The 52,580-nt window shown below is 35.8% G+C and overlaps 1 protein-coding gene across 1 annotated transcript; it reads right to left on the minus strand.

Annotated features, from left to right (window-relative positions):
• Window positions 1-369: 369 nt before the first annotated feature.
• Window positions 370-33,533, minus strand: LOC133534816 (acyl-CoA Delta-9 desaturase-like). The gene is made up of 8 exons (XM_061874103.1): window positions 33,309-33,533; window positions 18,746-18,882; window positions 12,883-12,995; window positions 9,693-9,855; window positions 8,511-8,684; window positions 6,292-6,477; window positions 3,577-3,737; window positions 370-1,771 (listed from the first exon to the last, which is right to left on the minus strand). The coding sequence occupies exons 2-8, from the start codon at window positions 18,868-18,870 to the stop codon at window positions 1,554-1,556; spliced, it is 1,140 nt and encodes a 379-aa protein (XP_061730087.1). The 5' UTR covers window positions 18,871-18,882; window positions 33,309-33,533; the 3' UTR covers window positions 370-1,553.
• Between the last annotated feature and the right edge of the window lie 19,047 nt (window positions 33,534-52,580).

A 52,580-nucleotide genomic window follows, 5' to 3' on the forward strand; every position in this document is an offset into this window, starting at 1 on the left:
ATTTCCTTCATTTCTTTAATTTACAACTACCTAGGAAAACTCACTATTAATACGACTAATCGTTTATAGTAAATATATATTATAAATACTGAGCAAGTCTTCTTGTATTTATATTGAGAAAAAAATCTAAAACAATGCAAAACACAAGAGAAGTCGTTTTGCCTTAAGTTAGTTATTACTAACTTTTAGTGAAATGGCCCGGTAGGTACGAATCGCTCATCAAGATAAGTGCCTATTAGAAAATAATGAGGCTATATCATCTCGTTACAAATACCACACTTTAAGCTTATTGTAACTTACCCTTATACTTGTAATTATTATTCAAATAAATAAATAAATATGAGACTGAACACAGATTTAAAAACACCTAAAAAATCAACATAATTTATTCTCATAAACTCTCAGTGAGCAAGTTACTAAAAATTATAGAAGTCTTCAATCAAATGTATTATTCAAAAATGTTTTCCTGTAAACGCTGTGTTGTTTTTCTATTGCTGTTTAATTATCAATTTCAAAAGTCGGTATTTACAAATATAAAAGTTTACTAACTGTAGGTGGGTATCGCGCCACAAAAATTGCCTAAATAATTGTGTATAATAGCGCTGAGCGCAACAAAAGCGGATCGGACTGTATTCATTATATTATTGCTATTTAACACACAGTAAACAATAAAAGGAGTATTCCAAATCCACAAAATACACTAGTTTTAATTTACTTTTGAGCCTTATTTTCTATTCATTATAAATATTAGAAAAGGTTGTTTGTTTGTCATACGTTGGCGATTAATGTCTGCAAAGTTCATGCTGTCATCAGCACAACAATAATAACAGGAAACGATCAATATCGTTTTGACTTTTCGGAAAAAAGTAATTTGACAAGCCAGTTCGATCCTAAATATCTATATTAATGTATAAAATATCACATACAACAACTACTTAACACTTGGTTATGTTATATACTCTACAAATAAAACTCTCAGTTTGGCATCATTTACCTAGTAAGTAGAAAAACGATTATTGTTAAATAGTAAAAATTTGTTAAATATGATAGAGGCAGCCATTTCTCCGTTTAAACATTTTTAACATATGGGACCCATAATTCTAGCCTTCCCTCTTTCAAGTAGGCGTTTATTATTTACAAAATGGGTATTTAACACAGCTGACACAGGAGAGCGACGCCACGCTATGCATAAATAAAAGCTGTGAAATGTGAATATTAGAAAATAGGATTCACTTTGTTTTGTTATTAAAAAAGTGAAAGAAACAAAACAAATCGCCATACCGATACCGATTGAAAATATTGAAGTTAATAAGTGCCTAATATAGTACGGTCACGTCTGAAAATATCGATACGAAAAAAGTGCCAAAAATGTATACACGACTTTATTGCCCATATATTAAGGTAGTGTATACATATTTTAGGCACATTTTTCGTACCGATATTTTCAGACGTGACTGTACTAATATTTATTCTGTGCTAATAGTAGGACTGTGGGTCGTAGAAGGCAATTACCCCCTGAACTTCCTTTCCAAAAAATTCCTTTGTGTTATCCGCTATTCTGATTTCTGATGTGATATTTCCACCAAGAGCCGGTCTTCCTCGGGCATGTCCTTGTCGTCCCAGCCCCACACGGGGTTCTCGGGGTGGGCGTGGTCGTGGTCGTCGTCCACCTGCTTGGTCTCTTGCACGGACGGGTGGCTCCCGTCTCCTGTCCGCGCCACTCTGTTCTTGATCATTTGAACAGAGACCGTCTTCAAGTCGTAGGCCCAACCTATGCAAACATAAACACAAACTATATTTCTGTAAAAATTTTTGCTAGTCATATCCCCTCAGGTATATCACTAGTTATTTTTTATACTGAAATTAAACTGCGATGGTATGCATGTTGCATGGTAACGATATACGATTGAAAATACTTATATGAATGTTAGACATGTTTTTGTGATTTTTTTATATCGATAGGTACCAACTTTAACGTTTTAAGGCTGAAAATAGGCTTTCATAGAAATAGAAACTCAATTTTCAAAGTGTTAGATTTTATTTTTATTGAGAGGGCTTTATTTAGCTATAGGTAATTATATCCCTAAATGAATACAGTGGGACCAGCAATTTTGTGTGAATTAGCCAGGTTTTTCATTTAAACAGGTCATGCCAATTAACGAGGTTCAAAAAATCGTCGTTTCAATTATAGAGGTTTTTATTAACAGAGGTCGCGTTCTGTCAAAATTATTTTATGGGGGTGCAAATAACCATTGAAAGTAGATTTACAAGCTTACGTTCTGCGTCTCTGGTCTATAAATTATACTACTTGAACATCTCGAATAGCTAAACACAAAAAGAGTTGTCTAGTTATGAGTGTAAACATATATAATAAAATTAATAAAATACCAGTTTTTCCGCACTATGAAACTTATTTTTTTTAAGAAATTACATCAATGGCATAATGATAAAAACTTATATAGTCTGAGTGAATTTTTCAACACAGGGTAAATTAACAATCTCAGTATGTATTCGAGTAATATTTATCAATAACAGCTTGCAATAAAATGACTAGACAACAGGAACCATAATTTAATATGTTTTTTTATTTAGTTGTAAAATATTAGTTTTAGTGGGTGTGTGTAGTGTAAACCTACCACTATATGTACCTATTATTAAGACCTTGTACCTGGTAATGTTTAATGTAAAATAAATTATATTTATCTTTCAAATTAATCTGTTACTTTTCTTTTTTTTATTTTAAATTATACTACATTAATTACTACTTTATTTTCTTATATAATTTGGGTTTTAAAAATATCCCTTGAATTGTAGAAAAAAGTTTTATTGGAATGTAAAAAGCATACTTTGTATTTGATTTAAATAAAAATATTTCACCTTCCCAGGCTATGATAGTTACCCAATAAATAAAATTAATTCTTATATCAATAAAAAAATTGAACCGTTTTAAAATAATGTTATCATTGCTATAAAAATATTTAATAAGTAAGAATCGTTTCAATAATAGGGTAATAAAAAGAGCTCAAATAACTGAACTTTTTAGCACAGTTTCAATTAAAGATAAGTTGCGATTTGTTCCATTACAATATAATGGCAAAGTTAAGAAAATCACTAAAATTCAAATTGCATTTATAAAGGTTCCATAATTTCAATTTTAGATCTCAAGGGATCGGGGCCGGATCTTTGGTTGCAATACTTGCAATTATTGAGGTTTACCATTTATGCAGGTCCAAATTAACCAGGATTCAGGTGTATAAGTTAATTTGGTAAAGAAAATAATGTATTATAAATTTTTTTCAAAAAATATGTAGCGAGCGTTGGGAAAAATGAGATTTTCTCTGAAACTAAAAAGGAATCACAAATTTCCTCACAGGTGTTTATAATACCAATTATTTGTGATATTTTTGTATCAGGTGCACTTAAAAAAAAAACATTTTTTACAATCATTATCAAAAAATTGCACAAATAATATTTGAAATCATAATTATTATAATAAATTAACTCGCTTTTCGATCTTGGCGCGATCTAGGCCCTCTAGTCCTTAATAAAACAATAATATGTAGGTAATATGCGTACCGTATTTAGCTGCGAGGTCGATAACAGCCGTGGAGATATTGGTGCGGTAGTTGCCGAGCTCTGCCGCCTTGTAGTCCCACGGGAACACGTGGTGGTAGTTGTGCCAGCCCTCGCCGACCGCACAGATGGCCACGGTCACGTTGTCAGTGGCGCCTATGTTCCTAGAATAGCAACACATAGTATAGTATCAAATACACGCCATTTGATTCCCTATTGACAATAAAAGAGTATTTTGATAGTTTATGGCTCAGGAAATCTACTTTATCTAAAGTTTAAATTGCTTTAGCGATATCACATAATTACGGTTGCTATGCGCGATGGGGCACAAGGCACAAACTCCTATCCCTGTATTACAAACGCGAAAGCAACTCTGTCTATCTGTCTGTCAGTTATATTTTCGGTTACTTTTCCCATTTTATTTCCTTTGAGTCCCGTCCTGGGGAAGGGCATAAAATATTTATATGACAGAATTTAAAACGCAGACGAAATTACTGGCAGAAGCGAGTCTGATACAAACATGACATTTATTTACATACGAGTACCGACCTATATAGTAGTGAGTTATGCATACCTGTATTTTACAACAACATGATAATGAAGTGGCTTAGTAATCTTAGGTATCTGTACTAAGCTATTTATTTATTATTATTTTTTATATGGGGAATACCCGTCATTGTAACTTAATTTTTGATTTATAATATAATATAATTATGATTGATGTAAATTTTTGATTTATGTTTTTATTTGTTTTTAAGTTTAATCGATTGTACCGATTATATTTACATTAACATATATGTAATCCTTTTTTTATAAATAAATAAATATTAATAATAAATATTATAGGACTTTATTACACAAATTGACTAAGTCCCACAGTAAGCTCAATAAGGCTTGTGTTGAGGGTACTTAGACAACGATATATATAATATATACATATGTATAAATACTTAAATACATAGAAAACACCCATGACTCAGGAACAAATATCCATGCTCATCACACGAATACATGCCCTTACCAGGATTTGAACCCGGGACCATCAGCTTCGTAGGCAGGGTCACTACCCACTAGGCCAGACCGGTCGTCAGATTTTATGTAACCTTGCCGTGTAATTAATTTTATCAATAAAAATATGAATAGTGTGTGTACTGGGATTGCCATCGCAAGGTTAATATTGTGGTCCCTTCGTCATCTCCGGTGTTGTGAGAGAGCGTTTATTGGATTGTAACTTTGGAAATTGTATTTCAATTATAATAGAGAGACTTGGCTCTGCATGGGATTGAGATCCCACTTTTGGCTCCCACAGCACTTTGACTTTGTACGACAGAACCGTAGCGTGCGAGGCTTGGATATTTTTTTTCTAAATTATACCTAAGAGTCCCTGGTAAGCTCGGTAGAATTTCACCTTCCCATACAAACGGAGTTTCGTTCTCATTTTAAAACGATGTGTTTGATTGTAATGAAACCTTGCACATATAATGACATGAGGTAGGTGAGTCCTGTAATTAGTTTATATAGCTCCAGTTTATAAAACAAACGAAATAGAGCAAAAACAAGTTTTGTATGAAATACTTTATTGTATTTTTGTATCTCTGTATTTTTTTACTATGGTATCTGAAGTTACATAAACAAATTAAAGGACTAAGAAGATACCTTATCCTATTGTAAGTACAAAGTTCCAGAGCAATCTAGCAAGTCATTTTAAAATGAGAGCGTAATAACTACGTTTGTATGGAGAACCGAGCTTGCTGCGGACCCTGAATTTGGACGGGATTTTCCTTACCGTGACCGTGACCGTGACACGCAATAAGCTGTGCAAACCATACTTCTTAAGACCAAAATATAAATTTGAATTAAAGCATGAGTAGACACATCGTACTCCCGTGCAATACAAAAAAATCGTATCATTTTTAGATTATTGGTTTTTGCTCGAGAACATTCGCGCAATTAGAAAATAGGCGAATTGATTATTATAATTTAATCCAATCATTTAGGAATTAGGTAGGTCAGGTTCTCTCTGATATCGCGGACCTTTGACATCTCAAAATGTAATACATTATTAATTTGATAACTAGCTTTAGTTTACCCGTTCGTATGTGTGTAAGTACCTACACTGTTTACCCAAACTAATATAGCCAGAGGAAAGACATAGGATAATTTTTATCAATCATCATCATTCCATGGCCAGGCCAATTCAAACGTGTACCAAATGACATCATTTAGATATTCTGATGTCAGTGTATGTACGTTCGAATAGGCCTGGAAGTCGAGCGCAGAAGCTAGTCGTTTATAAATAAATTGAGGACGTCTATTAAAACTTAAATTATGTACAATCAAGTGTAAAAATATTGGTCCACGCAACTTACTCAAAATATGTCCCATAGCTCTTAATTCGCCGACATAAGAGCTATGGGACATATAACTGAGCAACTTGTGTGCACCCATATTTGAACACTTGACTGTACCTATGGAAAATGCTGTTCACGTCACTTTTTGTTGCACATGTCATACCGATAAAATTATGTTTTTCGTAAGGGCTAACGCACACACCCACGATACGACGTCGTATCGTACGTCGCAACGTGAGACGACGTCGTATCGTGGGTATGTGTGTTGGCCCCACGGTACAACGCCGCAATGTGAGACGACGTCGTGTCGTGGGTATGTGTGTTGGCCCTATATACGACGTTAACAGTAAGTGTTGGAGTATCTTACTTGTCAAAAGGTTTGTTCCCCCAGATGTGCGCTGCCGAGTTGACCAGCCACGTGAAGTTGAGCGACAGCGTGTACCGCCAGATCGAGGCCACGTACCACGAGGTCCACGGGTCCTCGCCCCAGCAGTACACCGGAACCCACGACGGCAGCAGGAAGCACAGGATGGGCATCACCACTAGATACGTTCTGCAATCAAATTGTACCAAATGATAAGTCTTTTTAAAACCGACTGGTCGCAGATTTGTATAATTCTCTAAAGACAATTTTTCAGTAGGTATGTACTTCGTTCTTCCTAAACTATTGTACCCATAAAATATTTTTTATTAGAATAACGTAATCTTCCGTAGTGTAACGTAATGTAATGTTGTAATGTGTGTTTTAGTTATTTTTTTTTCCTCTGCAACGCCTATTGAATATTTTATCTACACATATCATAAACCTTCTATCCACCTCTATTCTGATATCAGACGAGTTTCTTTTTTGTTCGACATAAAATGTCAATTGCATACAATTTTGAAAAATCTCGCATGTTACTTTGTATAAAACGATACGGAAATAGGCCCCCGACTCTTAGTTTGTCTCTGAATTAAAAAAACGTTACGAATGTCTGACATTCGTGAAAAAAGTTTTCATTTATCGCCATTTGACGTACAGTTTATCTTTGAATTAGTTTTAAGTATAAAATGAGTTAGTTTTGTTGTTTTTAAAGTAACTATAGCAAACGTTTCGTTTAAAATTATAAACATATTTTGGCAACGCCGCCACATATCCGTGAGTTCCGTAAAAAGAGCAAAGATTCCCCAATGTTGGCTGTAATTGGTTAGTGAATATATCATAGAAAGTTTATAATATGTAAGTAGATAAAATAGTGTATATAACCTACATAATTAGGCAACAAAACACTCGTGTGGTCCTTTTAAGAAATTCACTTCGTTCGTTTCTTAAAACCACACTTGTGTTTTAATGCCTTTCATTATGTAGCAATCACATAAACCTATTAATTTTAAAGAAAAGTAAAAGCCAGGAAATTACAAGAGTCCAAAAGCGCCGCGCGAACTTGCAATGGAAGATATGGCGATCGCACTGGTTTTAGAGTCAGACCAAGACAAGTCTGCAACAGTTTTGATAGCACACGTAGCGCAAGTGTTATTTATACGTCGTAATTTCATAGAAGTTTGACGTTCTAAATAACAAATGCACTGCGTGTGCTATCAAAATTGTTGCAGGGTTCTCTTGGTCTTACTCTAACCTTTTACCTCAATAACTGAAAAAATATACTACTCGACACAGCCCTTGGCTATGCCGCTAGTTTTTTTCTTTTAAAATTATACTACTGTGGTATGCAGTGTTAAGGCGTGATTGCACAAGTGTGCGACACAAGCATAACAAACGACGTGCGGCACAAAAATGCTTGTGCCGCACACTGGTGGAATCCTGCCTTAACGATATACGATTGACAACAAATGAAAATTAGACATGTTTTCGTGATTTTTTTCTGTGAAGCCAATTTAACCTAGTAAGGTTTTGAATGGAGTCGGCCCTTGCAAATATAATCTAGTTTCAGTGTGATTATTTTCATGGTATTTGCTGTGAAAACGTCTAACAGTTGAATATAAAAACTACAAAGGAGGGTGGGCTAATTAGCTCATTTGACCAATAAGCGGTATAATGTCACCGGATAGGGTTCTTCTAAGTTGTAAAACTTTTACTATGGCTGGTAGTCCCAAATCTTTGTGTGGAACCAAGTTATCGTCGCAAAAAGTAGGTGAGTTGAAATTAAAACGTGACTATATAGTTTTTTTCGATACTAACTTCCTGTGTCGCAGATCATGAAGGTTTTGTTACTGTTGATGATTTTATGCCACGACATTTTTGTTTTTTATGATTTTTTTGTGTCATCAGTTTCTAAAACAGGAATTTGATAAGTCTCGCCATACAAAAAAATGGAGTATATCAAAACCTTTCTGATGGTATGTCGCTTAGTCTTATTGGTCCATGGGCCAGTGTCCAAGCAAATTTGCCCATTTTCCTTTGCATTTGCACTCTCCAAGACTGCCTCAAGACTGCCTGTGGTTACCTCTATGTCTTTATTTTTGTGTTGGGTACGCAATAAAGAGTATTAAGCTTGGCTCTACATTGTCGGACCGACATGGAGAAACCACAAGGGTTTCTAGTTGAGTATGGAACCCTAAAAAGGGAGTGTTCTAGGCTAAACTTACTTCTTCTGAAACATAACGATGGGATCCTTCTCAAGATCGGACATGTCGATTTGGGCGCCCTTCTCGAACACCTCCTTGTGCTTGCGGACCATGAGCCAGCCGATGTGCGAGAAGAAGAACCCCCGCCTCGCGTTGTGCGGGTCCGCGTCCGTCTCCGTGTACTTGTGGTGGACTCTGGAGCAACCGTGTGTACCGATAACATTAAGTGTTCAATGTTGAGTTTTTTAACACAATTATAATTATATGTGTGTCTGTGAATACGTATTCAGTGTTAGTCACTTGATCAAAGTCATGTTGGGTAAGAGGAACATACTTTATTTGACAATAGGTACACCATGAGTATTCCCTATCCAACTTTGCATGAAATACGGATACGGGAATACAAATCAGAAAAAAAATCAAACAGAATTTCATGGTGACACGCGTCCGGCTTTTGAAGAGAGAGTTTATCTACTTAAAAAAATATAAGCGTTCACGGGCTATTGTGGGCGGTCGCTATAGAAATACTGACGTGCTCGCAATCTCCATTTATGTTTAAGGAAAATGCTATTGACGAAAATGCTTTGGTTGGATGTGCTGCATACCTAGGCCAGTGAGTTTATAACATCACAAAAGACTAATTAACCAACTGCAGTGGCTAGCGGTGCCATATGGTACCACTGTTAGTATGAAAAAGCAAAATTTCCATTCGGCGCTAATTACGACACGTTGTCGTTTTGTTTCTACGAAGAATTTTTGCTACACACCAGGAAACCCATGTTATCGGCTACAACGTAGCGTTACGACCGTAGCTCAGCGGTGAATGTGTTAAGCTTAAACTACCTAAAATGACTTCGGGAATAGTATATTACTGAGAATTTTTTCCAATTCTAAGAACTCCGTTTTGGGTTTAAGATCAATTTTCAAGTACTTTGGAGTCCGTGATAAAATCTAGGTTGTGGCACCAAATGTTTGTGAAAAATCCGGCGTGTGAGTGCGGATTTACCTGGGCCCGCGTGCTCCATATGGGTTTTTAAAGGGTCGGCAACGTGCATGTAATACCTCTGGTGTTGCAGGCGTCCAGAGGCTACGGTGACTGCTTAACATCAGGCGGGCCGTATGCTTGTTTGCCACCGTCGTGGTATAAAAAAGGCAGAAATGGGTTTGGTGTCAAGCAAATAAGTGGGCTATTAATCTTCTCACCTGTGGTCCCGGACCCACTCGTAGATGTGGTTCTGAAAGGCCATGGTCTGGAGCAAGGCGAGCAACAAGCGCATGGGCCAGCGTGCTTTATACGCGCGGTGCGCCCATAATCGATGAGCGCCCACGGTCACACCAATGGCGGAGAGGAGCGTGAATAATACCGCTGTAACAGATCAAACAACTACGTAAGAATCTCAAGAAATAAAACAGTTTTATCTCCACACATATAATAAACTCTCTATGATGCCTTCAAAATCCGTAAATAGTAGCCAACATTACGATAAACTGTTTTATTACAGTCAAGTGTAAAAATATGGGTGTACACATCTTACTCAAAAATATGTCCCATAGCATCTTATTCCAGTGTAATAAGAGCGTAGTACCATATTTATGAGACGATTCTTTCGATACATATTTTTGCACTTGACTGTACAACAATTTTTTTATCAGTGAAAATTTTGTAATTGCTTCATTATTATGTCAAAATCGATTTCAATCGGGCAATCGGCCCCCGACTCTAGTTTGTTTATAAATTAAAAAAAAACTACGGATGTGTGACATGCGTGAAAAACGTTTTCATTTACCGCCATTCGACGTACACTTTGTCTTTAAATTAAATATTTTTATTATTTTTAAACTATAGCAATAGTTTCGTGTAAAATGAGCGATAAAGATATTTCGGAGACGCCACCTCATATCAACTATGCCCTAATGTCGGCTGTAATATGAGGTTAATGAATATATAATAGAAAGTTTATAATGTGTGTAGATAAAATAGTGTATGTAACTGTACATAATTAGGCATTAAGACACTCGTGTGGTCCTTTTAAGAAACTCACTTCGTTCGTTTCTTAAACCCACACTTGTATTTTAATGCCTTTTATTATGTAGCAGTCACATAAACTACTATTACCAGATTATATGACGCATAATGAATTTTTCCTACTCCTCTACTGTTATCTGTCATTTATGCATTCATTAACACAAACATAAGAACATACATAAAAGGTTTCAAGAAAAGTCTATATTGTCTATTCCTCATAAAAGCTCTTGTGCTTTTAATCGCTATAACGTTACTGCGATTAATGGCTACCAACCTAACAAAACCAAAACGAATACAGTTTTAAACTAAGTGCATTGCTGCCAACTTACAAAATATTCATTTGGTTGCATAGTAAAAATAATTACTTCATAAGTCAGAAACACGCATGTGACACCCGTAATATAGCAACACCCATAGACTACGAAGACCGCTTAGCGTTGCTTGTTAGTCTCCGTAGGCTACGGTGGCCAAAATAGAGAAAAAACTGTCCAAAATTTTAATTTAGCTAGTAGCAAGTACCAGGGCCTCATGAGTTACGAGGAGGTGTAGCTGACCGGCCGGCCGAGGCCCGGGGCGGGCCGGGCGCGTAACAAGGTATGCTCGCGCGTCTTGGCTATATACTTTTGCTTTGTTTACCTAAATTAAGATTTATTTTTGTTGACTCGTAGGAAAAGTATTGTATGCAACGTTGTATAAGTAGGTCAAAAAATGCTCGTGGCGTATTCCTTTACAATGTTCGCCTACGCCTTCGGCTCCGGCTCACATTGTAACTCACGCCACTCGCCTTTTTTGACCCTTCTTATACAACTGTTGCATAAAATACTATAAAATACATCCCCACGTTTCCGCTTGGTCTCGGTGATGTAATCCACTAAAAAAATAGTTTTATTTGATAAGTTAACTCAATACTCATCACGGTAATCGAAGACAATGTTATAATATAACGTAAACATCTTTTAATTCACCGAATAACCACGGCTTGCGAGCCACATACCTCTTTGAACCTATAACTGCGGCTCTCGAAGACACGCATAAAAGTAAGTCTGAAATCAACATTCCTGGCTCTTTGTGACAGTGACCGGCGTAGCGTGAACTAATCTACTGACGTGTGGACGAGATCACCCCTGTTAGGCCCGTTTCAATGTATGTTCCCAATGTAATAAAACGGTTGGCTTTGCGCGACCCCCCAAGTGCGACGCCGTGGCCCGTGGGCGAGGGCCCCATTCGCCTCTTTAAAAGTTTGCTGACCACTTCTTAACCTAAATTTCTTAGACCTTATGAGAGTTTAACGATTTCTACGCGGGCGAGCACGGGGGAAGAGACTAGTCTAATGGATCGTTAAAAACTCCGGCCTTAATACTGTGACCCAAGCTAACGGTATATACAGTTTCCCAACCATGATAAATTTAGGTGAAAAAAATAACCTGCGAGAGGTAATTGTACTTAATCTGAGTTTTCAAACAACCACAATGAACTTGTTTAGTAGGTGCATTACTTTGATCAACTTTATGATTGTCGTAAAGTAATATCATCAAGTCTGAAAGCAAGCAGCCGGAAGGGTTTCAAATAGCCTCAAGTCACGGCATGACCAACGGAAGAAATAAGTGATCTAAGTTCATTTCTCATGCTCTGAAAGTGGGACATTGTTTGTTTTTGAATTGTGCAGAATGTGATACGTTTCTACTCTAGGGCGCTTTACTGACCAAGTGCGTTTTTTTCACTTTTTTACGATAAGCATTTAACATTTGGTTTTTGATTGGATTCGTTGTACAATTTACTTTCTAATATGTAACTCCTTATTCCATAAATAACGATGTTTTTATATACATAGAAAAAACCATTTAATATTGTAATATGAATTATTGATAACAAAATGTACCTACTTACTTACCACATATTTTTTCACTATTTAATATGTTACATTTAATATTATACATAATTAATATAATAATAATAAATATTATAGGACAATATTACACCAATTGACTTAGTCCCACAGTAAGCTCAATAAGGCTTGTGTTGAGGGTACTTAGACAACGACATATATAAAATATAAATATTTATTAATACTTAAATACATAGAAAACACCCATGACTCAGGAACAAATATCCATGCTCATCACACGAATAAATGCCCTTACCAGGATTTGAACCATACACACATACATATTAATTTAGTTCTATATTTTATCTAGAAATAAGTAAGTACATAATTTTGAGGTTAAAAAAATACACCTGTATTTTAATTTCCTCGTATTCGAATTGAAAATTAGAGTGTTTAACTCGGATGAAAGGCACTTACTTGGTCAACAATCTACTATTAATTGTCTATTGTTTTTATGTTTTAACAACTTGTTCAAATCTTACCAAAGATAGGTGTCCATAGCTTGACATTGCCGGTTAAAATAAGATAGAAACCGTAAATAAGGCCGACGTGCAGATATACAAACGCCAGAACGTTTCTCCACACAATCTGCCATCTGAAAGGAAAACGCTTTCTTAGTTTACGGTCTGTGTACAGTCAAGTTCTTAAATATGAATACATTTATTCACCTTAATCCATTGCAATAAGGTTAAATAATGTATACATATTTATGAACTACACTGTAATTATAAATTACCCATTAGGTATTTTTCGCTGAACATACATGGGGATAATTAACTAGATAGCTGTGGTCCTCTAGCTTCCGTATGATCCGTACTAAAAGCGACACTGTGATGCCCCATTACGTATTACATAAAGATAAAAATTTCCATTACGTATTACGTAAACTAAAAGATTAGACTAGGGACGATGTAGGGTGAAGTGCCACGACGTCGTCGGACGTCGCTCTACATTGCGCGCCTTACATATGATGTCGAGCGAAGTTCAGCGGTGACGTCGCGGCACTTCACTCGACGTGGCTTGTGACACGTGTCGTGGGACAATTGTCCTTAGTCTATCGTGGCTTTATCCTAAGAAAAGGAACACATTCTCAACTAAATATTGTTTTTTACGACATCTATGTCTCGAAGAATACTGATGCTTTAGTGTACCTTATTTCAATTTTAGAGATTATGTTGTGTTATAAAATAGCACCTATTCTCATGCCATCTCCTAAAATATTAACTTGCAGCAATATCAAATTGAAAATTGGTTTATAAATCTGAATGGTACTCCCTCATCGTTATGCTTGAGGAGTAAATAAACATTGCACATTAGGTACAGCAGCGTATACTGAGTAAAACTATAATCACTTACAATATATCTATTTATGTAATGGTTTTAAATACCTACACTGCGTGGCCTTAGAATGAAGAATTTAGATGACTACCCACCATTTAGCTGTCAGAAGTTTACTACATACGATGAAAATGTACTAATACATTTTCGTTGCCTTATTATCGAGACAAAGACACTGCATATGTAAGCGGTGCCTATAGTTACGAAGTTATTACAATAAATTGTTCCTACGGTTGCCATTTGAATTCTGAGTGATTTACTTTTATAGGAATGCATAAAGACAATGTACCTACAATGTGGTTGCTTCATATTAATTTTAAGGATTGTATTTTTGTCATTATCAATTATATAGAGACTTGTATGCCTACATAACGAACATTTAACAATATACAGGTACTTGTCAGAGTCCATTACTTAGAAAGGAAACGCATTCAGTCCCAGACGAGATTCGAATCTATTATCAAAGATACATCGAAAAATGTGTAAAATGTAAGACAATTTTGTGCTTCGAATTTGACGCGGCGCCGCGCCGCTGTATCTAGTTGAGTGTGCAGCTCGTGAAATACGGCGTCGCATGAGTAAAGGATTTCCTTTGACAGGATTGGTCCTTAGGACCCAAGGATGGATTTAAGAATTGGAGTCATCAAGATTTTTGATGTAAAATTTTAGGGAGGGGGGGGGGGGCTCTTAACTTTATCTTAATATCTATATAATTTAAGCTACTAGGCCAAGTTTGGTATCGTTTTCGTATAAATCGAGGATTCCGGATATCATATTGACACCATTCGGAAGTTACATCCAAAGTGAAATATGAAAAAATAAACTTTTTTTTAAATTCCTTCTCATGCTTAAACCGCTGAACCAATTTAGTTAAAATTTGGTATAGAGATAGTTTAAGTCCCGGGGAAGAAAATAAAATAGTCTTTATCTAAAAAAAATCCTTTAAAAATGAAAAGGAAGGTGTAGGTGTGTTTTGTATGGGGAATCAATAACCGCTGGACGATTTAGATGAAATCTACGTCTACATCTTTGATTTAGTTGAAAATGAAACTAAGTTTGGCTTCAAACTTAAACTTAAACAATTATTAACCCACCGGCTTCAAAAATCTGGGCGGCTCCACTTCTTAAATACATCTTAGGAATACAAAGATTAATTCTGCCAAAGGAATTTTTTTATTTAGATAGCGCCGTATTAGACCTTTTTATGGCTTGTGCAAGTATGACTCGGTCATGTAATGCAGCTGCAGTCGACATCCGAACGTCACCTTTATCGTCTTTTTTGAGATACCAACTTAAACAAAGTTCATTGGTGAAAAAAGAATTTTTAAGTACTTTATCTGTCTACTTTGACCTACATATTCAAAACTACGATTACGCAATTAGACAATAACCATTTAATCACTACAATTAACATTTCCTAATTATTTTGTCAACAAAAACAGTAATGCCTTTATGTCGCAACGAGAACTTTAATGATTTAGTTATTTATTTTTGCATGGATTTGAAAGCAATTATGATAACGATTGATGTTTAGTAATAGGGAATACCCACTACTGATGCATTTCTAAACATGACTAAGTTAATAATATTGACTTTTGGACTGTAAACCTTGCGTACGCAATCTCGTTGAAGAGATTTCTATTTCAATAGCCAAGTTGAATATACTATTGGAGTTAAAATGATCCTTAGGTAGGTATGGCATCCCTTTCATACTTATGCTACTACTTATAGTTTCATATTTGCGTTAGGTTTACAGTCTCATACTCGATATTACAACTTTCTTGGCCATGAAACCAGAAAATACATTTCTGACTTTTCCCTGACTTTACATGACCATTTTTTCAAATTTCCCTGACCAAAAACGCTTAAATTGAAAATTGGTTATCCGTACAATATGAACATGTTTAATGAATATTTTTTTACTCTAAGTCGGTGGCAAACAAGCACACAATAAGCGGTCACCATAGCCTCGGGGGTTTGGTTTATATTAAAACGGCCTATTACCTCGCGCTCTGATTTAAGAGTATTATTTGAATAGTGGTTAACATTACTCGGGTGTTAGGTTTAAGACCAATTTCCGGTTGAAGACCAAAGGAGCCTGCTTCCTTCCTACACGCAGCAAATATACAGTGAGGATATATAAAGGCTACGCTCCGTAAGTTCCACAAATTTGAACTTCATAATAATTAAAAATTACCTATGCGAGCCTGACCGCCCAGATATAGTCCGACCACAAGACCAAACGCTGAAGTTCAATTGATGAGGTTTTAGGCCCTCGGAGGGCCAACATTCTAGCACGAAAGTCGATTGTCCGCTCTCGATTCATCTGCGGTTAGGTCTTTGGCCTCGCATGGAAAACGCGCCTCTCGCCGTTACACTTTAAAGTTTAAATTGATCCAATCAAATATTTTTGATTGGATCAATTTAAACCTAGATTATAAAAAAATTAACCCCATATGAACAATAATACTTTAGTATTAAATAAGTATTAAATTACTAGGCCCAATAAGTAGGTACATACCTATATCTCTATCAATGAACAAATGAAACAAAAACAAAAAAAATTAAGCCTTAGTATTTCGTTGGGAGTATACGTTTGTGCCATACTCCACTTACATTGGTTTGCAGGAGAGCTAAAAGAAGCTAAAAAAATATATTTTTAGTAAAGTTTTATATATAGGAAATATTCGACTTAATTATCATATAGCTAACACATATGTTTACTATTTATAGTACCATACATATATTAACTGGTAATCATTAAATAAAAGCGTTTTTTATTATTACCATATCCCTTTTTAATGAGTTTAACATTTAAACGTAAAATGTATGACATGACACAAAATTTTGGATATGTCACAACTTTTGTGAAAATTTTCTGTTAACAGAGTGTAAATTATCCTAGTGAAATGCGAATATGGCACAACATAAAATTTTTTTTTATTAAAACCGATCAGTGTCATTTATAACATATTTTTTGTTATTTTAGGAATCACGAAAAACGATTTTCAAAAATGGATATGGCACAAACGCATTCTCAGCCGACGATTTATTCACACATCATAGGACTGATAAGTATGCCTTCCTCCACTTTATCTTAGCGTTTATCCCGGTTACGTGCTCAGTTTATACCTTCAGAGCTTAGGGTCCGCTATGTGAATTTCCTCTACTTCACACAAGCTTTCTTGTGAGACAATTGATCGCTCATGTCATCCCTAATAACATTAAGTCAGGAGCATTCTACTTTTTACTGCAGGTTTGTGCGGTTTCAAAGAATCATGAAATTTTAATACTCGTAATGCGTTTTAATTTATACTAGCTACTAAAACATGATATGCTCAGAATAAGAATATCAATATTAGACCCTAAGATTTTTAAAATTTTAGAATGTATAGTCTCTCTGCCCTTTAACTCATAATAGTTAGGGACCGTATGATCTACTACGTCATCTGATATAAGGATAAGCCCCATGGCAACAATTCATAAAAGTGATGCTAAATTTGAAAAAATTGTAATTAATTAGAATTGGCCGAAAGCAAGAAAAAAGCATCACTTCCGTTTACAAAAACAGTGAAGTGTACGTCATCTTATGGCAGACGCACTTTCGGCCATTTGGGAGCTGACAGAGGAGTATTTTCTGAATCTACATATAAATTACTATATGTTGCCACTAGTCTCATCTTTGTATCAGATGACGTAAATTTCACTTTTTTTCGTACCTTTAAGTGCCCGGCTGACGCATTTTTGGCCATTTGGAAGTTGGGAGACGAGTGTTTTTTGAACCTACATAAAAATTCCAATCTGTTGCCACCAGTCTCATCTTTGTATCAGATGACGTAAATTCCACTCTTTTTGGTACCTTTAAAGTGTTCGGCCGACGCACTTCCGGCCATATAGGAATTGGCAGATGAGTGGTTTCTGAAGCTACATATAAATTCCTATCTGTTGCCCCCCCCAAAAAAAAGTAAAAAGTGCCCCCCCACCAGTCTCATCTTTGTATCAGAAGACGTAAATTTCACTTTTTTTTTTTAAACCGGAAGTTGTAATTTTTTTCATGCGTCGGCCAATTCTAATTTTTTTACTATTTTTGCCAAACAGCATCACTTATGAACTGTTGCTATGGGGCTTATTCTTGTATTAGATAACGTAGTAGATCATACGGTCCCCGTCCGAACTATAATGACAACTTTGTTACTTATTAAAAAAATACTTTGGTGCTTTATATTGATAAATGATGTAAAAAAAATATATATATATATATAAAATTAAATATAAAAATCAAATACTTTCTTTGGGGACACATAAACCTGCAGCAAAAAGTAGAATGACCCGGTAACAATTCCAGGGGTTTCCTCTTTTTAGACGGCATAGACACTTGTTACCACGTAACTTGTCGGTTTTCTTGACTTTCGCAACACGCGGCCGTAACAGCGAAGTCAACAATCGACACTGTTGCTCGAACTTTAGGGCTTCAGCGAAAGCAAGAGTTATTTTATGTGGTCAACTTACGTTACTCCAAATTACTATATAGCATTATCTTACTTAGGTACGAGTATACCTGATTTTATAAACTATTAAATATATATAATGATATTAATGATTGTGTCTCCGAGAAGCTGAAATAGGTCATAACATTTTTCATTGTGTAACTACATAATACGCTTCGGTTTTTTCTCGTTTATGCCTGACCTCTCTGGAATTTCCCTGCCTTTTCCTGACATTCCATGACCATCATTTCCGTTCCTGTCTTTTCTAAAAAGTGGGCCCCTGATCAGTAATATTTACCTATAAATATTGTAGTTATATATCAATGTATTATGTTAATAAAATAGCGTTACTATAAGAATAATTTTAGTTCCATGTAATGAACGCAAATAAGTCAGTTTGGTACAATAAATGCAATATTATTGTATTATGTTATCCTCCCACATCCGACTTTCCCCAACATACCTTATAGGTCGTAACTACGTATATCACAGTATGAATGAATTAATGAACTCTGCTCACTCATAATCTCGTCGCTTTCCGGAAATCCTTCCTGTCCGTATTGCGTTCATGTTCTCGTCCTCCACATACTTGTTCTTGGCCGCGAATAAGCTGCCCGCCAGCGCGAGGGATGTTCCGGTCGTCATTGTAGACAGATTCTGAAAACAAAAGCGACGTAAGGCTTAGTTGAAGCTTATACATACAAAAGAACCTAAGTAATTCACATCGCTACTGCAGAATATTTTGAAACCATTGCCGGAAAAGGTTTTAAAAACTGTGTGGGAAGACTTAGTCACAGATTTCGATAGGAAAGTAATCCATATTATTAGTTATTATGGGTAACAATTAATTATAGGAAACTTAACTTCGGTGGGAAATAATTTACTATTCGAAATAAATCGCTAAATTATTGAGGCTAGCCTTTATATTTTATTTTCCAACAGTTTTCCTTACATGTTAATTATAATATCCGCCAACGTTGATGTAGTTACAACCAAAGAGAATTTAAAATAGAGGTGCATTGTCAAACAAAACTTTGTAGCGACGTAAATTTACTGCCATCTTTCGTCACATAATTAAAAATTTTCGAACGTCATTTGACTTTGATCCTTATTCTTTCACTGATATATGTTCAATTTGTTAAATATCAAATGTGGACCGTCTAATTGATCAAAGGCCAAGGGTATAGCAGCATCGTTTCAAGCGATGGCGCCATAACATTTAGTTAGTGCCCGGTAAGATGGCAATCTAATTCTACCTATACATAGATAGAATTAGAACGACTCATAACTTGTCAAAAATCGATGAAAACCGCGGGGAGGTTAAATGCACAAATGTTTTACCTTCTTCAGGTGTTTTTTTTATCTTTAAACAGCATGCAATATAATATGGGGAAGCGCTGGTGGCCTAGCGGTAAGAGCATGCCACTTGCAATCCGGAGGCCGCGGGTTCAAACCCCGGCTCGTACCAATGAGTTTTTCGGAACTTATGTACGAAATATCATTTGATATTTGCCAGTCGCTTTTCGGTGAAGGAAAACATTGTGAGGAAACCGGACTAATCCTAACAAGGCCTAGTTTACCCTCTGGGTTGGAAGGTCAGATGGCAGTCGCTTTCGTAAAAACTAGTGCCTACGCCAAACTTGGGATTAGTTGTCAAGCGGACCCCAGGTTCCCATGAGCTGAGGCAAAATGCCGGGACAACGCGAGGAAGAAGATGCAATATAATAAGGCAATTAGCCACTTTCAGTGTTTAACAGTAACTAGGGATTGCAAACCGGATTGATTTTCAATCCGGCGGGATCCGGCCGAATTTTGGCCATAACCCGGCCGGATCCGGCCGGACCGGATCCGGTTTGGTATAGGGATAATAAGTTAATTAAATGACATATTTTTCTAGTTTTTTGCGTAATACGTATTCCTCAATCTATAATTTGAAGTTAATAAATAACTTCTTAACAATGAAATAGAACTTAGTAGTAAAAAGTGTGACACTGTCAATATCACTTTAAAAACAAAATATGAAATCGGTCATTTATTATATTTAACCATTCACAAGTGCTCAAATTTTCGTTTACAATTATAAATTAGATTAGTTTCTAAAGCCCGGTAATGTGGGGTGGGAATTGGAACTCCTTGAAAGGACAAGTTTTCGTAACTGTTCTTTCATTGAATTCTTTGTAACGTTGACATCCATTCTAGTAAGAAAATAAGCCAAAATGATATTAAATTTGCCCTAATTTTTTGCCCGAGAAAGTAGTTGACTGTATGATTAAAAAAATTGAACTTTTTCTTAATTTACAGAAAATTATATTGGTCAAATTATAGGGAATGGAACACGACACGACGATCTCATGCAAAAAATAATAGAGTGTAGGATTGAAATCCATCGCGGAAAGGGACTCCCTAAGAAAAGTTACATGGATCAAATAAAGAATTGGCTAGACGTAGAGTAGGTAGCATGTACCAGGAGATGAAAGAAATTGCGCATAAGATTGGTTGAAATTGTAAATACAAAAGATTCTCTCTTAAATTTGAATAGAAAATAAACAATATTTTATCATATATATGTATATAATATACATAAAATCGGAGTAAACTAAAGATCATCAATGTTATCATATATTCATTCACACATGTAACACATATTGATTAGCCCAACTCTAGTCGATTGAGTACCGCCGACTTAATCCTGCTCATTTGTTTACTTTTAATCTCCTATCATACCATTATGACACAACATTAACCTTCTCTTTAGCATAAATTACAAATGCCTTCCATGGCATCTCCATGCTTTAATGTTTCCTTCTATTACAGTATTTATGTAATCGTCATATCGTGCCACCAACGTGAAAGGCATCTTCTGTTCCTAGTCATCGTCATAATAAATATACTCCCTATCCGTGCTCGAGACGACATAACAAGTTACATCTTGTTATTTGAAAGTAATTAACATAGACACATAAAACAACAAGCTACAGCAGCCAAAAAGACAAACAAATTATTTCAATTTAACTTTCAAGAAGTTTATATTGTTTCAATATATTTTGTATTTTAAAGTGTATCAAGAATAAACGAGTTTCTACAAACAAGTTAGTAAAAGTTGTAAAAACATTATTTAATCAGGTGTTTTTTTGTTTTTCTCCTCAAATGTTATTGTTACATCAAGATTTTAAATGGCTGAATTTGAATTGATTTGTATAACTATACGCAAGCATTGTGCCACATGTAGTGCATATATGTAAACTACGTCTACCATGTTTAAAAAATGAATTGCATTAGATACCAGGATTGTAGAACCTACCTCGAGGTATTTTATTACATTGACTCACGCTTAATCTTTTCGTCGCCATTGATTGACTTGATATAATCATTACCTACATTTCGTGCTCCACACGCCACGACTTCATATCAAGATCAAACCATAATGATAACAATAAACAATTTTTTTCTAGCTAGTAGTAGTCAAACACTTTATTGTGATATTTAAAGCGTCAAACATTTACTAGTAATGCTACCTAGAAAAAAATAAATCATTACCAGGTTAGTATTCAAATTTAAAGGAAATAAAAAATATGTACTAACCTTTTGTATTCTAAACTAAGAATATTATAAGCTCAGTTTTTGGGAAAATTACATATATTTATTTATAAATCCGCGCTTACATGAATAAATTACTAAAATAATCCAATAGCATAAACCTGCAGTTTACGTTAAAAATATAGATTTATATCGAGATTTCAAATATTTCTTCTCCTACTTTTGCTTCCCTAATATTTATCCAGAATGATCATCTGACCTAGTGTAATAGGTACATAATTTTATTTTGTGGCAACTGGCCGCGTAGCCAACGTTACAATCGTTAACGCTCCGTAGCGTAGCGTAGTCATCTCTCTCTATCACTCTTCCATATTAGTGCGACTGTGACAGTTGCGTTTCGTTCGCCACTGAGCGTGAACGATATGCACGTTTGCTACGCACGCAGTTCGGTTTCGTCGGAGAATCAGTTCTAATCTAACACTTCTAACCCCTTTCTAGTAACAGTTTGTTTTCGTGAAGGTCGCAATTCTAACCCAACCTAATCCACTTTTTTGACAACAGGCCGTTTTTGCACAGGTCGCTGTTATAACCTAACCTAGTTTTCTGACAACGGTTTTTTTTTGTGGGGTCGTAATCCTAACCTAACCCACTTTTCTGACGACAGTTTATTTTTGTGGGGGTCGTAATCCTAACCTAACCCACTTTTCTGGCAAAAGTTCGTGCCCATAGTAGCCGCAGTATTAGGATGAAATGTCTATGACAAGTGATTTTAGGTAAAAATAATCGGACAGACAGACGGACATGACGAATCTATAAGGGTTCCGTTTTTTGCCATTTGGCTACGGAACCCTAAAAATATATGGAACCAGATATTATGGCTAGCAAAATGAGGATTATTTATAATTTAGGCAAGGTTCCGTTTTTTGCCATTTGGCTACGGAACCCTAAAAATATATGGAACCAGATATTATGGCTAGCAAAATTAGGATTATTTATAATTTAGGCAAGGACGTTTAGGACTAATAAGTTTTAGGAAAAGCATATAGTATATGTATTTTTCAGTACATTATGTAACTATGTCGAAAATTTAAAGGGCCATATGTACTATAAAACGTTGTACGATTCATGTGCGAATGGGTAATTCGCAACTGGTGACGATTTAAAATTAATTATCGCCACTCGTTGCGAATTTCCTGGGTTTCGCACTTTTATCGTAATGTACTATTAATACATATCTACTTCTATATCTAACCTAAAACCACTAAGCGAAATTGAAAATGGTAATGAAGTCATAAAAGCGAAGTATATTAGAAAGGCTACTCTAGCTATTATATGGAGAAAAGAGACAGCACTTTACTTTCACATGCTGATATCACTTGAACACCCGACGCGAGTACCATCTACTCCAACTTGGATAAAAAGTTAAAAACTGGTCAACCAAGTACCTGAAGTTACTTCGTTAGGAATCATGGCCTACATTTTGTATTGAGTTTTTGTCTGTTCTGCTGACCTAGACGAAACAGAAATATGAAGTCGATTCATCGTCATTATTTAAAAGTGACAGTTAACGGATCGTCTCGTAGGTGCTGGAGTTATAATGAATTCTGAGTTCCTTATTTTAAGACCTAGATCTAGGCAGATACCTAGCTACCTAACAGTTGGGGGTCCGTTAAGAAATGCTGTTGTGAACAGATGTAGTGTCTACGCACTACTGATAAACAATGAATAAAAGTCAAAATGTAGGTTACAGATATCCATTATCTGTTGTACCGAGGGTAGTTATGCAGGGTTAATAAACTAAAAAAATATGTTTCAGAATAATTGGAAATAGAAGCAAAAATCGTACAAGTACATAAATTTATGTGTAATTTTTCTCTATTTATATGAAATTTGTATCAAAATAGAATATAATGTGTAAGTGTCTTGATTCAGCACTGTATACTTGCATGCGATTTTAAATAAATTAAATTATGGTAATGGAATTTATCATGAAACGTTTAGGAGAAAAGTTGCAGTATTTTTAACATTTCACTGATTCCTGTTAAGTTACTACCGCTATGTGCGTTAAAATTTGAATATCATATTCTGGAACAAATTAAATGTATGTTTTTTTCATTATGGACAAAATGCTGCCTTTTCTCTAAACTTAAGCAGGTCTATGATTCTCGTTTATTGTAAAATGCTGCCTGTGCTTAGATTAAGGTTACAGATGTCTATTGTCTATTGTACGAGTAACGAGGTGGTTATACATATATACAGTTGATATTTTTAAGAATATGTGGAAAGAGACACAAAAGCTGTGTATGTGTTATAGTAACGTCATCAATCATGAAACGTTTAAGAGGAAGTTGGAGCATTTTTGATATTTTTCTGATTCCTGTAAAGTTTCTACCGCTTTGTGCGTTAAAAGTTGAATGTCCTATTCGTCTTTTATAGTCTCTACGTGTTTAATGAAGATACTGAATTTGGTTTCAACATAATCAACAATTTAAAAGTAGGTTTTTTTTCAATTATGGACAACAAGGTCTCATTTTTTTAAACTTAGGCAGCTCTATGACGATTGTTTATGGTAAAATGTTGCCAGTGTTTAAATACTGATGTTGAATACTTAAGTATTTGACAGAAAGTGATTTACGTCACATCACTGGTGCCGCGTCCATTATGGGGGTGTTTACCATATTTCAACCTGTAACCTCCTAACGACCAGGTTTGCCAGCTTAAATTTAACTGTGTTACCTAAGTTGTCAAAGGGTCAAAAGTTGACGGGGTCTAACGAGTAGGTCGTTTAGGAAGCTGGTCGTCAGGAGCATATACATAAGTTCTTAATCGCCGAAAACGATAACGGATTTGTATAAAGTTTGATAATGTTTATGTAATATTTACATTTCTACTAATACACCAGTGGATGAAAGCGTAGGTACATATATCATCTCCGCTCTTTGCCGGCTTTTACTTCCGTCACGAAAGTAAATTCTTCAAAAATGGAACCTGTTATGTGCTTGACCTCTACTTCGACTTTTGTTAATGCCCATACACTTTCACTACAAGACGAGCCGCCGCCGACTCCGCGATCTGTGCCAAGTGCACAACGAAAATGATACACCGCAGTTCATTCACTCCGCGCCGCTACAACCCAGCCTCAACTCCATACTACACTACAAAACTTTAGTAACGGTGAGAGAAAATGACTACGACCCAAAGATTTGTTTGCAGACATTACAAGTCACGTACGCAGTTTACATTAATAAATGCAAATATTCTCGCTGCGTTGGTAAACTAAACTGAAGGTTTCGTTTCGAGTACTTAAACTGAAATTGTATGTTTATTAAAAGATTAAGAAATATTCCTATGAAAAGACAAATTTTAAAGTTAAATATTGCTACTTTAAAATCCCTACAAGCTAACATTAAACTAATTTATTCAAACAGTTTAGTATAACTCACGACAGTATAATTTCTGTTGTATTAGAGTTCTATTAAATTCTGCATATTATTCTCAGTGCGCAGAAAAAAGTATTGTCCAGTAGTAGTAGTAGCATAATTATCTTTTTAAAACTTCTTCCTTAATTAGGTCACTATGCTTTCTATCTTATGTAACAATTTTATAACATACGAAATTATTCGACAATAAACCAATAACCAATGATATATCAGCCGGTTAGACAGTCTGACTATTGGAAGTGGGTCAAAATCGTTAGTTAACGAATGAAGATTTGATTTAATACCAGTGTACTTATATATTGTAAAAAGAGCACACCCAAGTCGTTATTCCGTAGATATTTCGGAGCTTAATGCGTGATATGCGTTCCGTTAAACGTGGTTACGGTTAGGTGATTACTAGAAATGCTGTTTGTGTATCTGTATGTGAACTTCATCCAATCTTACAGCTTGTTATTACACAATAAAATACACAATTGTAGCGCTTTTAAAGGAAGTTCTTCAGAGGCTCCGAGAGCAATCAACGCTCATCTCAGCTGATGTTCATTTTACAAATTTGGTTCGTTCGTCACGCATCAAATAGACTTAACTGTACTTACGTACCCACTACGCATAATAACAGTAAGTGACAATGTAAAATCAGCTGAATGTTGGATTTCACTGCGTGAGATTCGTGAGAATACGGTAAACGAATGAGTTTTCGAATGTAGCTTGTTGGTAAAGCAGACTTGGTGTTCGTAAACTTACTCCTAGCCAGAGAACCTGACATTAGTAGAAAACTGTGTTTTATAGTAAGAAACCTTATATTGTTTAAACAGAATGTTATAATATAAATAAAATAAAATACACGAAGTGAAAAAAAATAAAAAACGGAAAAGTACGAGTCGGACTCGCACACCGAGGGTTCCGTACTTTTTAGTATTTGTTGTTATAGCGGCAACAGAAATACATCATTTGTGAAAATTTCAACTGTCTAGCTATCACGGTTCATGAGATACAGCCTGGTGACAGACGGACGGAAGGACGGACGGACGGACAGCGGAGTCTTAGTAATAGGGTCCCGTTTTGGTACGGAACCCTAAAAAAACCTTTGACCATTTATAAAGGCGGTTAAGAACTTATTGTTTATCTCTGTTTGGTAATGTATTTTGTTGTGAATCTTCACGTTAATGCTAAAAGTTTCGAAAATCACTTTTCGAAGATGCTGTTTTGGAACGTATAGTAGGCACGTATAAGTTCACAACTTTCAAATATGTAAACAGTTATGTGAAGGGTTTTTTCTCTTAATTCAAAGATTTGACTCGTAGTTATTCGTAATTTGTTTGTGTTTTCATTTTTAGAAATAAGATACTTAAGTAATTTAATTCATTTCATTCAGTATTTGAAATTTACATAAAGAATGAATCAAGAAGTTCGTTTGATCATCAAGTATATTTGTAGTAAATTGTTAAAGAAATTTTTATTTGATTTGATACCACGTCAGTGGCAAACAAGTCCGTAGCCTATGGACGCTTGCAATACCAGATGTGTGGCACATGCACGTTGCCAAACCTGTAAGAACCTGAACACTCCTTTTTTGAAGAACTCCATACTGTAGTCCTTCGAGAAAACCTTGGCAGGGCGCTCATTCCGCAGCTGGAGCGTTCTCGGAAGGAAATTCCTCTTAAACCACTGAGTGCGCGACTATTTAGGTTCTAGGGTGTGAGGATGAACGCCCTGCCGTGCCGACGACGAGCGGTGCGGTGATAGAAAGCGGCCGTTGACATGTCAAACAATTCTTCAAGTCAAATATATTTGTAGCCAAAATAATATTGAAAATAAGAACCCTAGGATTACAACTCGCACTTGACTGTTTTTTTTTTCAAGTTGTCACTATTGCTTGGTCCAGGACTTTTGCTGAGAAGGCAGTTAGTAGTAGTACCTAATAAATAACTAGCACTCGTACGTGTGCACAAATTGCCCATTATTCTATCGACAATTGTGTAGAATCTGACAGAACTACGTTTTCAAATATTTTACGACGCGTTTGTGTGGTCGTAAAATGTTTTCAACTTAAACTAAAGAGGTCAGTATCGTTTGGCACGGTTTACCAAACGTAGAGTCCTATTTTAATAAAGGTGTTTTTAAAGAACAACGAATTTGGTTCTTACAAAAACATTTATATCTTTCCCGTAGATGGAAAAATGGTGTGAGAAATCGCGAAAAAAAAATTACTTTCCCATAGATAATTTCAAGGTCAGACAGCCAAAATGTATGAAACTGCCAATTTTTTTCGCGATGTCGAGGTTGTATGACCTATATATTCATCCGTAAATTATTGCAGGTGACTAAATAAACATCCTGTATTTTACTTACCAGTATTTATAAATTTTGGAAACATTAATGTAACACTTTTGAGTACCGTAATTGATTGAAGCGGGTTCCCTCTATTTGGCATACCTTTATTTGTCCGAAACGCTATTCGCATAACAGACTTCGCATAATTGGTTTTCGACAGAACCTTACGACGAATGTAGCAGAAACCTTATAATAATAAAAAAAAACGAATATTACTTTGTCCGGAAATAAGTTTGCATATATGTTAAAACTGTGACCGTAACAGATACGAAATGCTATCAGGAAAGCAGGTCCACAATTCTAACTTTGACGACCGGTCTGGCCTAGTGGGTAGTAGTCCCGGGTTCAAATCCTGGTAAGGGCATTTATTCGTGTGATGAGCATGGATATTTGTTCCTGAGTCATGGGTGTTTTTTATGTATTTAAGTATTTATAAATATTTATATATTATATATATCGTTGTCTAAGTACCCTCAACACAAGCCTTACTGAGCTTACTATGGGATTTAGTCAATTTGTGTAATAATATCTTATTATATTTATTTATCTATTAAGTTAGAACTGGGACCTCAAGAGATACGAAATGCTGTCAGGAAAGTCCGTTAGGTTAGGTTAGACCTGTGACTTCAACAGATACGAAATGCTGTCAGGAAAGTCCGTTAGGTTAGGTTAGAGCTGTGACTTCAACAGATACGAAATGCTGTCAGGAAAGTCCGTTAGGTTAGGTTAGAATTGTGAACTCAACAGATACTGGCAAAAATGCAATTATTACTATTGCTACATTAGCACGATAGTCAATAATTATGATGCATATATTTTATTATTCGTATTTGATACTGTTATAGTAAAATAACTTCTCCAAAGTCATTTTCGTCTCACCGAAATTATGCACAAAACATGCATGCCTAAAAATGATTCGGAGCATCCACTTTCTGTACAAACCATACATATTTGGACAAACAAAAATCTACATACACATATGTACATAGTTTATGCGCAAGGTTAATTATGATAATATAGATTATGCCATAAATAATTCTCTATAGTAAAATTATGCCAAAACAAGGGGAACCGATTGAAGCATCAATCAATGAATAAATTACACAAATTGACTAAGTCCCACAGTAAGCTCAATAAGGCTTGTATTGAGGGTACTTAGACAACGATATATATAATATATAAATATTTATAAATACTTTAATACATAGAAAACACCCATGACTCAGGAACAAATATCCATGCTCATCACACAAATACATGCCCTTACCAGGATTTGAACCCGGGACCATCAGCTTCGTAGGCAGGGTCACTACCCACTAGGGCCTAGTGACTAGGCCAAACCGGTCGTCAATGTTCCTAGCCTCTCATAAAATATACCACCACCAAAGGTACAAAACACGACACGTGTTTTTCCTCTCAACGAGACATCATCGAACATGTTTGAGTTATAAGCAGGTATAATACTCGTATATTATTTAGATAGTATTTGTTACTTAAATATTCCAACTAAAATATGGGTGATTACCTGCAGAAATTAGGACGGAAACATCCGATACAACATTCAAGTGTCTATTGAGAAACTTTTTACTGGATTCATTGAGTGGATTTTTGATATAACTGTATAATTTTATAATCGCATACCTATTTAAATTGTCTTTGTTTATTATTGATATTATTTGGCGATCGTTTTCTTCACCTGAAAACGATCGAGAATGTTCATATTATATATAATTAATGAAATGAATTTATTTGGATTTTCTTGTTCTTATTTAAATTTAATTCTGACGATCACAATATAGATTCTTGTAAATTGACATTCATGTAATTTGTATTGTAATCATATGTTGTAAAATAAATAAATCTAATTTAATCTGTTCCAGGTATAGGTATGTGTAGGTAATTCGTTCATTTGTAACCAGAGTTCGAGGTTTTCAAGAAGATTGCGGTTAGAGTTATCTGTAAAAATGTGTCGGCTTGACTAAACTTGGTCACGACGTAAACGAATATAGTTGGCTAACGTGTCTTGATACTTTTGGCGTTGCCGTTGTTATGTTGGTACTGATACCTACTGTTTTGTTATATTCCGTTTCAATTATATGGAGACAGAAATATTATAAGATCTTAACTAGACTTAAATTGACCAGGATATGAACCGTGAAAACTTATTGTAACATCTTAGCGCGATCTTTCGTCGATAAAAATACTTACTGCTTATATTTGTTTTAGGTGTTTACTTGGTGTAGGTGCTTGAATATTTTAATTTTGTTTTTTACTGGGAAAAAAATCCGCCCTGGCGGAAAAGCCAAAAAGGCAGGAGTGCCTTTTATCACAGTTTATTTTAGCAACACACCCAATTTGTAGAAAATGTGTCATATTGTTAACAAGTCAAGTACATAGTTCGATTTTGGACCCCAATTACTGGCGTTTTTTTTATTTGTAACAGAATACCTAGCCACTCCAAAATATTTTATCAGATTTTCCACATTAGCAAAAAAATCGCATACCGTTATTGAGATAATTAGGGACAGAAGGGGTAACATTGGACAAAATAAATATTCTCCAATTATATATATGAACGCGGCTGACAGCAGTTTAACCTTTTGAACGCCAACAACACCAAAGGCGTCGTAGCTAGTCGTGTCCACACCACAGCGTCAAAGACAACTATAGAGTATAGGTGTTATGGCGGACGCTGTCAATGTAACCTTCACACTTTCAAGTAAGGTTTTAATTAGCTCTCTTGCACCCGGGATCTTGCCGCGTCAGTGACGTTTTTGTTCATAATGTAAACAGGTTAAATCAGGTTTCACCAGTTAGAGGATACATTTTTCAATTTACTAAATTTACATTAACATTGTTGAATGTTATCCTTTTGCGTTACCGTGTTCCGGTCCCTAGTTACCCCACTTGACGGTACCTACACGACCTAACCTACTTGCTTACTAAGTCACTAATGTGTAATGTGTAAGGAGTCTTAGTAATCCAATAAAGATTTAGATAGGTAATTGCCACTAGTCTAAGTTAAGTAAGCTAGAATATAATCTGGCAACTTTGGGAACAAATTAGTTGCATAAGGTGAGTTGGAAGAGATCCGTTAAGGGGATAAGTTCGAATTTGTACACATTTATTTTTTGTTATGTCCTTGTTCTGTGCAATAAAGTGTTTTACTACTACTCGTACTACTACAAATCGAATAAGCTTATTAAATATTTTAATTTCTGTGTTCCACTACTATATAGAAATACGGGGTACCCTAGAGGTCCATTGCTTTAGCCCCGATAGCTTAAGACACCGGTTCGAATCCAGCCTCCGCCACTGAAGGGCGTGGTCAATTTTTCTTTAATAATGGCATCTATTTTAGTATATAATTTGGCATTGGAATTTCGATCGCAATTTAAAAAAAAAATATATATATATATATATATATATATATATATATATATATATATATCGGTGTAGGGTTAGGCCAGACAAGACTTGCCGAACGCTATCAGCATCCGTGTATATTTTCATTAGTCTATAGATTCTACGGGTAGCGTTCAGTATCTTACAGTAGTCTTTAATATTCAGGGTTTACGGTCCCTAGGTTTAGGGATCCTACGGTCAATTTCTCTTCTATGCAAGGAATTGGAGATCTCTTGTTTGTATGGGGTATTTAAGACATATCTCGCTGCGGCACTATATGACTAAATAGACTAACGTAGTCTATTGGACTCTCTACGGGTTTAAAGATCCTCATGTTTTGTTTTCGTTAATTATACGTTTCGTTTCGTTTACGGGGAGGTCGGGATGTCTAACGGTGTATTAGCTTTCGAGGCCTAGTTTTAGAAACAATGCCATTTTTTATAATTTATTACTCATCATGGCTCAGAGCAAAACGTGACACTGTGACATCAATGTGATCACTACGCAAAATCTTTTCGCACACTTAATAACTGTACGAGGAGATTTTAAGTGACGGCTTAATAAATTAAAATTGGTTTGAATGTAGGTACGAGTACGTATTAGAAAGTTCTTTTGAAATGTACAAACCGATTTTTAATGGGATGGTATTGGTAATTAATAACATTTTTGCCGGCTTGCTGTTTTTACCATTCTGTTTTTGTCCCAGTGAGCAATAATGGGATTTGTAATTTTTATATTTAGGTATGGTTAGGTACTTAATACGAATAATGATAATAGCTTTAGTTCTATTACAGGTTACATCAAATATACTAAGATTGATATGATTAGCCTTGACTGTAAAATATGAAGCTTTATCATACTTACATATCCATTATATCTTGAAGAAACAAGAAAAGTGGATGTTAAGTGAGTGGTATCTAATAGGTTTCCTTTTCAATACCACGACAAAATAAGGAGAAACGAGAAAACTAGGTCAAAACAAAAACTAATAGGTAGGGCTGCTATAGTTATTGCCCACTCAATAGTAATTGGCCACCCTTAACAATAAGACTTCTATTGCCTTTTTTCTTTCTGATTTGTTAAGAGTGGCCAATTAGCCCGTATTTATTATGTAAGTGCTACCATTTGAGAAGACATCATATTGTATTGTGTTTATTTTCTACGTCTGTTCACGTAGTAGGTGCTTAATTTTAATTTCGATTCATTGTATAGATTAGTTAGAAGAGACTACTTATATTTAATATTTTTTTCTAGTGTCTGATTCCAATTCATGGTATACAAATTTTTTATAACATTAGCTAAGACATATTTGTATTATTATTTTATGTAAATTGCATCGTTGTGAAAACAATGAAATTAATTTGCTGACAAATGAAGGAAATAATCAAACGCGCTAGGTCGCGCTAGACGCATCGCGCGCAATAGGCCGCACGACTGCGGTCCAGCCTGCAATGAACATCGGTATCACTAGCTCTTCTCAAAACAGTTTTACTTTTTTGGCTACATTTACTAAAGATACCTATCGGACATCCCACTTACGTCAGTAATTAATCCGCTACCAAAAGGTTCATTGGGAAAGATAGTTCGTTAGTTGTAAGACCGGTGATTGTGCTAGATAGCTACCTCTACTTATAAGTTTGTGATTTGTACAGATCTCTTTTATTGAGTTATTTCATGTTAAGGACTCAAAGAGGTGAATTTACTAGCCATATCCAGGAGTACTACTAAGCTGAAGGTTTGGTCGAGACTATTTACTATAATATATCAATAATGTCACACGAAGTAAGTACTCGGTAAGGTTTTTCTGTATGAGGTTCTTAATTGTTTCGAAGTTAAAAACATTTTATGGTTTACTAAAGATTAAAACTTTCATATAGGTACTAAAGCAATATTAATATACATTTTAATTCATTGAATTAAATTGGAATTTATGGGTCAATTATTAGGGTAATTTATTGACAACTCAATCTCTATTTTAATGAATTATTATTATGTAAATTTTACTATTGACTTTTTAGCATTATTATTGCTATCCTCATATTACAAATTAACTATTATTTAAAAATACACAGCTCGACTGAATGTGTGTAAGTTTTTATTCATTTTGACTTAAAATGTCAATTTTACACATGTACTTTTCTAAAGGTCGCACCTTTATGATTCATAAGTTATTGCTGTATTTTTTCAATCTGTATATATATTTTACTACTACTACTCAACCTATACCATTTTGCATGTACCTATTATGAAGCAAAATAAATTTCTGAATCTGATTCTGAATACTATATTTAATATTTTATCTACACTTCGGTAAGGAGATACTATTTTATTGGCACTAGCAATCCAAAAATATTTTAATATACGTACCAACTTTCAAAAATGACGTCGCGCTAAATCCGAGAGAGAAGAACACACACTAACATAACATGCACATTGATGTGAAAGTAATTAATGCAACAAGTGTTAGACGAGCGCCCGTGACATTGGTCTGAGAGAGCGGCGAGCTTTAGTCGGCGCTCGCGCCGCGCGTCGTACTTATAGCTTCAGGCTTCGACCACTTTCCCCACCAGCTGAGTTTTCTCAAAACATTGTCCGGCCAATGTCAATATGACAGAGAACATTTTGGATTCTAATTTTGACCGCTTTTAAAATTAAATGAAAACCGGCCAAGAGCATGTCCGGCCATGCTCGGTGTAGGGTTCCGTAGTTACCGTTCCGTCAGAGTAGGCTAAACGGGAGCTACATATTAGTATCATCATAATTCTTACGAGCCTGGCTCTTGTCGGTGGAGTAATCGCCACTCTGTTTTTCTCTATGCCACTGTTTTGAGCTACGTCACTACGTTTATTTTCTCTTCGGCTTGGTCCAAAACGCACATCTCGGACTTCCCCTGCCTCTCTTTTTTTCTATTCTTCCTTCCTGCTTATTAGTATAGTAGATTGTTAACCAAGGGATGAAATGGTGTCTTTCACCCGAGTTAAAGATTCTACTTTTCATATCAAATGCCAGGAAACCAAGACAAAGCAATTTGCATAGTCATTAATTCAAATAACAGACATATGGCCATGTTTTGTCCTTAGGACTTACTTGCAATCGGGGACTTTGCATGTGTGGAGACAAGTAACCCATAGCGAAAAACATTTAGATTGCAATAAATATTTATGAAAAAAATACATATTTTAGCGAACTGCAGTAAATTTAAAATAAATAATTTGTTCATTAAAGTATGAATATCAGCGGGATTGTCTCTTACTTTTTAATTTTTACTTTTTCGTTCTAAAACTGCCCAATAGTCAATGGCACTACTCATAGAGATAATGAAACTGTTTTAGAAAAAAAATTTAAATAACGATTGGATTGATAAAATAAGCAATTGAATCTTATAATAATAATATTCTTTATTGTGCACAATGAAAATAAGATTAAATACAGCAATTAACTTAAAAAACTAAGCAACAACAGGCGGTCTTATCGCTAAAAAGCGATCTCTTCCAGACAACCTTCAGGTAATAGAAATTACCGTAAGGAAGATTATATATAATTTATTTTATTTTTTATATCATTTACATGAATAATGCCAAATAACTTTAAAAACCCATTTAATATCGTAATAACGTTTAACTGTGGCTATTTGTCTTTTTACTATGAAGAGGAGACCTATTGCGATAACTCAAAAATGACTTAAATGATCATGTTTGCTATAGTTTACATTTAATGTTATTATTAGGTTCTAAATCCACGATTTTTTTTATATTTTTTGGACCCATGGTTTTAAAGTTACAGGCTGCCCCTCTAACGGGGGAGGGGCACATTATTTTTCTTTCGGAGCGATCATTTCCGAAAATATAAACTTTTACGACCTTGTCGGCTGGATTGATTTATATATTCATGTCAAATTGCAGCTTTCTAGCTCTAACAATTACGGAGTAAAGCCAGACAGACGAAAATGGCGAAACTATAAGGGTTCCTAGTCCACTACGAAACCCGAAAAAGGCCGCAACATACATGGTTGAGCAGGCTTACTTATCTATACTATTTGTCACATAGCTTGGGTAAAGTTACAGCTGTTCATATATATATATGAACAGCTATTTTTTTACCAGACCAGATGATGACAACAGAAAGGATGTGCCAGAGTAAACGACAAGTCGAAGACACGACACGCAAAAAGTTGACATATTAATACTACCTGGGTATTAATACTACTAGGTACTTTTTGCATGTCGTTATAAGTTTTTGCGAGTGATCCTGCCTATGAAACCGATGATCCTGGGTTCGAATCCCGGTAAAGGCATTATTTGTGTGATGCGCAAAGATATTTGTTCGCGAGTCATGCGTGTGTTCTATGTATTTAAGTATTTATATATATTTATATAATATATACAACGTAAGCCTGAGTACCCACAACACAAGTCATCTTGAGCTTACTGTGGGGCTTAAGTAGTCAATTTGTGTAATGATGATCTATAATATTTATTTATTTAAGTAAGTTAAAATAAAATAAAAAAAAGGCTTAGTACGTGTCGGACCACGCATAATGGAGGGCTTTATACAATACAAAAAGCTATATAAGCGAAAAGGCACATCTTCGCGGTACATACGTCGTTTTAATAAAAAGATCAGTTTTTCAAAAATAACTCTTTAATGGCTCAGCCAACAGCAATAAGTTTGTTGGAAAGTATCTTATCGGTTTCATTTTCTATTTGCTTTTTTTGTATGCACGGTTCAAAAGTTAGAGGACATACACACACACACACACACACACACATACACACACCACACAATATTTTTGACTTTCGGAGCGATTACTTCCAAAAGTATTCACTTAAACAAAGAAACGGTTTTAGCAACCTTAATGTTATTTTTAAAGACCTATAAAATGATGTGCCACGTTTTTGATTTTACTTGATTTTTTTTAACTTCAATGTTTCTTCTTTCCTTGGAGATTCCAGTGTAGGGCTTGCTTCGGTATGTGGTCAGGATTCCTTCGGAGTGTATGCCCAATCCAACTCCATTTCCAGCGCTTGATCTGCTGGTCGATCGGGGTCTCATTGCAGCATCTCCAGAGGCTGGCATCAGAGATTTTCTCGGGCCAGTATATACCTAGAATGCGGCGGAAGCAGAGATTAACACAGACTTGTAGCTGGCGCGAGATATCTTTTGTGACCGTAGCTTAGGCCTAATAGTTTGAAAATGTCACCTACTTATAATAATTTCAATGTTAAAATGTACAGGTTTCCTTTTCAAATACCTTTTCCAATTCAAGTACCTAAATTAAGAAAAAGAAAAAGTCAAATACAAAATTGATGTCCTGAATTATTTATGAGAAAAAAAACATTGGGTATTAAATTAATAATGAAAATGTCAAGTAATATGCCTGTATCATTCCAGCCACATGGATTATTATTATTAAAACCATAAAATGCGAAATCTCGCAAAATTGTATTGAAATGACAGCTATGTGAAAAATAGATATAAGTATACTATAACTACTACGTCTTAGAGTATATGTATACATGAACACACGTCTTTTAAGGGTTCCGTGCCTCAAAAAAAAAAAACGGAACACTTATAGGATCAGTTTGTTATCTGCTCGTCCGTCCGTCCATCTGTCTGTCTGTCTGTTTGTCTGTATGACATTGACAACACTAAAAAATGTTGAACTGTACAAACAACTGAACATGTTTAATTGCAAAGGTGGAATCATGTTTGGTAACCACCACCTTTTGGATTCCACCTTTGCAATTTAACATGTTTACTGCACCCTTATGCAGGGTTAAATTTAGCTTTTAAGTTTCTTAACTTTGTGATGTCTACAGGAAAGACACGAACGAGTTTAACAAATGTGTATGGACCCTGGAAATGGACAACATCAAAAAAGGGACAAACATCAAGGACGCGGCCACGCTAACAAGACTGGCCAAGCATAGAAAATACTTTGCAAAGGTGGCCGCCGAAGCCCGCTAGGGCATGGCAGCAGAAGAAGAAGTATGGACCCTGATGTCTTCATGTTTTCTAAACATATACTTTTCGTTTTGGTACGTTTCATTTCGTTCTATACACATAATAGCATATTTTTCGTTTGCGAGTTCGGGGTTGGCCATGTTAAAATTAGTCAGTAGGTATGTAAGAAATACCGGCAAATAATATGACATATAAGTGTTGGAATTTACAATTATTGATAACATTAGTGGTCAATAACTATAGCAGTCAGCCAGTCACCTTATGTACTCCTAAGTCCTATAATAATTATGAATTAGAAAAAAATCAAAAGAAAAGGCTATGTGGTTGATATACATCAAATTTTGTCAAAATATTTTCAATAAAGTTAATACTCAGAGAGGAAAATGGGGATTACGTCTGTATGAAGAGGCGGTGTCGCACAGGCGTCCACTTTTGTCTTAAACCTATTCATTGATAAACTACCACTTATACTATTGGGACTATGACAAATTTGCAGTTTCTAGTGTTTTTTACCGTTTTGAAATAAAAAAATTGTACTCGTCGACTCTAATGGTTGAATTAAAATTTCGTATACCAAATTATAATTACTTACTTTTCATGTATGGACTCCCACTCAACTATAAGATTCATTTCGATACGCTGTAGTCAACTGTAAAAAAGTTGACCAAACACGTGCCGCCACGCTCCCATAGAAAAAACTAAACGGGCGCGGGGCGGGAGTCGCGCGTTTAAATATGTCTACATTTTTGTCAACTGAGATAATTACCGATTTTCATTTATTATTTCGGTTTTATAGTAAAATAACCGGCCAAGAGCATGTCGGGCCACGCTCAGTGTAGGGTTCCGTAGTTACTCTTCCGTCACAATAAGCTAAACTGGAGCTTAAAGTATAGTAAATTGTTAACCAAGGGATGAAACGGTACCTTTCACCCGAGTTAAACAAATAGGCAAATTTGCATAATCAGTACCTAATTAAAGTAAGTCTTTTTACTATGAAGAGAAAACTTTTTGCGATAACTCAAAAACAGCTAAACTGATCATGTCCGCTATAGTTTTCATTTAATGTCTGTCTTAAGCTCTACTTCCACGATTTTTTTCATATTTTTTGGACCTATGGTTCAAAAGTTAGAGGGGGGGGGACACACATTTTTTTCTTCCGGAGCGATTATCTCCGAATATATTCACTTTATCAAAAAATGTTTCTTAAAAACCCCTATTAGATTTGAAAGACCTTTCCAACGATACCCCACACTGTAGGGTTGAAGCGAAAAAAAAAATTCACCCCCACTTTACGTATAGGGGAGGTACCCTAAAAAAAATTAAATTTTTAGATTTTATTGTACGACTTTGTCGGCTTTATTGATTTATATATCCATGCCAAATTTCAGCTTTCTAGCACTAACGACCACGGAGCAAAGCCTCGGACAGACAGACAGACAGACAGACAGACAGACAGACGAACATGGCGAAACTATAAGGGTTCCGTTTTATGCCATTTGGCTACGGAACCCTAAAAAAGCGTTACTTTAGATGACTCCTAGACAAAGTATTGTAAATAGTAATATAATCAAGCTCTTCAATCTCGTACCTTACCTACATAGTACATGGTACTCTGCTTATTATTTTGCTTTGTGTATACAATATTTACCAAATAAATAATGGAACAAAATGTAAATACACTGGGAAATCTTAACCCATTCACGATGGAGTTACTTTAAGTCTTACAATTAGAAAAAAACTCATAGTACTACCGAGACAGCAGTTTCTGAAGTCATTTTAGGTAGTTTAAAGCTTAATAATTTTTTTACCTTTTTACACAAAAAGTGATACCATATGGCACCGCCAACCGCTAATGGGTTAATTCAAACCATTGAAGCTAATTATTATTTTGTATCTCTCGCTGCTGATGATCGGTGTTTCAGCAGCCTTTCTTTTTAATCAAACTTAATGTTTTTTTGGAGTACGTAGTTTGTTTAAGATGTAAAAACCCTATTCAAATTACTTACTTTTACAGAGCAGAACCCCTAGTGTAAATTTATTCGAAAGCGTGACGTGACGTACGCGTTTGCGTTAAGTCTCATTTTGTATGGGATTCAGATACAGCGCGCCAAGCGGGACGTTTGGGAAACTCAAAATCCCATACGCTTTCGAATAAATTTACACTAGGGGTACAGACAATATAGTTTGCAGAGTTATTTCTTGTTAATATGTAGGTACGTCATATGAAATAGGATATGAACGGTATGAAGTAATCAAAAACGTAATGATTGTGAAATATAAATTAATTAACTTTTAATTATACAAACAGAAGGTGTCAAGATTGGTCTCTGTTGGAAAATCTAGTTTGGAAGTACTAATCAAATTAATTAGGAAAGTAATTACTCGTATTGTGTCATGTTGTCAAATAAATATCCGTAATAGTAAACTGGAAACCCTCAATAATTACGTTTCATTCCCAGGGCCTAATTATTTTAAATTTGTTGATATATTTTATGGTAAGTAGAAATTGGGTGTAGGGGAGCCCAGACTTCCCCTACCCCCAAACAAAAACATCAAAATGGTGGTTGAAAACATCAAAATGACTGACTTATTGGATACATACTAGTTATATATTTTGTAGCGTTAGCTTAACAGTCTTGACGCTGTTTTTATATAAGATTTCATTTTGACGCTTGGAGAGACTTTACACCTCCATCTTATTTGTATTAGTACTCTGACATCGGGGACCTTTTCCATATTCAAATTTAATGCATTATTGACCATAGAGTCTCTGTTATATTGTACAGTCAAGTCCAAACATATGTATCGAAAGAATCGTCTCATAAATATGGTACTACGCTCTTATTACAGTGGAATAAGATGCTATGGGACATATTTTTGAGTAAGATGTGTACACCCATATTTTTACACTTGACTGTAGTAATTCTTTATTTTAAGATTATTATAATGTAATTTTACCCAGATATTGGCTGTTGCATTAATAAATGTTGCTATGTATTTTTGATGTCTAGGATGTCACTGTAAATGTTGCATTGACTTGTGAAAGAGCCCTTGAGGCCTACTTGCAGATTTTTTTAAAAGTTTTGAATGTACTCTTATATAAAATATACATATATATTGTCAACGACTGAATACATTACATATAGACTATATATATAGTCCTCCTCATCGATTTCGATGACGGCGACCTCAGCAATTACGGATTGGCTGGCCAGGCCGAACTTGGTCTTAAAGACTCTTTTGCAGGTGTTACAATATAGTTGACCAGACGCGTTGTATGTATACGTGTAAGAGGGCTTCGGTCTCTCTTTACGTTGATGGCGTTTGGTATCTAAGGCATTGACGCGGTTTTCCTCAATCGATTTGATGTGGTTAAAAATGGTAGACCGCCAAGATTATCTGTCTGCAGCAAGCTCCTCCCAGCGCTCAGGGTTGATGTTGCAAGCATTCAGGTGTCGTTTGAGCACGTCCTTGTAACGCAGATGCTGACCGCCGTGCATGCAAAAGGCTTAATATTTTACGAGCATCTGAAATATTAAATATCAACTTTCATTGAACATCGAATAATATAATTTGGCTGAGTATTAATATTTCAGCGCACCTAAATTTATGTTAACTTCAAATAAGCATCAAATTCCGTGATGTAATGTAAATTGTATGATTTTAAACTTAATCCATTGCAATAAGGTGAAACAATGCATAAATCGATATTTATGAACTTGTCTGTACGGTAAACCTTCCTAAATCGTACTTGTTCCTAAATCGTACCCTATCAAGTTTTCGTTTTATGAAACTACAGTTTCACACTTCGAACTTGACTTAGAACCTATACTAGCTTAAAGAATATTAGAAGCGCCGACGCGGAAATTGCCTTGCCCCCAACCTGTATCAAAAATCTCAGCGGCTCCACTTCTTAAATATATCTTAACACAAAGATTAATTCTGCCAAATCTTTTGTTCAAACAACGCCGTATTTTACTTTTTTATTCCTTGTAGGTGGGCCTCCCTCTCTGCGTCTTTTACCCTCAATCTTGCCCTCCAGGATGTTTAAGAAGAATCTGTCGTGCCGTATCAGGTGGCCAACCATCTTGCCCCTTCTGTTAGCTACTGTGTCTAACAGGCATCTCTTCTCTCCTGCCATGCTCAGTACCTGTTTGTTTGTCTTCCTTTCTGTTCAGCTAATCCTTAGCATCCTCCGCCAACACCACATTTCAAAGACCTCCAATCGCCTTCAGTCCCGTTGTGTCAATGTCCACGTCTCACACGCATATAAAACAATGCTCCAGACCAGATATACACCTTAACTAAGCGTTTTTTGACATTCTTGTAGATGTGTGCTTTGAGCAGGTGTTTTTTACTATTGAATGCTTTCTTGTCGTCCTCCGCTTTGCTTGATGTCCGCCGTGCATCTGGAGACATGGGTTACAAGACTTCCAAGGTATTTATATTGAGAAACCTATTCTATTGCTGTGTTCTGTAGTTTTATTGGATTGTGTATAGATCGATGTTTAGAGATGGTCAGAATTTTGGTTTTAATGCAGGTTATTTTGAGTCCGAATTGTGTGAATATATCATCCAGTTTGAAACTAATAGCTGTAGTTTAGAGTTAGTTTCGGCAAAAGCCGCAATGTCGTCAGCAAATCTGATAAATTGAATTTTCTCCTCATTAAATGTAACTCCCCCTAAATCTGACTCTACTATTTCTTGAATAGCTTGTTCTATGAAAATATTAAATAATAGCGGTGAGAGTGGACACCCCTGTCTTACTCCTTGGTTTATTTTGGCTTTTTCCCTCTCTTCTCCCACTTCGATGGACTCCTGATGTTTTTTCTCTCTTAGGGGGAACAAAACTACAAATAAGGCAGTATCACGCGCGTAAGATAGACTAGGTTATCTTACGCGCGTGATACTGTCGCGACGCACTAATGCTAAGCCTTACAAGGTTACATAAAAGTGACCTCTTATATGTTTATAGGCTTTTTGACATTGTGTTGTTATTTCATAAACTTAACTTGGTAGTTGAGTTTACCTATTGTGGGACTACTTTGATTTGTGTAAGATATTTTATGTAATTGCATAATATTCATTTATTCAACAAATTATGGTACTATGAGAGTAATATTCATGTTACTTTATTATTATTACTGCCAGAAATATGTAGTACATTGTTGAAGAGGCTAGAAAGTGGCCAATAGATGGAGGAGTTAGTTTGAGGGCCGACCCGTTACCGAAGGCCCTTGAAGATACGAGTCCAAATATTACACTCTCGGCCGAGTCAAAACTAAGTTCTTTTCACGAGTACTGTGAGGAAATTTATTAATTTTAATATACCTATTCTACAGGATGCTTATTAGGCACCTGCAATAATTTACGGGGGCATACTGAGCAACTTTTACTATAGGACCAATGCCGTAATTGAAAAAAAAGACATTTTCTATGGGAGACTAAATTTTTTTCCGCGATTTCGGGGATGGTCCCAAAGTAGAAGTTGCTCAGTATGACCTATAGGTCTGAATATATATATTCAGCCCGAAAATTATTGCAAGTGACTAAATAAACATTGTGTAAGTATATTCATTTCATGGGATACAACATTTTTTTTCTTTCCTACTTTTGTAGGCGCAAGCATTAACACTATTTTTACTAGATTATTTTGTTTCTACAACTAATCCGTAATTACATCGTTTCAACGAATTACAAAAATTACTTACAACAATCAACAAAAAAAAATTGCCAAAAGCGTTTATTATTCACCCTTCAAAGCGCCTTACACGATGATTTTCCGCACCTACATAATATATTAACAAACTTTCTTAGCATTTAAGGAACAAAAGGAATAAAAGCCCTAACATAAATGATCTAATGATTAATGAACTGAATGTCTACCAATCAGTGAGTGGAAAGTAAAAGTGTATTACGTACGACTAAAATATTGTTGGACAGTTTTAGGTGCACTATTTATGTAAGCCCTACTTTCTAGTCATAATTAAGACTAGTAAAAGTAGTATTTTGCCACATTTCCGAGATATAAATGTCGGGGTATCGGGGGGCCGAACAGGCGTGTCTGAAGGCGTGTCTGACATATTGATGTCGTGTGGGCGTGCACGTGCAGGTTTCCACGAAATAATAAATCTCACGATACAATCAAATCACTGTATTCCTTGTTTTAATTAACTAACACTAAAAATATTCGATGATTACAGAAATAAATCACGATTAAGAGCCAATGGGTTTGTAAGCGACCATCTCGTGCGGGGCGCTGTCAACGAATGACGACCCGCGCCGCCATGACACTTACAACTCCATTCGGGACTGCCCGCTCTTAGAATCTATCAACTTGTCAGTGTCAATAACAATCACAATAACCCGTTTAAATAATTTTACAATTCAAAAAATAATCGAATCAAATAAAGCGCGCGCCGTTATAAATATTTTTATTTTGATTCCACTACAGCCCACATACAAGGGCTGTTGCTCTTGCCGAAGTTCAAATTAAAAATTATTATATCCACAGAACTCGCATGGCGACACGGGCAGATCTGGTTTTATCAAAACTATGTTTTTTTTAAAGCGAAACCTATAAACCTAGATTATATTATGCTGAAGCGATAGGGATAGGGAGGGAAGAATAGCTTTGCGATCCTAGCGAAATAACGGTACTTTTTCTATGAAATTCTATTTCAGGAGAAAACGTTTTCCACTAACTACTTAAATCTTTTTTGTCACTAAGTGATTTGCACTTTGATTTTGAATTTCGATCGCTTCAGCATAATATATAGTAGGTTTATAGGTATCGCTTTAAAAAAAATGGATTGCAAATTTTGGAAAATTGTGTCAATAACATACTAAAAAGTCATGGAGAATGGAAAAGATTTAGAAGTGTAAAAACGTTTTCTCTTTTTGTATGGAGGATCACGTGGTATAGGTACTTCCCTCTTAATGAACATTTTGTATTTACTAGGTAGGTACTAGGTACGCTATTACCACATTTATTCGATTTCTAACAACTACTAAAGTTACCCCGAGGAAATCTATATAATTATAAAAATAACGCATAACTGTCCCCTTGCCTTCGGTCCGCTCAACTGATAACAATGAATTGATAAAAGTATTTTGGGAGTAATACGTACCTACTGTACCCCTAGTGTAAATTTATTCGATGGCGAAACGTGACGTACGCGTTTGCGTTAAGTTTCATTTTGTATGGGATTTTGAGTTTCCAAAACGTTCAGCTTGGCGTGCTGTTTCTAAATCCCATGTTAAATGAGTCTTAACGCAAACGCGTACTTCACGTTTCGCTATCGAATAAATTTACACTCTGGTAAAAATATGTCTGTTTTCAAAGGAAACGAAATCCGTGAAGCCTTGAACTTTTTTTTTTTTTTTATTCCGAAAAGGTAAGCATTTGACCACAATCTCACCTGATGGAAAGTGCCGATGTAGTCTAGGATGGAACATGCTTACCTAAAAGATGTCTATTCACTCTCGATTTAAAAAGGTCCAAGTTATAGTGGACTGGGAATAGATTTGCAGGAAGTGAATTCCACTCCTTAATACATAAAACAGTGTGTTCGGAACAAACAGACCGAACCCATTAAAGGACTCATGCGTAAATACAGGAAAAACGTAGTTTTATGTCAAGAACTTGAAACGCATAAATATGATATGTATGTATTTATATGATGAAAAAATAGAATATTATATTATTTTTAATCATACAACAGGAAAATCATAGTACCTACTCTCTATAGCAGATTCCATACCTATATTAAAGAGACAAATTTGGAAAGGAATAACATTTCAAAAACACGCACTCATACGATGACGACTGGTCTGGAACTCTGGACTAGTGGGAAGTGACCCTGCCTATGAAGCCAGCCTGTGAAGATGGTCCTGGGTTCGAATCCCGGTAACAGCATTTAATTGTGTTATGAGCACAGATATTTTTTCCTGAGTCATGGGTGCTATCTTGTATTTAAGTATTTGTATGTATATTATGTATATCGTTGTTTGAGTACCCCCAACACAAGCCTTCTTGAGCTTACCGTGGAATTTAGTCAATCTGTGTAAGAATGTCCTATAATATTTATTTATTTATTATTTATACACAATATTTAATTATTAAAATAGCAATTTTCTTGTTTTTTTTTTTATAAATTAGGTGGAACTGATGCAAAGCAACTGAACTGTGACTTCACACCTAAGTAATTATTACTTAGGAAACATATATTTCAAGCGCCGGATAGGCATAAAATACCTATGAGTATCAGAATTTTGGCTCTCATTTCTAATTTTTTATTTATTTGTGTATTTATCACAAATATTTGTGCCTAAGTTATAGATGTTTTCTGTGTATACTTATATACATAATAACTATATATTATATATATCGTCGTTTAGAATCCACAGCATAAGCCTTATTAAGCTTACTATGGTACTAGTCCGATCTGTGTAAAATTGTACTAAGTATAACCTAATATTTTTTTATTTTATGATTAAGGGTCGGTTGCACCAAACCGTCTGTCACCGTTAAAGCGTTCGCTAAATTTTATTGTATGGGAAGTTTCATACCTCATTGCTGTCTGACGTTGATCAGTCCGCTAAGTTTGGTTGGTGCAACTGGCCCTAACTCCATAAAAATAAAGCCAATTATCACACCTAAAACTTTCGCGTTTTGAATCATATTTACCTACTAATTCATCATAATTTTATTGTGCGCAGTTATTGTGAGTTGCGTGTCAGAATATTAAAAGTATTTAATTTCGTGTGGATGATTTGAATGTGTGATGACTTCCCCCAATAGTAGGGGATCCCAAGAGGGGATTGTCGTAGTTACTTGAGCGTGTCAGATTAAGATACGAGTGCTATCTTGCTACCCGTGGAGTCTACCTTAACCACTGTAATGTGGAGTATCTTCCCCTCTCACGTTACTTACTATATAAGCATGTAACCAACTTATTTAAGTAGTATTACAATAAACATCATACAGACAACGTGTGTTTCCGTTACTCATCTCCCACATCACATGGCGATCCTGCCAGTCGTGATTGTGGTGAGCGCGAGGCACGAGTGAGTGTAGTCAAGGACTTCAAGGTTTTCCGAATTCCTCTTTTTTTTTCGGATCCTATGGCACTTGGAAATTGGAAATGGGTTCGAGTACATCAAAAGATGAAGTGGTTATCGCCCAAACCGCTAGTGGCGGCAGCAACACAGCCAGAGTTGAACAACTCAAGACGCACCTGTCCACACTACACCACTTTTAGCCGTCTATGGTGATCCGTTGGTTGATGCAAGATTTGTGCAGGGTTAAAGAAATGATCTAAGTTAATGCTATAATTGTGCAATTCCTTAATCTGACAATGATTTGTGCGCTTTTCTTAATCTGACGGTTACAAGGTGAAAAACGGATTTCGAAATTGTAACCGTCAAATTAAGGAAATGCGCAAAAATAACTGTCAGATTAGGTACGTAATGGCACAACTGTAGCATTAACTTAGACCAAAATGCCCAAATCCACAATCTACTTAACGATTTTTTTAGCTGCCCACCAACTCCTGCAATTTTTAAAAATCTTTAGACATCAGGGAAGCCTTATCACCGGGTAGGAAAAAATATTAACTTTTTTTTTGTTTCTATCATATGATCTTTCGATTGTAATAAGTCTCTACGACGCTCGAGTAACTCTAAATTTAGCATCTCCGGCTTTTAGCACAACTTTTTCATAGACTTTAGTCAATTAGTTACACAAATCTATGTATGTTGTTTGATAATTAGCTGTGACATCAGTTATTGCGAACAAGACCACTGTAACCTGCATCGAAACGTCGGAAATAACGAACAAATATTACACACCGTCTTACACAAATCGTCCAAATCCCACATTAAGCTTAATAAGGCTTGTGTTGTATTTGAAATAACGGTATACAAAATAGGTATATTTACGGGTTTACATATACCTGCAAAATTATGATAAAGTCATGATAAAGTAGAAATTTTTCATCAAACTCGTCTACTTTTAAGTCACATGAAAAAGCCTGATTTACAAATTGAGCGCGTGATTCACGGAGGCCCTTTAATCATCAAAGGCGATACTTAAATATACCATGTTCTTTCCCGATTTACGATAATCGTATGTTCAAGCTAAGCAACACGCGCCGTCTATATTTATCAATGATATGTTTATTTAGGATTTTGTCGAGGATTGGCCATGGCCATACGTTGTACCATCAATATGAGGCTTATACATGTACAAGTCTCATATTGATGGTACAACGTGCGACAAATCGTTATGCGATTTCGTTATATTGGCGACTTCTGAGGCTTACAGCCAATTTAACCGATCGATCGATGGATATATAAGTAAATATTGGGTCAATTACATTCAGACTTCCCGCTATCGGGTCCGAAGTCAGACCCGATGTCGGACCTGATAATCGTTTTCCGTTTTACGGAATATCAGCACATAGACAGATAAGAAAGAATCTGTGAAAAACGCGTTGTTACTTTATTTCAATTCCAGCGACTAGGGCTCGCGGTCGACGCACTTACAACCCCTCTGGTGTTGCAGATGTCCGTGGGCGGCGGTAATCGCTTACCATCAGGTGATCCGTCTGCTCGTTAGCCTCCTGTATCATAAAAAAAGTGAAAAAAAAACATAAAGAAAGGGGTAACTCTAATCATACTTCGGTTCTACGATTCCGTACTTTAGAGATAAATAATCTGTAATAAATTAAAACTGACATCAGAAAACAGTTTGAAATGCCATTAATAGTAATTTACAATACAAGTGCAGAAAATAGTAAATTCGCAACGAGTGGTGACAAATAAAACACAACCGAAAGGAGTGTTTTAAATCGACACTAGTTGCAAATTAGGTACCTATTCGCACATGTATCGTACAACGTTTTACAGTTCATTATGGCTCTTCAAAGTCTCGATTTCGACATATGCACGGAAAGTGCTCATTCCCGCACGTGTGCGGAAAAGTAGCACGATATGGGCTGTAAAATTATTACTATTATTAATAAAATTATTATTATTTGCACTGTAAATAATTTACAGTACATAGGTATGGTGCTACTTTACCGTTCTAGTGCGCTAACTAGCATTATGCGTACGTATATAGAAAATTTTAAGGGCCATATATACTGTAAAACGTTGTACAATACACGTGCGAAAAGGTAATTTGCAACTTGTGTCGATTTAAAATACTCCCTTCGGTCGCATCGTAATGTTGAAATATCACAGGCCCAAAAAAAGGTAAATGGCTTTGGAAATAGGTATCTACAAGATAAATATAATTACTAAGTTACGGAGGTCGAACTCACCAGAAAATAAACTTTCAAAGCAATCGTTGCCGCTTGGCAAACATTAGGATTATAAGTTTTGCTGATAAAATGTTTGCAGGCGCCCGTAGCTGTATTATTAAGAATGATGTAGGTCGAAAGCTATGTACATAAAGCCCTTCTTAGTGTTAGATGAAACTGAAATCGATTCTTATACAGTAAAAAGTTATATTTTGTTTTTGTTCTTAGTTCATTGTAATTTCTAACGAGAGTGAACGAATTGATAACTGACACTTGTTTCAATGCAATAAGGTATAATATTCGTATAAATAATTCATCCATTCTCATTCTTTGCGTCAGACAACGCTGGTTTTTATTCACAAAAAAAACTAAAACCCTACCTACTAAAATATCGCGCTCTAAAAAGGAAGAAACGATCAAAGTTCTCATGTAGAATTTTCGGTTAAAAAATATTCTATATTTATTGTCTTTAAATAAAAATATAGTACGTAACATAATTTACTCAATTTTATTATTCACAGAGATATTCAAAGGATGGCCGTAGTTACGACCACATGGCGTAAGTGCCACTTATGATCGCTTAATGAGGTATTCGAGATGATTTCTTAATTTTTTTCTCGTTTCATTTTTTTATGTTATACTGTCGTAATTACCTATTTGAAGTCACTTTTCATAGGCGGCCGGGTGACCCGCTTTGATTAATATTTTTTACACTTATTTTTTTAAGGTTTCAATTTGTAACCCAAATGCTAAAATAAAATTGAGATATATAATTTCCTTATGCATATACAGCGGGGGAAGGATATAAATTCACAACTTTCTGAGACACTGTCTTTCACTTTCAGATCTATCTCTGAATCAGAAACCTTCGAATACAATGTCACAGTTGTTGGGTATTGAGGACGAAAGTATTAGACAGTCAGTGAAGGAGTGCTTTTTTAGTCGGCTCACAAAAGTCCTTAACAGTCTTTTTTCATGAGGCAACAAAGTGCGCGCCTTCAACGCCTGGGTAATGCCCCTACTCACATACTCCTTTGGCATACTAAGGTGGACTCAGACCGAGCTGGACGCCCTAGATCGGAGGGTCCGACTACTGATCACCACACACCGTATGCTGCACCCACGCTCGTCAGTTATGAGATTGTACATCCCACGGAAGTGTGAAGGTCGAGGCTTCCTAAACGCTAAAGATCTCCACAACCGCGAGGTGTGCAATCTCAGGAATTATTTCCTTAACAAACGAGTGTGGGATGCATCGTGATGTGGTGGCAGTAGATAAGAACCTCACGCTGCTCTCCTTGGCAAACGAGAACTGGCGCAAATCTGCTGTACTAAGTACTGCGGGTCGCAAGGCGGCACGGGAGAGTAAGGCACGGACGATTCTACCGGTTCTACAAGGCTCTCACGGGACCCGACGTGGACCTGCTCGCGGCGGTGAACTGGTTACGATACGGGGACCTCTTCGGAGAAATAGAGGGTTTTGCCTGTGCAATTGCGGACGAAGTTATGATGACGAAGACCTGTCGGAAATATATCCCGAAGGACGGTACGGTCGACATTTGTCGGGCATGCCGCCACTCAGGCATATCATTTCCGGTTGTTCTCATCTTGCTAACGGCGAGTACTTGCACAGACATAATCTCGTAGCAAGGATTATTCACCAGCAATTTGCTCTTCTATATACGGCCTTGTGGATCGCGAAGTACCGTACTACAAGTACTCACCTGTGCCAGTTCTCGAAAATGGTCGTGCCACGCTTTATTGGGATCGATCTATTTTATCACCGACAGGACTATTGTAGTCAATAAGCCTGACATCGTGATAATAGATCGATCGCAACGCCATCACCATCCCCCATGATGAGAATCTCGTGAAAGCCGAGAAGGACAAGTCCAGTAAGTAACTAGACTTGGCTCACGAGATAACCGCCATGTGGGATGTTGATTCGACGATCATTGTCCCGATAGTCGTTTCAGCGAACGGTCTCATAGCGAAGAGTCACGACCAACACCTTGAGAGAATCTCGCTAGGTGATTGGATCAAGGTTCAGATGCAGAAGGCGGTGATCTTGGACACGGCGCGGATAGTTCGGCGGTTCCTCTCTCTGCGGCCCTGACCACCGGCAGCTTGGGCCCTGCCGCTGCTGGCGGCACCGTAGGTTAGGTTTTTATAATTTGCTTATATGTTTTTGTATTGTCTTGGTATGTGTTTTTGTATTTTACTTTTATATCCATATTATAAAATCCTAGCTTACGATGAAATAAAAATATACAGCATAATAATAAATATACAATCCTTTATTGTGCACTACTAAAGTACATGTTATAAACAAAGACAGGACTTAAATGCGTAGGTAAGAATAACAACAGGCGGACAACTTAATTAACAACAAAAACATAAACAACATTTTGGCGGTCTCTACTGGGAAAAATAATTCCCGGTTTGATTCGGTTTGGTGGTAACTACAGTAGTTACCACTGGTAAAATGTGTGAAAAAAATCCTAGTAGTTTGGTTTAACTTACCTACTTTACCCTTGTAATTTTCAGATGGTTACTCTTTGTTGCAGTTTTAATTTAATAAAACATGGACGCTACGTTGATAAGTCCAAATACTTCTATGATAAAAAGCGCTGCTAGAATTATCTAAACTTATAGCAAAAAAATGCGAAAACTAATATAGAAATGGCATTGAAAAGAGATACCTACTTACTTTTAGTAATATTTAAGCCTCAACTGCTCATCTGAGGCCTAAGCCATGTATTATGGAGTTAGTTAGAATGGAAAATCAACCATTTTTTTGGTGGTCATACTTCTAGCGTCTATAGTTGGTGTGATATGGCCGCTGTGTCAACTTACCTTTGTGTCAACTCACCTCGGTCTCCCCTACTGACAGACGGACGGACAGAACGAAACTATAAGGGTACTGTTTTTGCCATTTATTTATTTATTTAATCTTTATTGCACAAACCAGACTTAATGCCACGAGGCATTCTCTACCAGTCAACCATTATTTCTACGTAACCCTAAAATAAGTAGGTACTTAATATAATAATAAGGTATGTCGTCGTATCAAAATGTGGGAAGGACATGAAATGTCTCGTTAACAAGGCCCTTCAGAACATCTTGTTGAAGTCGCGTCAACTACACCTGATTTCCAGTAACTATAAATAAAGGTATCGATCTTTCTGTATATTCCATAGAATGTACTTTATTTACTTGTCCCAAGCATTTCGAATGGTTTCCGACGAGTGATAAATTAGATATTAGGGCGCTTTCAGTGACCTTCACTTCTTGTCTGACTGACTTCAGGTCTACAAAATCAATAAACACACCATTAGGACAAATTCAAGCGCTTATATTGGTTAAGTTTAAGTAGGTAGGTTGTACAGTCAGCATCAAAAGTAGCGAATGAAACAACGCGCGAAAAGTATCTGATATTCCGGATAACTTTTCCAAATATAGATATGTAAATTGTTAAAATTCGCGCTCAAAAGTATATCTTTTATTACAGTCTTAGTTGTTCTATATTAAAGCCACCACTTTTTGTTAAGCTGTTTATTTGATCCGCTACTTTTGATGCTGACTGTACATCGTTCATAATAAACTCGCTTTATTTGTTTTGTAGGCACGTACAGTCGATCTCGAAAAGTAATTGCATACTTAACTTGCCTCAGCTACGAATATGACACGCTAGAACAAAACTCTACAATAGCGATGATGACACATGTGAATTTTATAACAAAATCTAGATAGGACATGTATATTTTTCTGTAATATTTTCTTTTGTCTGTTTGTACATCTAGCTTTTTACCCTCGTATTTATCTCGTTAGTTGTTGTTTGTCATTGATAGCTTCAGTATAAGGTTTTACATCTTTTTGTAGGACACTTTCAGCTATCTTGCTACTAAGAACTATCGGCCCGATTCGAAATTTAAGATACGTCAAGTAGGTATTTGCTAAAGATACGATATGGATCGGATATGTCAGTTCCAAAAGTGAAATGTCACTTGTTTGTTTGTTTGTTTGTTTGTTTTGTTTGATAAAACGTCCCTTTTGAAACCGACATAATATCCGATCTATATCGTATTTAGACCTAATATTTGACGTTTTTTAAAGTTTGAATCTGGACACACGTCCTTCTCAGCAGTAGTGTCCTGAAAAAGGACAAATATAAGTATAGTGCATTAGGTAGTGCACTCAAAACTGGAAAGGGTACTACTATATTTAATTTCATTTCATTTAATTTCATATCATTAAATTTCATCAAATTTCATCAAATTTAATGTAATTTAATTTAATTCAATTGCATTAAGTTTCATTAAATTTCATCAAATTTCAATAATTTCATTAAATTTCGTTTCATTTAATT

This window comes from Cydia pomonella, chromosome 2 (genome assembly GCF_033807575.1).
Source record: "Cydia pomonella isolate Wapato2018A chromosome 2, ilCydPomo1, whole genome shotgun sequence".
Classification (NCBI taxonomy): domain Eukaryota; kingdom Metazoa; phylum Arthropoda; class Insecta; order Lepidoptera; family Tortricidae; genus Cydia; species Cydia pomonella.

Bases quoted from the DNA above. Each gene is read 5' to 3' on its own strand.
- LOC133534816 (XM_061874103.1), bottom strand. From the start codon at position 18,870: ATGACGACCGGAACATCCCTCGCGCTGGCGGGCAGCTTATTCGCGGCC. The intron at 9,856-12,882 runs GTAAGATTTGAA...GATCTGTTACAG, and splicing joins GCTATGGACACCTATCTTTG to CGGTATTATTCACGCTCCTC. The intron at 3,738-6,291 runs GTAAGATACTCC...TTGCTATTCTAG, and splicing joins GGGAACAAACCTTTTGACAA to GAACATAGGCGCCACTGACA.